This window comes from Populus alba, chromosome 6, assembly GCF_005239225.2.
Source record: "Populus alba chromosome 6, ASM523922v2, whole genome shotgun sequence".
NCBI classification, from domain to species: Eukaryota; Viridiplantae; Streptophyta; class Magnoliopsida; order Malpighiales; family Salicaceae; genus Populus; species Populus alba.
In genome coordinates this window covers 5,445,324-5,508,417 of record NC_133289.1, presented here as the reverse complement: position 1 = coordinate 5,508,417, position 63,094 = coordinate 5,445,324, and the positions used below count along the sequence as shown (strand labels likewise).

The window sequence follows — 63,094 nt, the reverse complement described above, 5'->3', positions numbered from 1 at the left end:
AACAGGCCTAACAATTGAATCCTTAAACCCCAAACACGCTGCTCAAATAGAGGAAGCTCAGTGAGAACTTTCGTCGAGCACTTTGTGTGCCTGACAACAGGCATCCCATTCACTATCGCAATTGCATGATGCAGAGTTTTTCCCAAAACAAGAGTTTTTAAAAATTTATTTCCCTAAAAGAATACTTTTAAACATATTTATTAAAATAAGTTACTTTTAGCCACACAAGCAACACGTCAATTTTTTTAAAAAAAACACAACGCATTCATTAATCTGACATGGAAATATAAAATACTAAAAAACTAATAAGAATCTTTTTTTTCTTTTGAAATTTTAATGGCTCACTAAACTTTCCACCATACTCTTTTTTCTTAAAAAAAAATTCTAACCCGTCTCTTTGCAAACCCTAATCTGTCCCCAAATTATGAACAAAAGCAACAATAATTTTTAATTAACAAAAGCCTTACTTTTTATTTATTTTACAAGTAAAATTCTTTCTAACAATAATTTTATCTAAATACATATTTTTTAAATCTATATATTTTTAAAATTTCAACTAAAAATATTTTTTGGTTTGAACCTAATATTTTTTAAGTCATAAGCTATGAAAATGTGAAACACACATTCAAGATAAAGTGCACACGTTTTGAAGAAGCACTGATGCGCGCAGGCTCTCAATTATTGGGCACCCAAGAAAGCGATCTTCCCCACCTCATTTCCTCTCATTTTCATGACGTAATTGCAATACAAACAATAAACCACCGCGTTTTTTTTCGCATAAAAAAATCTGCTGTTTTGCACCATAATGGAGCTGTTCCTTTACGGATAATTCTGCAATTCGTTTTTTTTTTTTTTTTTTAATGTGTGTGTTTGTGTGTATACTATTTTTATATAGTTTTTTTTATATAAATATTAATATAGTTAAAATAAATATGAACGATTTCCAAAACCCTATGCTGCATATAAAAAACTAAAAAACATGTCTTATAATTTATTTAGTGGTGAGTTATAACTTAAATGCATTCGCTTGGGTTTGGATCTTAAGAGTACTCTCATGTTTGTTTTTTACCGGCTTATTTTGGATTATAAATTTGAGTTTATTATACAATAATTTGTTAATTTATAAAAAAATATTTTTTTCAATCTGTTTATTAATATTTAACCATGACTAAAATGTTTGAATAATCAATTTCTTTATTTTCTTGAATAGTTTTTTAAAAGAAAAAAAAACATTTGGTTTTAAAGATCGTAGGTTTTTAATTACTCCTTATTATAATATATAATTAAGGTAAAATGACATTAATTAATTGTAGTAATTACTAAATTTATTTTTTCATTAGTTTTGGTTCTAAAAATAAGAATAAGAAGTATTATGACCACTTTTGTAGAACATTTCTAGTCTTCCTCTCTACTGTTTTTAGCTTGTTTTGCTTTTGGTTTATCTTAGGATTTTGTTGTTCTTTCACTCACTCTATTATAGAGCTTATATTATTTATTTGGTTGGTAAACTTAAAAGGAAATCTCTTTTTAAATGTTGTTGTTAGAATCTTAAAAAATTGATTGTATATATTTGTTTTCATTAAGTGACGGATAAATTTGGATTTATATTTAGTATGGACGCTAGAATTTGCATGTTTACCATGAGATAAACAAAGCTTATAAACTAAATTTTATGAATAATTTTTGTCGGGCAACAACCAAATCTAAACTCCCAGCATTCGCTTGCAATTCTTCCAGATTTTCATTTCTTGATCCAAATGACTTGCCGAATATTTTTATTTTGATGTTATGAATTGGAATTTAGTTTTCAACATTATACAAGGAGTTCTTTATCAATCTGCCAATTGGGTCCTTGCCGCATGAGCTCATGACTCTACTATGCGACAAGTAAGTTCCTGCTTAGAAAGCTTGATATGCTCACCTAGAACAGTGTTAGATGCTGTCTTGTATTCTTGTTTTGAATGTCAGATTCCTTAATGTTTTTTAAGAATGTTCTGTTTTATTCCTTAATGTTTTTTTTTTTTATTATTATGTGTTAAAAAAACTTATAGGTGAAGCCATAGAGCACTTTGTAGCTTCCCATGATTGTTTTAGAAAGGCAAATAAAATGGTGAAAAATGATGTCGACTTTTATGATCAATAAGTAATCCTTGAAGAAGCTTCACCAGAGCTTGCGAAAAACATTGTAAACTTTTAAAATTTATGGTAATTTAGTTTTATACTAATTTACTGGCCTGAAGATCAGGAAAAAAAAAATAATGTGAAAAAAATAATATTCAAGTTAAAAATATCTATTTAATATTATTATTAAAACTAGTCCAGCAAGCTAACCATAAAACTTCTCAACCCAACTTTTTATCTATTATAAATTTAAAATTAAAATGTGTAAAAATTACTCAACGATCCAATAACAACTTGAGAGCATGATTTGGTTATTAAAAAAAAAAGATACACAAAAATTGTATTTTTATTTTTTTTTTCTTCCACAATTTAAATTAAAAAAACTTCAAAGATGAAATAAATAAAAAAAAAGGAAAGTGAAAATCAGAGAGCCAGCTCCGACGCCGAGACTTCTTAGAAAAAGGAGGAACACTAATACCAGCTAGTACAAATTTAATGAAGTAGCAAATATCATTTTTTTAACGATCAATTTTCTTCCTTGTTTGCAACTAGACATCCCTTCACAAAACTAGGAATTGGAGCCCTAAAAAGAGAAAAGGAACTGCATCTACACATTTTACTCACTTGCCGAACCCTTCATTCCCGTGTTCGTAAACAACCCCCGGGGAGAAGAAACCTAAACTTATCCGCATTCTCTATCAAATAAGCTGGAAGATGAACCGCGGAAGCCGAATGAGGTATTGGTCCCATCTTCTTAATCAGCTCCCGAAACGTGTACTCCTCAGGTAGCATATCAAAGAGATCATCTCCCCTGCAAATGAGTTTCTGAATTCTAGAGTAGTTCAAAAAACCCTTCCTCCTAACTCTATCTGCATGGCTATAAGCAGTCATCTTAAACACAAATTCCTGAAGACGACGGAAGCAAAAACTACAATGCCACCCAGAATCAGAAAGAATAAGGTCAGTTTGGCGTGAATGCCGATATCCAGTCTGAGGACCAAAAATCTGGATTGTGGCCCGCCAACTACTGTAATCTACAGGGAACTCAAATGAGTACATGTAGTGCTTCAGCTCGAGGTGTATGGCATGTGGAATTTCTTCACACCACTGCAGTAGTTTCACGGTGTGTGGGCTTGGAATCTCATCAGCGTCAGACATAATTACCAAGTCACCGTTGGAAATTCCTGAATCACGGAGCAATCCAGTCATAGCTCTCCGCTGCTCAAACTCGAGTCCAAAAGGGCTTTCATATGTTCCACGGGTAGTAATTCGGCCTGAAAATACACCATGGACAATCTTCTCCTTCGCAAAGGCAAATCTAAACCGGTTTGAGTCAAAGAAGAGAGGCTTAGGGATGCCAGTGAAAGTGGTGTTTGACTCGAGGATTACAAATTTAGTGATGTAAGGATGAAGCTCTCTCCATCTAATCTCAAGAATGTCTAGCTCATTGCTAAAGATGATGGCATCAAATACACGACGAGGTTCAGAGCGTAGGGACCAACCATGTAGGAGGCAAAGATGTTCCATTGAAACATTCTCTGCATAATAGTGAGGTACATGCTTAAAGGGAGAAGGAGGACTGTCCCAAAGTGGACGGAAAAGGTAGGAGATATGCTGGGCATGTATGAGGATTCCAATCACACAAATCGGCACAAATATCAGCAGTATGAAGAGAACCTTAAAGGGTACTCTTCTGGAGGCTAAGCGGAGATGTCTAGGGGCCATGATTTGGTGTAGAAAGATCTAAAGGTGCAGTCACATGCATGGTCTCGGTTCTGTAAGTCCCAAAGTCATGCTTCTTCCACCATTAATCACCTACACAATATTTGGGTAGTCATGTATGAGACTAAGGGCAGTTAGAAAATTGTTTAATGACTTGTTCGCTAAACAAAGTTATTGAATAAAAATGCACAAAAAAGGATAAATAAAAGAAGCTCACAAGCAGCATCAGGAAAATTTCTCTTAAGGCTTTTTTAGTTCAAAAGCATCATATTTCCTAGCTTGAAAGGGCCAGAAAAACAAAAACAAAAAAATCCAGTATGCAACAAATTGACATTTCCAATCCTGATATTATACACCCAACCATGGCTTATTAAAGTCTAACATGAAGCGGATCAGCCTTGAAGTCTAACAGAATGCAGTTAATGATCAGGTTATTATAGACATGCAATGTTGGAGTCAAGCATCATGGATTGCCACCACAACTGCCAGTATTGAATTACTGAAACTTAATAGCAAAAAAATCTTAAATGAGTTGCACAGCAATAGTATCATCACTGCCTTCAAATTTCTTTGAACTAGACAATGCTGCAGACCTATTTTTAGTTTTCTGTACTCAGGGGAACAGTAATTGAAACAAAACGAGCTGCACAACAACAACCAAGCCTCAAGCCCAAACTAGTTGGGATCGGCTACATGGATATTATTGCACCACTCTGCACAAATTGCAACAAGCTGTAAAACAAAAGAAACTGGCATGAATAAAATTAACAAAGAAAGAAACATGAAGCAGAGGTTAAGTGCATTCTGAAATTTGGAAAATGGAAGTCAGGAAAGGTTTTTCTCCTTAAACTTGGTGCAGTTAAGCAAGCAAACAAACCAGTAGGAAAAACCCTTCTCCGAAAATTTTCAAGTAAACAGTCAGCAACAACAATAATCAGTTTAGAACCCAATTCTTAAATCTCTTGTAGCCAAGTTCTCCCTCTCTTGAACTCTAAATGAAATCATCACACTAAAGCTACAAAGAAAAGAAATGAAACAAATAAAGCAAAGCAAAATTGAAGCACTAACTTACAATTTAATATGCACAGTCCATTACCTTTTCTATTTCTTCTTTAACAATAAAATCACAATTGTCAAAATTAATCATGCAATGACCTATCAGTTTCACATCCGTTACTCTAAAGCTTCCAAGCAGTTCCAAAGCATACAATGTCAATATTTTTCTATTGATGCTAGTTTGAGTAGTTTTCCTAATACTATGAACTCTTTTCAAACCTTTGAGTCATAACTCTGTTGAATTTTGATGAATTTTGAACTTTAAGCGGATAGAGTTAGCTGCTTGGAATTCAAAGTTGCACGCGCGCGCGCGCATATATATAGAGAGGGAGGGAGGGAGGGGGGGAGAAGACACATGATAAGGTTATCCAGATAACTAGAATCTAGTATTTTTCAGCCCAAATATTCTCTTCCTTTAAATCCAATATGGTATCTCTTGTTCTTATCTCTCAACCTTTACTGTCAAGCTTACACTAAGAATTACATTGTGCGGAGGACACAATTTGCTTAAATCAATCGAACAATCAATACCCTGCCTCTCCGAGAACCCACATAAATAAACATCTCAAAAACATCATAGATATTGCACCAACAGGCTCCAAGGAGTAACAAGAAGTGACATAAAGAAGTAGAGTTGGCAAAGCAAACCTTATAACAGCTAGCCAATCAGCTTAGATTTCACACCAGAAATTATGACTATCTTTGTAATAAACAATCTGTTTATAACAATCCATTATGACAGACAATCAGTTTTCAACAAATCAAAGCTATTTTTCTTACAAACCCTTTGCAAACGTAAATAGCAACCACAATGTATCTAACAATTCAAGATAAGCATGCATCATCTTCATTCTCCTCTACAAACAAAAGAAAAAGGAAATCATTGTAACATTAAAGAAGCAATAATTTACCAAAAAAAAGAAGAAGCAAGCAACACACCACTTGGAAAGAACCACAAATTAAGAGGGTTAAACCCAATTTGACAACAATGATTTTCAGATTAAAATAATAATAACAACAACAATTTCATATTTTCTACAGTAAATTACTATATATTTAATAACATGCAAAATAAAATATTAAAGAATTGACCATTATCATACTTAAATCTGAGAGTATCCAAATCCCATTTCTTTAATGACATTCAAAATAAAAAAACAAGAAACCAAGTTGAAGCAAATAAGGAAAATAAATTACAATAAAAAATAATTACCTTAATTAAACCAAGTTCAGGAGGAGCTGGAGATTCATTAATTAAATGAATAGATTTGCTGAAAAATTCCCGTTGTAATGTGGAACCCTTTTTAGCTAAACAGAGATGCAGAGATAGAGAGAAGAAATAAAAATATTTTTATTTTATGGTGGAGAGAAAGAAGAAGACAGGGGAGTTGCCTACGGGTTGCATACATGAAATTGTTAAAGTAGATTATATGGTCACGTGGCATGTTATTAGTAAAGGAAGTGGTGAAGTTTTTGGGTGGCGGGATGTAGTGGAGAAATGAGAGGCAGTGACGTGACAAATTAAATTTAATAGGAATGAATAGTTTTTTTAATAGTTATTTTACAATGAATATAGTATAAATATTTATTAAACTTGATTTAAATTTCTATCCAAATTTAATTTGAAATATATACATTATATCTATACATATAAAGTATTTATATTTTTTAAAATTTAATATAATATATACATATTTTAATATGTATATATTCTACCGTGGACTAGATATTTTTTTATATAAAACAAATTATACATGTAGGCTTTTTTAATATTTTTTTTACATAAATTTTTTTTAGTGTAAATTGAGAAACTCATGCATACATGTAATTAAATAAATTATGAACTATGTGTATTAATAAATAAAAAAAATTTCATTGAAGATTAAATTTTGTAATTTATTTTTTAGTTTTTTTTGGCATTTTTCTTTCTAAATCTTTTTTTTTTTCTAATTTTATCTTCATTTGATGCATTGGAGATTAAATTTTATAATTTATTTTGGTTTGCTTTATAATACTTAGATCGGTTTCATAACTTGTGTCACGAGTTAACTGGGTTAACTCAGTTGACTCAATTTTTTTCTCCTTTAATTTACATTATTTTTCAATTTTATCCTTTAATATTGGGTTGATTAAGAATTAAGCTTCACAATTTATTTTTATTTGTTGTTTATAAGGTTATTATAGTCTTATGACTCGGGTCACATGTTTTGTAGGTTAATCATGATAGACTCATGTCATTTTATTATATCATGCTTTTAGATTGATTTTTTAATCAATTTCAACATTTGATAATGAGTTTTTTGAAAATTGGGTTTCATTATTTGTTTTGATTTGTTTTATATAGGATCATTATAATCTCATTACCTTGATTTTAGACTTGGTAGATTAACCCGAGTTGACTTAAATTATTGTTTTTTGTTTATTTTCTATAAAGTTATCTCGATCTCATGACTCGAGCAATGTGGTTGAACAAGTTAACTCATGTTAATTTTTTTATTATTTTTAAATTGATTTTTTGTAATTATTTTATTTTTCAATATTGAATTAATTAAAAAATTTATCATAATCTTATATTTTAATTCATAAAATTTATCAGGTTAACTTAATTTACCAAACCTAGATGTATTCGCTTAGCCTCCATGAACAGCACCCTTTAAGGTTCTCTTCATGCTGGTGATACTAGTGCCGATTAGTGTGATTGGAATCCTCATGCATGCCCAGCATATCTCCTACCTTTTCCGTCCCCTTTGGGATCACAATCCTCCTTCTCCCTTTAAGTATGCAGAGAATGTTTCAATGGAACATCTTTGCCTCCTACGTACATGGTTGGTCCCTACGCTCCGAACCTCCTCGTGTGTTTGATGCCATCATCTTTAGCAATGAGCTAGACATTCTCGAGATTAGATGGAGAGAGCTTCATCCTTACATCATTAATTTTGATGTGATATCTACATGCAATACCCTAATATGGATAAACTAAGTGATACTCAGTTTCAATAGAAACTTAGAATCAATTTTTTTGTTTTGGTTAAACCAAATTGATGCATCTTGATTCATCAAGTCCCATATTTATTTTGATAATTTAGTTTGGTTTGATATGAAAAAGAAATAGAGACCAATTGTTTAGAGGTTATCTCACATTCAAAAAAAAAATTCCATACATAATATGATTTAGTTAAATATAATTTAATAAAAAGTTCATTGCAAATTTAAACAAAATAGCAAATTTTAATCAAATCAATTAATTCAAACCCTTCAAATAGTCACTTACTTGAAATCTCATTAATCAGATTCCGTTGTATTTTCCACAAATTTTTTTGAAGAATTCACCATGATGTATATGATTCATGCATAATATTATAAAAAATGGATATAATTTTTTAACTGTTAGTAGGTATCAGTAATAGGTGGTTTAAAAAAATATCTAAAAATATTAAATTTAGATAATCTTACAAGAGAAAACCATTGCAATTCAACTATCAATCAAAATTAGAAAACTTTTCGAATTTGAAAGATCAAACACAATGACAAGTCAAAAAAGAAGGAAAAGGAAAAGCAATTACCCATGGAAGCACTAACACAAAAACATAAGGAATATGACTTTAGTTGTGTCAGGCTTTAGTAGTAAAATCTTTAGCTGTCCATGTTGTTTACCACAAAAGCATACCATTTTGTGTCAAGAAATTCTAGCTGGCAGTATCAAGGAATAAAGATGAAAGTAATAGATGCAAAAAGAACAGATAGTCCCACCAAGAACAAATTAAAGAAACTCAATACTATATGTTCCTTCTATTCTAATCAAAGCTAATCCAAAAGGTCATACAGTTAATTAGGTTCTTCTTTACTACTAATTACGTACGTACATATTACATATACAGTCAATTTGATTCAAGATTCAAATCGAACGGCCCCCGTATCTGGGTGTGTGTATATATATATATACACACACATACATATTAAAGCAAAGTTAGAAAAACAGCTAATCAATTGCTGCTCCTCATCAGTTTTAGTCGTTGGACTGACCCAAGAAAGTTCCTGCAAAATTAAAATGTCCCATAAGAAACAAACCCCGAAAGGAAGGTTTTGCTAATTTCTTGAATTTATGAGCATTACCTCCAAGGTACATCTTCAGCTAGTAGCCAGTCACCTTCTCTATCCTGGTAAGTCAGGCTGTAGTTGCTTGAATTTTCGTGGCCTGTCACAAATTACACAGCAAAATTAGGAACTTGTCACTTTCAAGGAAGGTCTAGTTAAAAAGGAAAAACATTAATGTGGTGATGAAGCTACTTACAGATCCCAAACATGTCAAGCAACGTATGTTTAAGTGTTGGAAAGCAACGGTAGAGGCTAACATCAATTTTCCTTGCTATTCCTACTCCCTCCATCTTGACCTTAATGTACATGGAGTTTGATGATCTAGCTTGGCAATCTTCACAACCATTGTCCACTGCCCGATTAACCTCTGGTACTCTACTGTTTTGACGACTAAGCTTCTTCCTCTTGAACTTTATTGGTGGCCACCCCACTATTCCATCACTTTCTCCATCACTTCTGCACAAGCAAGGGAAAGAAACATGCCAAATTTTCAATATTGCACCACCCACTCAAAAGAAAGAAGAAGAAGAAGAAGAAAGAAAGACTAACTATATATATAATTTGCACGAGAGAGAGAGAGGGAGAGGGTATATACTTGTTGGAGGAAAAAGAGTAGTTGCAGTGGTTATCAAGATCTTTAGGCGGATCATCTTCCTCGTTTGGCTGGTTATTCCAAACCAAGAGAGGCAGCGTTCGAGGCACGTCTTCATTTCTCGAGCTCTCTTCAGAGGCATCAATAAAACTCCGTTTCTTGTCATTATCATTTGCAGAAAACCACGAACATGAACCCAGATGAAGTTGGCCCGAGCCCAGCAACTCTTTAGGCTCCGAAACATAGCTGTTTAGGTCCAAACCCTTCATTGTTTTTTCACTTGGAAGACCGAGACCAAGTTGAAGTTCCATCAGCTTTGTCTCGATCGCTTGGCTGCCTAGAGTGCAAGTCTAGTATTTATATTTGTGTGTCAGTGTGTGCGTATCATCCAACAACAAAACCAGAATTTCTAATAAAAATAATAAAAAAAGCAAACCCACAAGCAAGAACAGGGAAACAAATCAAGGGGGAGAGAGAGACTCTTGAGGGTAGAAGAGACCTGGGTTTCTTGCCATCAAGGAGAGCTAAATAGTTTATAGCTAGAGAGGCAAAGTCAAGACAAGGGGTGAAAGAAGGGAAAGCATGGTAAGAGGGTAAGGGGACAGTGTTTAGGCAACAGTGGTATGATGTCCGTATCAATGCTCCACTTTTTGCCAACCTCCTTGCCCTCTCTGCTGTCTTCCCTTTGTTTTCGGCAAACTTGTAATGTTCTCAAGGCATCCACGCGCAAACTAAAGGTTGATATCTTAGCTAACAAACGTGTCAAAGTGAATTTTGACATCGAGAAGCAGTGCCTGCGCACAAAATTTTGTGAAAGATGAAATTGCTCGTCGTAGAATAATGGCATTGCAGCTATTTCCATTCCATGAGCTAGCTAAAAAGTGACATTGTACCTAACTCTGCTCCTCCCGCTTACACCTTAAGTCGCCCTAACCTTGGTGAGTGCATTATGAAAGAAGGTTAGAATGTTGTGATCCATAAGACAATTCGATCTGAGAAAGAAATAGTAAGAAAAAAATTAAATTCAAATTCAAATTCAACGGTGTAATGAATATCTATGAATATGGATATTGACATTATAGCAACCTCGAATTAGTTTGATTTATGTTGTTTCGTTTTCATGCCACAAAGTTGATTTAAGAGTTTCTAGAAACTAGTTCGCTTAGAGTTTATTTAAGAGGATGTATATTGAATGGGATGGAAAACTTTTGATCCAGGTATCCTTTTCAAATAAAATAAATAATGATAAACTAGTCGTGCATCTATAAGTTTTTGTTTTTATTTTTATTTTTTAAAATAATATTCAAGTAATGCAAATATATTTTAAAGAAGGAAAAAAATTATGCGATTTGAATAATTGACCAAATTAGATCAAATAAATTTGTTTTACTTTAATCATATGATAAGAAAATTAGGCCAAATTTAAAAAATAATAATGATAATCTGAGAAAAAATATATATTTTTTTTTAAAAACAAATTATGTTGCTCGATTTTCAACTCATTAAATACAAAATGATAAAATTAGACAAAAAAAAATAACGTCGGCTCGAGTTGATCCGAGTTAACATGATAAACTTGTAGCCCGAGGAATAAGAGGTGAGTTAACTCGGGGTAACCTGCTAAATCACCAGCCAAGATCAAGAGATTAAGATAACTTGGTAGAAAAGAAAACATAAAAAATTATAAAGCTAAAAAGAAAATAAGTTTTTTTAAAAAATATCAATCCATGTTAACTTGTCAAACATGTGACTCGGAGCATTAGATTGAAAGCACACCATCTAAAAAAACCATGATGCTCAAATTCTAACCAAGCAAATGTTGAAGGATTAAATTGGAAAAAAGTATATCAATTACACAAAAAGATCCAAAATTAAAAAAAAATGACAATTAAAAGAATGTAGATCAAAATTAAAACACAAAATAAATTTTAATTTTGATTGAAGGGTGAAATAGAAAAGAAAAGTTAATTTAACAAAAGGACCAAAAAATAATTAAAATAATGAGGATCAAAATTAAAATTAAAATTTGATTGAAATGTGAAATTAAAAAGAAAAATCAATTCAATAAAAGGTCTAAAAATAATAATTAAAAGAATAAGGATTAAATTGAAAAACATAATATATGAATTAGGATTGAATGATGAAATTGAAAATATATAAAACTTCTACAAAAGGTTTAAGAATAAAAAATATATTTTTTTAAAAAATTAAAGACTGAAGTTAAGATTCCAACAACAAAGAGGGTCAATTTATAATTTTAAAAGGGAAAATGAGAGAGAAAATAAAAAAAAAAAAGATCTACCGGTGACAAACTAGACAACTAATGCCTATATGCACCACACCACCAATAAAAGAACATGAAAAAACTTCTAATGATATTAATAAAAAGCATTTTTTTGAAGGGTATGAGGCACTGCACTAGTCACCAAAAGGACATTGATGCCCCTCACGCGTTAGAGAGGGCGCCAAACACGCCCCAACCTTTTTCTTATATATATATATATATATATATATATATATATATATATATATATATATATATATATATATGTAATCAAATACTAAATTGCCTCTAAGCCGACATGGTAATAACAAAAAAAAAAAATCATTGTAAAAAGATGAAAAAACTTCTTAATACCAACTTAAAAAAAAAAAAATAGATGAAAGAGAAGAATTATCGTTACACTATTCGAGTAAACAATAGAAATAATTTTTGTAAACATAAGTTTTCAAAAAGAGATTAGCTTTTGTTAGTTTGTTTAATATCAAAAGATAAAAATATTGAACTAGATTTGAGTTAATGAATGTTTAATATCACAATTTCTTCTGTGAAAAAGGATTAAAGTACTGGTTCTAAGCTGCTTCTTCTTCTTTTTTTGAATGTCTAAGCTTTAATTAAAGTTACTTTTAATTGTTTAGTTTTTTTTTTCATGTAGCTAAAAAAAACTATCAAATACCGTTCAATGAGTCTTTTTAGAAGAAAAATAGACAATTGTAGGAGCTTTTTTTCTTTAACCAAGTGGAACCTATTTTTCACACTCAGCTCACTACAATGACATCTTAAAGAAAAGAGAAAAAAATTTTGACTAAAATCTGTCTCTCTTTTTTTTTCCTTTTTTTGAGAGATTCGTTTCTCTTGCTTTTTAGGGTTGCTCTTCCCTCACTTGTTTGTTCGCTAGAAAAGTGAAAGCAACTGGATCCTAATTGTTGTCGAACACGCTTCTTGCTGGAGCGTGAAGAGTGTGCACTGTACACTAATTTCTCCATGCGGGGCCCATAAGATTCATTACAAGAACGAAGAGCAAAGACTTCGCCAAGTTTTTTAAATCCTGATTCGTGGGTTTAATCTAAGCTTCCTGCGGGTCCATGTTGCTCAATGTCATCATCGTTCTCTTTCTTAACGTTAATAATGCGTCTTATAGTTATCTTACTGGCCCGGCCCGGCATGTTCTGGAACCCGGAAGGCTGATTCTTTTTTTATACTTTTTTTCAGTACCCCGAATGTGGACGTTCTGATTTTTCCCTTTTTTTTTTTTTTTTTATCTTTTCCATTCCAACATTTTCTTTAACAAACTGAAAAATTAAATACATAAGTATTTTTTTTTATAGCATGACAGTGAACATATTCATGTGGAGCACTGTAACGTAAAAATAGTGGTTTAGTTACTGGAGGGATAAATATAAATTATTAATGACGAAAAAAAAGGTTGAGAAAGCATAAACATTGCCTGTGTACATGGAGATAATTTTATATGGGTGAATTTATTATTATTTAGTTATTGATTATTAACTTTTATTAAAATTTATTATATAAATACTAGAATAATATTTTATTTTTTTATAATGAGAATGAGATTGAAAGCTTATTGTTATATATATATATTTTAAGTTCATAATAAACAAATTGTGTTTTTTAACATAAAATAAAATATATTTTTTATTTAAATATTTTTATTTAAAAAGATAAGATCTTTCTGTACTTTTTTGTGGTCATTTGACAAATATTTATTTAATAATATTAGAATATGTTTTTTTTATATGTTTCAAGTTGATGTTTCATGAAAAAGAGCTTCAGGAAACGTAATCTATTATTACCAGCAACGGCCCCCAGCCAAATAATAACGCAACTCTTTCTCCGTCTACATGCTGGACACGTATCTTGCTGAATCTGACATCGGCGTCCACGAATGGATTACACGTGTCAATAGTTGTCATCCACAAAGGTTATACCAAGGGGACAGAGTCCACTTTTGTTGATAAGAGTTGCCAGTTTCATAAGCATTTATCTCCCACCTTTTCTTCTCGTAAAACACAAGTCACGGACAAGAAAAGAAAGAAAGATAGAAAGAAATCATTTTTAATCCAAGTAGACATTTGAGTGATGTGTGTTTTAAAGTGTTTTTTTTTAATAAAATATTAAGCTTATATTTTTAAATATGAAAAATATTATTTTAATACTCTAAATATCTTTGATTTATATATAATAATTATATATAAGTGGGTTGCTAAACCTGGAATCAGTGAACTTTTCGAGGGTCAAATAGTCTTAAAATATAGATTATGGAAGAAAAACATTCAGCAATTAAACGGGTCCATGGATTTTGTAATGACAGCATCCGTTGTTAACATCTAAGCCACTACTATAAACTAATGATGGGCGTGCGCTAGCTCCTAGACAAATTAACAATTGTTCTAAAGGGGGGCGACACTTCCAATAATTAAAATATTATATTATACAAAAAGAGCCCACGTCTCTTCTCAATTAAATATGGAAGGAAGAGAGATCATCCCCTCACGACCATGCCACAAACAGCCAAAATGTCCCCATGTCTTTCCCAATTAAGGGAAATAATTAATAATTAAAAAGATCACCAACAATAATCAAGCAGAATCATATATATGTTCCCTGAGTGTCTTTTTTTTTTTTGGGTGCTTAATAAAATAATACTACCATAGAAAAAAACAAAATAAAATTGTTTAAGGCTAAACAGAAACCAAACAGGTTCACGTGACTATCGCCATAGCAGGGCAAGCTAGGCCACAAATGGTCAGGGTCTGGACCGAAGAGCCCGCACGAGGCAGTACTTGGTGCCACCCACATTCAAACAAGCTGTTTCTGTAATGATTAATTTATGACACTCAACCTCCATTGGTTAGCCCACGTGGTAAACAGTCCTGACCTTAATTAACTACCATGATTGTACGTACTGCTGACGTAAGATCTCTGGCCACATGGGACAACACTGAAAACTCTAATAACTTGTAGCAACCGGTTTTTAATGGCAACTTTTGGCCCTACTGTAATCATTTGCATTTGCATGTAACAACTATCCGCCACCTGTTTTACTTGGTACTATCTATTAACCTACTTTGTAATAAGGTGATATTTTAAAGAGATATAACCTATGCTAAAAATAAAATAAAATAAAAAAAATTATGAATTTTTAACTTAAGAATTTATGGCGTGTTTATGTGTCATGAATTTTCTTTTTTTAGAGAAGAAACTGAAGTGTTATTTTATTATTATTGTATTTTGAGTTATATTTTATTTAAAATAATATATATTAGATTAATATAAAATACTAAGAACAGAAAAAAAAATTGTCTATATTTGAATTTATCAAATACTAGTGTTTGAAAAAACAAAAATTGAACCTAAAATAATTACCTTACGCCATATATATTTACCTTCTTCTAATTAACATTGGTAATGAGTGTCTAGAAATTAAACTGTGTACGTTGATCTTAACTAGTTTAGTTAAATCTTGAGTTACATATATAGCAGATAAAGTTACTTGCCATGGTATCAAATGACTCGTGATCTAATTTTGCTTGTAGCAGGATTGAGAGGAATCACGGAAGGAATAGTATATCCTATAGTGGAGTGCTTTTTATACCCAATAGACTTCCCAAATATCTAAAGAAAATGTTAGATATAGATATTTGCTTGCTTGTTTAGTGCGTTTTTGATACGTTTTAAAAATATATCTATATTACGAAAATATTAAATCAATATTTTTAATATATTAATATAAAAATCTAAAAAAATTATTATAATATATTTTTTAAAAAATAATTTTTTGAAAACATCATTCATTGCACTAACCTGTATAAGTAGAAAGCGACAAGTCGCACTTGAGGTCTTGGCCCAGCGGTTGAAGGGACTTGTTCCCTTCCTTTGCATCCTGGGTTCAAACCTCACCGTGCACGCCTGTCACCCCCGCGGTGCCTTACATGCTCACTGGGTTTACAGGATGTTCAGTGAGCCGTGGGATTAGTCGTGGTGCGTGTAAGCTGGCCCGGACACCCACGTAAAAAAAAAAAAACGACAAGTCACATCAACACATTTAAGGGTTGAATTTAGGCTCAAACAAGCCATTGGAGCCTCTATTTCTTCATTCAATTTTTGAAAAATTTGATTTTTTTGCAGGGGTATTTTAAATTATGGTAATAATTGGTTTTTATAGTATTTTTTTAAATATATATTTTTTAATTTTTTTAAAATTATTTTTAATATAGAATGATATGAAAATACTAAAAAATATTAATTTAATTTAAAGTATATAAAAATAAAGAGACACTAAAACTGCTATAAGGGATATTATTGAATGTGATTTTCTTTTATATATATATATATATATATTGCATTGCCTAGAGAGTCTAACTCAAATAGCTGGGTAGCTTTAAAAAATGTTCATCCACTGCATTGAGTGGCACAGACACCTTAAAAAAGGAGGACAAAGTGTATTTCCTCGAAAGAGAACTTGTTGGGCGGTGGTTGCGACTTTACAATCTCATTGTTGGATTGAGTTTTGCCACAAAACAAACAGTTTATAAGATTCAGATCAAGCTTTTGATTTTAATGGATTTTACTTCAAAACAAATTTTTGTCTATATTCAAACTTTATATTTTAGGTTCATTTAAGATTTTTACCCTTTCATCCAATTCCATGTCGCATGTCACGCTTTAAACATATGTAATTAAGTCGGAAAATAAGAACATTATATATGAAATTTTAAAGCATGATAAAGAAAAACACCAAAATCTGAATGTTAAAGAGATTAAATTGACATTATTGGATATATTATCACTTCTTCCCTCTATTTGAAAAAAATATAAAATAAATTAAACTAAATTATTCGATAAAGTATCTTTTCGACCTCTAATTGAAAATAGAGGCTGGATTCTTTGAAATTTAATATTAACGAAATCAAATTAAAATTATTGGGTTTTTATTTTTTAAATATTTAATTTCAAGTTTTTTCTTTGGCGTTTTAAAATTTCTTATACATGTCCTTTTCCCCTGATAATACAGATTTTAAACATTCATAAAAACATTCATATAAAAATAAAAACATTATATACAAATTAGCTAAAACATACTGAACTTATTCTGGTTATGAGATATTTAAGAGTTTGATATTAATTATTTTTTAAAGTATTTTTATTTTAAAATAAATTAAAATAATATTTTTTTATTTTTTAAAAATTATTTTTAAGATTAATATATTATAATAATTTTAAAAAATAAAAAATATATGAATGGCTGAGGTGGGACCCGGACCCTGACCCTGACCCTGCATTTTTCGAAAGCAGGCATACGGCCTACCAGCTATAGCCATCTCGAGCTATTCATTGAATTTGCACTTCACCACCCGATCGAGTACTCTGCAGGGTCATGTCTACCTGCCACTGACTTATTCGAAGCCATCTACCACTCGAAGGGCAGCAAGAAATGGAGTCATGTTCAAGCAAAATAGCGAAGTTGGTGAAGCATCGTGACGTGGATTGATTTCTTCAATGCCTGGCCTAAACTGAGAGGAGACAAAATCACTTTCATGTATGATAAATACTCCTTCCAAGTAGGCTCGTTTTGGCAATCAAATTGTGTGCCATTATGGCATGCTTGGACTTTCAAAGCACAAACGGGAATTAGGGTAACATCAAGATTTATGGTCTTGGCTCCTAGCCCTAAAATAGAAGAGGGGAATTGGTGTAGAATAACATCATGATTTAGATTGTTCTAGCTCCTATCCCTCAAATAGAAGAAGGGCAGATGATTAGGACTTCGCCTCTAAGGGCTACTTTTTTGCTTTTATATTTTTAAAAAACGAGGTATTTGTTTGGTTGACACTTAATGTGGATATTAGTCCATTTAAGATAAAATATAGGGGCATTAATGTCTGTACATTTAAGATTTCTTTGACTAAATAAACATAAACATAATTAAGATCTAAATTAAAAATCTATAATATTTGCATCCCAAGCACCCTCTTAATCTTACTACATAAATATACATGGAAAATATACAACTAACTCTCGGACACATCCATCAATGAAACAGATGTACATGCTCGAGTCAGCTCTTGGACTCGAACCATTAAGTGTACAGCTCATTAAGTGTGCTATTTTTCAATATTTTTTCTTAAATTGTTATTTTCAAAGAGAGAAGAGTTTATTGTTCTTCATCTGAACTTTCCCGTCTCTCCATCTTCATCTGAGTTTAGCGTTCCATTAGTCAAGATCGCTGCCCGTCGCCAAGTACAGTTTGTAGGCAAAACATGCCTCACGTCCTAAACAATTGATATTATTAGGAGCATCAGGCCTCTCCTACAAACGGGGGATGTAGCTCAAATGGTAGAGCGCTCGCTTTGCATGCGAGAGGTACAGGGTTCGATCCCCTGCATCTCCATCTGTTTTCATCTTCTAATTAATAAGGACTAAGGAGAAAATGGTGCCATTTTATTATTTAAAAATTCGTTTCTCATGGCAACCACATTGCATATAATTTTTCATGTCCAGTTGAAGATTATATGACAAATTGTAGGGCCGAAATCCAAATGGCCATGGAAAACCAAATCCATACCAACGAATTTTTGTTTTCCTCGACAAATTTTTTTGCTTTATAATAAATAACAAAGCAATATTATGCATGCAAATAAGTAATAGAAAATATTTGTACAGATTGATGTGGATATCTTTTTTTTTTTTTTAATGTTTAATCAATTATTTAACATTCGTGGGATTTATAATTCATTAGACACCACATGTATTTATATAAAGTTTTAATATGCACACACAACCAAAAAATTTACTTACCCCGACTCAATATTTTATAGTTGTAAAAACTATATTTTAATTGGTATAAAAGTCACTTACGTGTTTCATAATGAAAACATGTCTTCATCAAATGTCTTGTTGGAAATTTCAGAATCCATTAGTAATACTCAATCGGTGATTTAAATGCCGATTAAAACACCAACAAAATATTAATACAAGAAAAAAAATTGTTGATTGTTATTCTGTCGGTTAATTTATTGGTAAAAATTATTAACGGTTTGCTGATGGAATAATTATCAATAATATATCGTATAGAATCGATAGATTACCCAATATAAAAATCTTGTCGATAAATCTATTGGTCTATTCAAATAATTTACAAATCCATGTAATTCTTCCAAAAAAAGTAAATTTATATTACCAATGAATTCACTAATAGAACTTTTAAGTTTTCGGAGATTACATTGATATTTCAAAAATTTTTTTTTTTAATAAATGTTTATTTGGATCAAACAATTTGATATTAAAAGACATTGAACAACATTAAACAACTAAATTAAATTAAAAAAATACATTTTGCATTATTAATTTAACTATAAAGTTCAACTACAAATGTTTATATAATAAGATTTCGTAACTTCTCTACCTTTTGCAATGGTCTCTTGAAGATTTCGTAATTTTACTTTATATCTAATTCTATATAGATATATAAGAAGCTTCGTGTAAAAATTTCTCAAATTTATCCAAAAGCTGGATTTATAACTGATGAAGTAGAAATTTCAAATTAGATTTGGGCTTTCCATGCTGTTAATAAGATGAGATATTTGGACGACGGTGTTTAAAAAGATCTGCGCCTAATTTCTCCATGTTCCTGCAAAACAATTCCATTGTCGGATCAAAGGATCATCCCATATTTAAGGGCCACTAGCCAGCTAGAAAAGGCCTTCAAAAACTTCTTAACAAACGCCTTCAGATTCTTGACCGAAATGCCGCCTCAATTCATAGCCTCTCTTGCTAAATCCTTAAATTTTTCACGGTATTCTGTCTCCCTTTAGCATAGCTAAATCCAGACAATATTTCCGAATCCTGTCATCTCCAGCAGTTCCTCATCATTTGCTTCCGTACTCCCCTTTTGCAACCAGCATTGCATTCATGAACTGCATCAGAAAGGTTTTGAGGCGTGCATAGATGATAACAAGGATTATAAAATGTTCGGCTATGGATGGAAATCATGATCGGTATCTGTGACCTCAGGTGATCATTTTGTTGGATCAGGTGAACTATATACAATACATGCAAATGAAAATAATAGAGGAACGATTGATTAGTAAGTAATTTATTACAAAATCACAAAATGGAACTATGGCTCAACGATGACCTTGAACTCCAATAATTCAGTAGCTTTGACCATTCAACTTTCGAAAAAGAGGACAACACTAAGAAATTTTTAGCGTCTCAGTTGCAACCTTGCCTTTCTGGTGCCACTTATAGTCGATGAGGGCGTAATTTTTAACATTTCTGTATAGTCTTGGTCTTTGCTCATCCACCAAGCAATCCACAGGTCCAATCTCCTTTTCTGGGTCTGTTTCGTTGAATAAGGCAACAGAGATCCTCAAACCTCTCCGAGTTGGTCACCTCACCGTGCCCTGGGCTTTTGAATATTCCATTACTCATTATCTGCATGGTTTCCCATAAGATCAGCGACAGAAATCAGTAATTTATTGATTGAAACAACTGCAAACTCAATCATAACACATAAATTTAGAAGGAATTCGTATAAGGTCTGAAGAAATTTAGAAGGATTATTCGTATAAGGTCTAGAACACCTTGGATAGAAATTGAACCTGCTCTCATCAATGCTTGTTCACCAAACTGGTCTGAAAAGCTATTCTCTCCTATATTCAGTGACCTTGCCATGGCCTTGTAGACAAGATCTATCAGTGATTTTACTTTCATTGCATATTCATGTAAGATCTCTCTGCATATGGAAGTAAATCAGAAGTACGAATCAATAAAAACAGCTATCCTTGGTTATAGACGTAGATTGAAAAAATTAACTTTCATCTAACCAGAAACTATCCTATGAAAAATAAAGAACACCCTGAAATCACTTGGATTGTCTGGCCAAAGACTCATCCTTCTTTTATCTTCTGGAAACACCTGAAGAACTAGGCGATGGGACCAGTTGAGAACTTTGTGTCTCTGAAATTATCCTGTCAATCCCATACCCTTCATCTTCATTCACTGGTAGTGCATATTTTTGCTTCTCTTCAATCGGAAGTGGATAAAAATGATGTGCAATTTTCCTCACTCTTTCAAGGAACTGACATGCCGTGTCCTATTACCTTACATCAAGAATTTTAATGTCCATTTCTAAGCTTGGAGAGATACATGGAAGACAAAAAAAAAAAAAAAAACCCTGCAATCTCAACTTCCAAGCTCCAATCTGTTACTTGGAGATAATAATAACTGAAAATCGGGTGATTAAACAGGCTGATACGCTTAACAATGGTAGAGGAATTGAAGGTGATGTCACATAAACTTCAAAACCTGAAAGCATCCAGCCGAGTCAAGACTTGATCTTAGTTTTTCCAGTGCATCTTCTTCTTCTCTCTTGGGAGCAAGAAATGAAGATGATGTGAAGAGACGGACATCAAAAACTGGAATTGTGGTCGACACTGAGGACATATCTGTCCGTGCATAACTGCGTTCCTTTGAAAAGTGTCCCAAGGGTGTAACATGGTGGCAAAGGGGTTGAGATCTACATAGCAGATTTTAAGTTCGTGTCAGGACGTGCACTTCTTGTAAGAGCCTGGGACAGCTGAGGTTTTACTTGTTTATCTGGACCTATAAAATGCGCTTTCCAGAGGATAAGATTTCTTCAAATCCAAAAAAAAAAAAAAAAAAAAAGTTCCTTTGAAAAGTATTCTGGTGGTGGTTCATCACCATCAATAGACATTTCTTACTCCCTCTTGGAAAGTGATGTCATCTTTGCAGGAAGGAGAGACATGTTGGCAGCAGTGAACTTGTAGTATATCAATATCAAACGCTTGATACAATGACTTTAATGGTAGCTAATTTCAGATATCCTCCCTTGGCTGCAATCATAGGGAACCTTTTAAGGCTTGCCTCCACATGGAATAAGTAATATAATATTTTTGTATAGATTGATGTGGATATATTTTTTTATGTTTAATAAATTATTTAACATTCGTGGGATTTATAATTCATTAAATACCACATGTTCCACATGTAATTATATGAAGTTTCAATATGGTTTTCTTTTTAAAACAAGCTTTTGAATATTATTTTTTTGGTTCATCACTTAATTTGTTCCTATATGGATTATATCTGTTATATTAGGGAAAATTGCATTTAACATTATGTAATTTTACCCTTTGAAAAATTATATTTACATTATGGGTCAATAAAATTTTTTAAATATGATGAATTCATCGTAATACACTCATATATATTAAACATGAAATGAACACGAACGACATATCAATTTCTCTATGTTTCTCTCTCTCTCTCTCTTCGAGCATCACTCCTTTTCCTCTCTCCGAGAACAATTAATTAAAATCAAACCAAAAGCAATTGATTTCTATTATGCTAAGGTGCTAATTTCTCTGCTTGCAAATCGATGTTTTGATTTCTATTATGCTAAGGTGTTAATTTCTTTTCTTGCACATCGATGTTGGTTTCTTGCAAGTGTTTCATCTGTTCTTCGTTTTCTGTACTCTTAATTCATATCAATAGATTGGGATTTGTTTAGATTCATCTAGTTCTGGTGCTGATTTTCACATCTTTCTCGATTGAATTACATGAAGAAATCATCAGCGGCCATGGTTCCTTCCTTGGCCTTACCTATGCTACGAATGAGCACACCGCATCTATTCCAACATCTGTCAAGTTGTTTAACTGGAAATTTCCTTCTCAGTTAGGACATTTTTAGTACTTTGTATAGCCTAAACCAATATCCACTGTCTATCCACTTCTCCTCTTTGGTGGCTCATGCAGGGTCTCGTGTTTGAAATTAAAGACAAATGTCCTTAGTCAAGTGTCGCTTTTAAGAGGACGTTTGAAACATTTGTTCTAACAAACGACATGAAACAAATCTTATCTTATGTTTTAAAAAATCCAGATATATTTGTAGCTCATTCAATCGTGTATTTGATGGTTAGAATTCTCTGCACCGTTAATCAAAATGAGAGGCAATCATTTTTTTACTTCATGTGCTTTCCAAGTTTCTTAGTAAAAAGGAGAAGGACCCAGTTCATTAATAAGATTGCTCTTGCACTTCTTTTTTGCTTGCTGCTCCGAAGGGCCATATGATGTTTGATAAAAGACTCATTAGAGCATAGACAGTGGGTAGCTATGAAGTTTATTGGTTTTAATTCAAATGAGTTTTATGAAATTGGAGTTGATTTTGTATTACAGACAAGGTGTTTGATGAAATGCTTCTGTAGACCAGAATATTAAATGTTAGTGCACTTATAAAGTCCGGGATATAAACTATTATTTTTTAAATTATTACGGGTAAGGGCAATCTCAATATGAATCAAATTACATAATATAGGTAGTTTTTTTCTATTTATTGCAAGTCATTTTAAGTTTGATTATAATTTATTGAAAGAGGGGGCTCCTTTTTTCTCTCTTTTTTTTGCTACAGTCATGACCTCAGGGGGGCCTAACAACAACAACCATTTTGCTTGGAAGACAGGTCGCTTTAACTTTATAAAGATGACAAGGGAAGAAAGATTCATGTAATCTGCTAGAAGTAAAGTTGGAAACAGCAAGTTTTTAGCAAAGCAATGCAAAAGCGAAGGAATCATATATTATCATAATCGAAGGAGAGTGATGATCGATCGACTCGCCAGCTGAAAAGGTAGTACTGCACTACTCCTTGGTAATTTGTGCCGAATTTGTACTAAATAAATAAAAAATAACACAGTTCAAAATCGAGTAGTATATGATATTGCTACTCATGACTCTCTTTATTTTAAATTTTAAATTTAAAAAATAAATCAAATTCTAGTTTTATACTTGAATGAATATTATGTTTTTATTTAAACCCTAAAAGTATAAAGAAATATGTTTTTTTTTTCATGTAAAATTAAATAAATTTAATATAAAATAGGGTAAGATTATTTTGAAAGTATAAAAAATTACTGCAATTTAGTTAAAATTAAATCATGTGCATCTATATTTTTAATGAAAAAAATTATAATTAAGAAATAAAATGCTAAAACCTGTAAATTTAATAAAAACAGAAAATTATAATTTTAATATATTTAATTCTATATATATATATATATTTAAATATGTTTTGTTTTTTTTTATATATATTCTATGGTGTAAAATGTTTATTAATGGATTGGGTATTTTTGTAGAAAAGATTTTTTTTTAGCATCTTGGCCATTAAAAAAGTGAATGATTTTTATGGGTTTTGGCTTATTCTTATGAAAAATCATTGCTTCGTTATCTAGGGGATAATGGCCTTGACCGTAAGCTTTAAGGAATTTTGAATGTAAGGGTATAATGGCCATTCTATTGTGCATTATAAAACAAAAAGATGTTATTGCCCCTTAAATTTTAGAATAATAAATGGATTATTTTGAAATTACTAAATTATCCTAATAACATCCTTTCTTAGTTTTGTTTTCAAAGAAAAAAATAGGTTTTTCATCATAAAATTTGAATAAGTCACCCATTTCATCTCTTTTTTTTTTTTTTACTTTGATTTTTTATTTTTCAATCTCGTCATTCCCTTAATAAATTAGTATAAAAAAAACATTGTAAATAATCTATCTATAATGTCTTGTGAGGAGATTTACAGTAGATTTTCCACATATTTTAGCTTTACTTATAATAATAATAATATAATAGTAATAATAATAGTATGACTCATATGTTAAACTTACAAAAGAGTTAGAATGAGAACTAATACTAAAAAATCCTTAACTAAGAGGACTACTTGAAATTTTAAATGCCAAGCATGAATGTCAAAATATAAGAGAGGGAAGGAAAAAAAAAAGGTTATGTACACTAAATTTAATGGCTTTTTTAAAAACAATTATATGAAAAAGGAAATGGAATCTTGATTAAATTTTTTTTTTTCCTTAATGAAAATCAATTGAAGTTTTTATGAATATTTATATTAATTATATTTAGTTTTTTTTTTAAAAAATACATATTTTGTTAAAACAATATAAAAACATGAATAAAAAAAGGAAACTTAGATTTTAATTTTTCTCTCTTTTATATAATTTATGAATATCTATTATAGTTATCATATAATAAAATAAAAATAAATTTCAAAAAAATAATTCACGCCGTCACATACTCACATTAACCAGCTAACATTATAAAAATTGTAAGATTAGCATTAAATCTTGTTTTCACTGCTTGTCTTTTGTTTTAGGAACCATATTTGAATTTGTCTTTTTAAAAAAAACATTTTAGTATGAAAATATATTAAAGTAATGTTTTTTTTATTATTAATTTTTAATTATTTTTACGTGTTGAAATTAAAAATATTTTAATATAATTTTAAATAAAAAAAATATATTTTTTAAAAAAATATTAGATAGTAAAACAAAACACAGATAATATCCCTGTAAAAGCATATATCCACTGCATAGATTGTCGTCCTAAATTTGTCATATTCCATGGAAAGTGTTTGTTTTCTAGCTTTTTTAAGGGGACAGAAGGGGACGTGAGGTGGTTTTAGATGATGATAAATGACTAAAAAAAGCAAGTCTACAACAAGACAATAACTTTCCTTCCACATGAATTATTTAGTCATGGTTTTTTTGGTGTTTGAAAATCATTGTTTCGGTGATGTGATAGTTTGTGTTCTTTTAGTTAGTCAAATAATTTATATTTTTCAAGGGTTTTATTTATAATTGTGTTTTTTTAATTTTAGTTTTATAGAAGTTAAAATAGTATAATTTTTAATTTATTCATGCAGACCTGCTTTTTACTTATTTTATATATAAAAATTTATTTCACAATAATTTTAACCAAATATATATTTTTAAAAATTTATTTCTTAAAAACACAAATAAAAATATCTTTTAAAACTTATTTTTAAAATCATAATACTTCCTAGATCATGTTTGTCATAAAAAATAAAGACCAATGTTTTTTATTGTCTAATAATTAATCTAACCATAACTTTCTCATTTTAATTTCTTCATCACCCCCAGTGGTTGAATTCCCTTTTGAGTTGCATTGGATGGACTAAACGGCAATTTTATGTGATGGTTGTGGGCCCATAAATCAACTTTTAGTGCTGAGAATGACCGATAGACGACTTTACACATGGAAGAAAGAGCATGGATATCACATTAGAGAACAAAATCATGCGAGGACTCATTTTAAGAGAAAACAAATATTAAGATGAGGAGAATCATCAAATTGTTAGAGTGGGATTTTAATTATTTTGGTAAAGTAACATTGTTCGGGATAAAAATAACTCGTGAACACATATTCTATTGTCTACAATGATTAAGTCGGTTGCAGAAATAAAAAAAATAAAATAAAATTAAAGTAAAATTTAAAGCAATCATTTAACCAAATCTTATTCATGCAAAGTCGATACTATTCAAATAAATAAGTTTTTTTAGATGGTTATATCAATCAATGTGTTATAAATTATAAATATTTTGAAATTTAATTTAAAACTTCAATTCAAATTTATCTCGAAATATATATATATATATATATATATATATATTTGTATCATATATTTAGAGAGCTAACTGAGAAATTATAACGGTTAAATTAATGAATAGTTGGCGGATTAATTTGAAGCTGTCCTGTAACAAAATAGCATGCTTTTGAAGCTAAATGACAATTAAAAGAGCCTAATATATTGAAAGGTGAGTGTTGATTGGAAAGGGATGTCGTCACCTTCGCGAGTTCCAAGTGATGTGAACTCCAATTCACATTGGGAGAGATTTGATAATATGTTTTCTTTGGGTATGTGTCCTTTTGCAAATCATAAACTAGCCCTGTACGTGGCAGAAGCACAGGCTCTTGGTGAAACTTAGCCACTTGTCATCACATGCCTTCACACTTCTGTCGCCATGCTTGATGTTGTTAATTCATAGTGCCTGGCATTTCTTTCTCTTGTGCATAACTCTCTGGTGTTTCTCTGACCAACCCCGTCAAAATCTAGCTTGCTAGTTTAGAAATATCTACTTTTTTAATCCCGAGATTTCATGAATGGAAATGGGATTAGGGCACAGATTAGCTTATGTAACCATTATGATTAGAATGGTGATTTTTTTATTATTATATATTATTTGTTCAACATCATGTCACGTGAATGATGAGCTACACAAAGGGGATCATGACTCTCTCTCATTCTTTAAATCTCTTGGGTTTAACCGCAAGATCTCTAGCGAAATCTCAAGTCTTAACCATTACGAGGTTCTCTTGAAAACAGCAAGTTCAATTTTAAACCTAAGAGGGATCAGTGTTCCATGTTCAAGACGCACGGAAATAGCTAAATAATGACATGCGACTGTTTGGTATCTTGACGTTACTACACACAAAAAAACAAAAAAAGACATTAAGGAGGAGGAGGCATAGGTGTCGTATGCTTGCACTTCCCAGTTCCTGCTTCCGGTTAAATGGGTCCTTTCCACTCTTATTGCGAAAGTGGAACTGTGATTAGCTTTGATTTTTACAGCGTGGCAATGCGAAGGAAAAGCTAAAGTGAAGCAAAATGTACATGGCCCTGGTGTCATTTTGGGATTCTAATGTTAAGTCACTGTGTTTTTTGTCTATGCACGTGGGGAGCTTGCAACTTACTGGTAGATAGTGACATGACATCCACACTTGTTAAATCTAATTACTACATAAGCCTTTCTCCTTCACAATTCTCTGCCACCAATTATTTTTCAACGAGAGAGAGAGAGAGAGAGAGAGAGAGAGATGGAAAGCAAAGGAGCAGAGCCTGAATTCAAGAAAGGTTTGTGGAAACCAGAGGAGGACTTGATCCTGAAAACACATGTAGAGACTCATGGTGAAGGCAACTGGTCAACTTTGTCTAAGAGATCAGGTGCGTAGCTCTATCTATTGCATATTAGATTGTAAAGGTCTAGTTATTTTGATACCTTAGTCTACCTAAAGTCTAGATTGATATTTTTTAAAAATTGAAGTCGCATGCGGTATCGTAATTATTTACTGGCAGGTTTGATGAGAAGTGGGAAGAGTTGCAGATTACGATGGAAGAATTATCTAAGACCCAATATTAAACGAGGTGGGATGTCCCAGGAGGAAGAAGACATGATAATTAGAATGCATAAGCTTCTTGGCAACCGGTCAGTTCTTGGTGTTATCTATAAATAACTTCTTTAATGATTTCTATTTATGAAATCTATCCCCAAATCAATAGACCATTTAATCTTAAAAGACTTTTATATTGATGATGAAAACCTTCTAATCTAGAACAATGGAAAATTTAGAACTTACCGTTATCCATTTTGCACTTGAATTGCTGCATAGAATCCTTTTATAATCACTTTGTTGATCTTCTCCTCTACACCTTCTTTTTTTCTCAATCCCTTTGATGGAGAGGGATTTCCTTTACGGTTTTCTTTTCTTTTGTTCTCTTTCTTTATGTTATTCTTTTATGACACAAATGAACCCAAAAAAAAAATAACCACCCAAAACTCCTTACCCCTTCCTTTCTTATACCCATCGAATGGGTGTCTCTCAATAGGAAGGAGGGTTTGTGTCTTTTAATTAAATGACATTAAAGACATTGCTTTAATTCCATAACTTTATTTTATACACATATAAATATTTAAAACCATCAATATATGTATGTATACAACCTTATGAGAATGTATGTTATTTTATGGTTAGAGGAGAGGGTCTCAACGTACCCATTCTAATACTCGTTTATTGAGACCGATCCATCACAGTTTCGCTTTAACGTATTAGAATCCGTAGACTTTACAAAGAACTTGAACTTTAATGATCGGACCGTTAATACATCGGCCACTCTACGGGAAATATTCTTACATTATCCTCATTGCAAACCTTCATCAATGCAGATTAGAAGATGTTATCTAAAAATTTATCAATGTTACCTGTAGGTGGTCACTTATAGCCGGTCGACTTCCTGGTCGGACGGACAACGATGTGAAAAACTACTGGAATACCCATTTAAACAAGAGATGCCCTTCAAGAAAAAGAAAAACCATCGACTCCAAACCTGATCAGAACGACAACCACACCAAGAAGCAGTGCAGAAGCAAGAGAATCCGTTCACTAAGCAATTCTCAGCCCGCTTGCAACACGAGTCCAATAGGCAGCACTGAAGAATTGGAAGGGAAGAACCACGAGAAAGAAGAGAGAAGTGCTGTGATCAGTGATGCATGGATACAACAAGATGCGCAGGGCATGAACTCTTGCATAGAGTCTCCAATGCTGCTACACAACAATGCTAACTTTTTCTTTGAAGATGAGCCTTTCCTAACCTACTGGGATTCCTTTGATATGTTTGAATCATTAGGCTGTGGTGGTGACTACTGGTAAGGAGACATATTTACAGGTGGTCACCCAATCGGTCATGCCACAGTTTACGATATCAGACTCTAAGCACGACCCCGCACCCCGCACCTGAGATGATCGCTGCTAATTAAAAAGTAATGGATGTGATCTCTCCGTGGGACAGGAAAAGCTGTGCGATTTCATGCACTGTTGAGGATTATTCAATGGATTCTAATATATATATATATATATATATATATATATTACCTAAAATTATGTTTCAAACAGATGTAAGGCAATTTGCCGGTGACTCTTCCTGAAGAATCTTCTACCCGAATTTCTTTTATGTTCATGCCCCTAGATTCTGAACTCCCACTAGTTTCACCATTTTCAATGAACCTAGCATTACCCGTCTCAACAATTCTCGTACTATGACTAGGACAGTAAAAGACAAATCCCTTAGACTTTTCCGGATAGCCAATAAAATATCCACTGACCGTCCTTGAGTCTAATTTCTTTTCATGTGAGTTATACGGCTTTACTTCTGCTGGACATCCCCAAACACGTAAATGTCTTAAACTGGGTTTCCTTCCTTTAAATAGTTCAAATGGTGTCATTGGAACCGCTTTACTAGGAACCCGGTTTAATATATACGTCGTAGTCTTTAATGCGTATATCCACAATGACATGGGAAGTTTGCAATTACTTAACATACTCCTAACCATTTCCATTAATGTACGGTTACGCCTTTCAGCTACACCATTCTGCTGAGGTGTTCCCGGCATTGTGTATTGCGCACAAATGCCTTTACTTTCTAGAAGTTTTGCAAATGGACCTGGACATTGTCCACTTTCTGTGAATCTACCGTAAAACTCACCACCTCTATCCGATCTCACTACTTTCACTTTCTTTTCTAATTGTCTTTCCACTTCATCAATGAATAATTTCAGTACATTCACCGACTCAGCTTTATCATGCAATAAATAAGTGTATCCATAACGTGAGTAATCGTCAATAAAAGTGATAAAGTATTTTTCACCACTCCATGACGGAGCATCGAATGGGCCACAAATATCCGTGTGTATCAATTCTAAAAGTTGACTACTCCTTGTGGCGGGTTTCTTTGTGATGTGTTTGGTTTGCTTTCCTTTAATGCATTCTATACACACATCTAAGTCACTAAAATCTAATGGAGGTAATAATTCTTTCTTTATTAACCTCGTCATCCTTTCTTTAGATATGTGACCTAATCTTTTATGCCACAAGAGTGCTGATTTTTCGTTTGATGCACTACGTTTAATTCCTTGATTCTCAACATTAAACAAAGATTCAGAAAAACTTTTATCGAGATTAAACCTGTACAGTGAATCAACCAAAGTACCATTACCATAAAAGTAGTCTTTTCGGTACAAAGAAAATACACCATGTCCAATCTTAAAGTCAAATCCTAAATCGTCCAACCTACTTACTGAAACAAGATTTCTAGCACATTCAGGTACAAAGAGACAATTTTCAAGAACTATAAAACAACTAGTGTCAAAGATCAATCTGTACGTCCCAATGCCTACTATCCGTGCCTTCATCCTGTTTCCCATGAACAAATAACTTTCAGTTCCTTTTAAAGGCTGGATCGTACTGAATCCCTGTTCAATATGAGATACATGAGTAGATGCACCAGAATCAAGCCACCAAGTATTTCTAGGCACTTCTACAAGATTTAATTCGGAACAAACAAATAAATGTTGTGTACCTTTCTTGTCAAACCATGCCTTCCTTCTAGGACAGTCTTTCTTTATGTGTCCCTCCTTCTTGCAGAAGAAACACTTGACCACTTTACGGATTTTACTTTCAGGTCCTTTGAAGATACTCTTATCCTTCTTTTTGTCCTTCATACTTGGTTTCTTAAAGCTGCTACCGACTTTGTTTAGTTCAGCGATGAGTGCAACTTGATTTTTCAGCTTTTTTAACCTCGCCTCCTCCTGTATGAGCATGGCCTTCAATTCCTAAAAGTTCCATTTATCCTTTATGGTGTTGTAATTCACCTGGAACTGGCCATACTCTGGAGGCAGAGAGTTAATGATAAACTGAACCAAGAAAGATTCATGCACCTCCATCCCCATGAACGTCAACCGTGATGCCAGATTAGACATGTGCGTGACATGTTCATGGATTGTCTGAGACCAATCGAACCTCTTCGTAGTCAGCTCGCTCATTAGACTGCCTACAATCGATTTGTCAGCCACATCCGATTGGGATTGTTCCTTTATTTTCAGAATGAATTCCCTTGCTTTCTCTATTTTAGGCATAGATGGCTTTATACTTTCCGCCATCGACATCCTCAGTAAGTTCAGGCACAACCGGTTAGAGCGCTCCCACGTCTCATAACAAGACTTTTCCAATTCTGAGCTCTCATCCGTAATGGCTGCTGGCTCCTCATCCGTGAGGATGGCTTGGTCTAGGGATATTACACCCAAAGAAAACCTTATCTGTTCAGACCATTCCTCATAGTTGAGTCCATTAAACTTTACCACAGAATTTGCAGAAGCAAACAAACTTGATGAAGCTGCAAAATTTTCAACGTGCTTACCGTTAGTGCTTTGAAACTTTAATAGATTCATCAACCAATAAAATCTAAACACTTTACTTGTATGTATTTAAGCAACCTATGGGCAATACATAAATACATACACTTTACATGATGCTTGTTTAGATTTTCTTTAATAATTAATCAAGTCATACATACAACCGATAACAATGCTACCTGTGGGTATACACATTATCGACCGTAGCATAAATGATTAATACTTTAGGCGTTACTCATTACACCCAATGATCCACCTGTGGGTGATCTCCTAGGATATATTAAGTAATTAATTGATCAATCGAAACCTTTCATGTCATTTAAGCATCATTTAATCATGATCAATTATGAATCTTTACTTTACCGTCACATTAAATATAACCAGATCACTGTGGTGATTAACAAGTTATACGTAATATGAACTCCTTTTAATAAGCTTTTAAATTTATTTATTATTTTTTTTCGGTTACTGTTCATCGTCATCTATGACGAAAACCACCATTAAAACCAGAAATTTTAAAAAATCATAACTTTTGATCTACTTAATGGATTTTAACATATAATATACCGTTGGAAAGATAATCTCAGCCTCTACACATTGATATAATTGTTTTCATACATTTCAATTTATCAATGTTTTCATCATCAATCCTTTAATGGGAGATTAATGGGTTCTATTAGGCTCTGATACCACATATAAATAACTTCTTTAATGATTTCTATTTATGAAATCTATCCCCAAATCAATAGACCATTTAATCTCACAAGACTTTTATATTAATGATGAAAACCTTCTAATCTAGAACAATGGAAAATTTAGAACTTACCGTTATCCATTTTGCACTTGAATTGCTGCATAGAATCCTTTTATAATCACTTTGTTGATCTTCTCCTCTACACCTTCTTCTTTTCTCAATCCCTTTGATGGAGAGGGATTTCCTTTACGGTTTTCTTTTTTTTGTTCTCTTTTCTTTATGTTATTCTTTTATGACACAAATGAACCCAAAAAAAAAAAATAACCACCCAAAACTCCTTACCCCTTCCTTTCTTATACCCATCGAATGGGTGTCTCTCAATAGGAAGGAGGGTTTGTGTCTTTTAATTAAATGACATTAAAGACATTGCTTTAATTCCATAACTTTATTTTATACACATATAAATATTTAAAACCATCAATATATGTATGTATACAACCTTATGAGAATGTATGTTATTTTATGGTTAGAGGAGAGGGTCTCAACGTACCCATTCTAATACTCGTTTATTGAGACCGATCCATCACAGTTTCGCTTTAACGTATTAGAATCCGTAGACTTTACAAAGAACTTGAACTTTAATGATCGGACCGTTAATACATCGGCCACTCTACGGGAAATATTCTTACATTATCCTCATTGCAAACCTTCATCAATGCAGATTAGAAGATGTTATCTAAAAATTTATCAATGTTACCTATAGGTGGTCACTTATAGCCGGTCGACTTCCTGGTCGGACGGACAACGATGTGAAAAACTACTGGAATACCCATTTAAACAAGAGATGCCCTTCAAGAAAAAGAAAAACCATCGACTCCAAACCTGATCAGAACGACAACCACACCAAGAAGCAGTGCAGAAGCAAGAGAATCCGTTCACTAAGCAATTCTCAGCCCGCTTGCAACACGAGTCCAATAGGCAGCACTGAAGAATTGGAAGGGAAGAACCACGAGAAAGAAGAGAGAAGTGCCGTGATCAGTGATGCATGGATACAACAAGATGCGCAGGGCATGAACTCTTGCATAGAGTCTCCAATGCTGCTACACAACAATGCTAACTTTTTCTTTGAAGATGAGCCTTTCCTAACCTACTGGGATTCCTTTGATATGTTTGAATCATTAGGCTGTGGTGGTGACTACTGGTAAGGAGACATATTTACAGGTGGTCACCCAGTCGGTCATGCCACAGTTTACGATATCAGACTCCAAGCATGACCCCGCACCCCGCACCCCGCACCTGAGATGATCGCTGCTAATTAAAAAGTAATGGATGTGATCTCTCCGTGGGACAGGAAAAGCTGTGCGATTTCATGCACTGTTGAGGATTATTCAATGGATTCTAATATATATATATATATAATATATATATAATTACCTATAATTACCTATAATTATGTTTCAAACAGATGTAAGGCAATTTACCGGTGACTGTTCCTGTGATTCCCACAAGTCGCATAAATATCTAAAGTCCCATAAGAAAGAAAAGAAAAGAAAAATCCAAACCATGTTTCACATGAAAAAAAGAAGAAGAAAGAATTCACTAAAGTTAAGATCAAGTCGCATGACACTCAAAATCAGAAATCCATCACCAAACCTCAGAGTTACATGCAAGTCTCACAAAAATGAAGACATCCTCAGAACAGAGCAATGAAGTTGCAGGCAGGTTACAAGGTTAGAGTGAGATATAAACTCAAAAAATTTCCAACACCTCAAAAAAGAAAAAAGAAAATTTGTGCAAAAGATTTTTTGGGAAAGATGCGGGATGAAAAATAAGCAGCAGAAAATCAGTTTATCAAAATCCTAGCTCCAGTAACATGAGAAAAATAAGGAAAACAAATTTTCCTTTTTTAGCACAGTAAAAAAAGAAATTAGTAGCATAGGTGGAGAAAATATTTTGGGATATAACAAAGTTTAACAAGTCACGGGTTTCTTTTGCAACTTGTGAGTCACAAATAATATTTTTGCTCTTATTTAACAATTGACATCAATGACATATGATTTACAAATATCATTTGTAATTTTATATGAAATTAAAACCCTAAGCCCCTTTCTTCCTCTTATTTCCCCCTTTCTCTCTACCAACAATCTAGCGCTCCTCCTCTTTCCTTGTTATGAGTGACCTCCCTCTCTGTTTCCACTATGAAACACATCCAAAACATCATGAGATCACCCCTATCTCTTATTAGCACGAGATCACCACCCCCCTCCTGCCACAGGTCAAGCTATTTTAGGCCAAAATCACCACCACCGCCACATTCTACCCTTAGAGGTATATTCAACACGTTTTCTCTATCATTTTGATGTAATTTATGTTAATGTGTATTAGTTTGATTTTTTAAAAAAATGTTAGGGTTCAAGATTAGGGATTTTTTATAATTAGGTTAATTAGATAGAATTTGAGTTGATAATTATATTATTTTGTAAAATAAACAATGATTTTAGATTGTTGTTGATTGTGAATTAAGGTTAAAGTTAGGGTTTATCTAGGTTAAATTAAGGATTATACTGAATTTGGTGTAAAATAAGATAATTAGCTATGAAATACATGAGTTGGTTTGATAATTTCATTATGATAGTGAAGTTTGATGAATTTAGGTGTTCATTGATTAATTTGATGAATTTAGGTTTTGTTGATAAATTATGTACCTTAATTAACCTCATGATATTAATAAATTAGACTTGTGTTTTTATTGTGTTGTTTAACAAAATATCTAGTAATTTTGGAATATTATGCTTTCATGGTGGTATCATCATCACTACTAACAATGATATCACTTATAATGGAGGTAGTCATGAGTTTCTAACTGGTACATTAGATGTCTTTTAACGAGCAATCTAAAATATTATATGATTGACTTGACTGGAATATGCTTGAAATAGAAGATGAATATAATTTCTTCACTATATCAAATTGACATGGTTGGATATAAATTTCAAAACCTTTTAGCAGATGTGACATAGGACCAATTGGTTAAGTATGTTTGGGACTACATATTACATATGTTTAGAGGTTTTATTTTCACGAGAACTGCCGGCAATGCAGTTTCATTATTCTATTTGACACCGCTTTAAGACTTCTAGGCAATTCCTAATTATAACTCGGAGGGTCATGCTTGCATACCTCTATCCATAACTATGTAAATCATATCTAAAGAAAAAAAAGGATAAATTGTTGAGTATCTACTATTTCTCCAGTTATAATTATTTTAAATCCTTTGATTGTTAAAATTAATTGCATTTTAAATACTAGCTTAGAACTGTTAATGTCAATTAATAAAGCTCTGGTTGTGAGACCATATTCATATCGGATATCCAAAAAGTTGGGATAATAATATGTTGGAAACTATCACTCAAAGACCATTATCCATTGGTTCTAAGTAATAATAAAATAAATTGATTTTAATCAACACATTATTTATAAAAATTGAATGTAAAAAACATGCTAACTTTATAGCTTATCATGTCAAATGATGTGGGGCTAGATATTTCATAATAAATCTCACTCATGTTTATGAGTTATCAGGATGAGTTAGAAGCATAACAATCACATTAGGTATAAATTACAAATTTATTGTATTTTTGGTTATTTGGACATCATTTTTTTGTTTCGACTTGTTATCTAATATAAGTCTTTTATATATTATGATAGGTTATATGGATGCATTCTACAGAGAACTTGATACTTTTAATTGTGCCTATATGCCATGAGGGATCTGATCTTTGGTTGGCACAGGTCTTGTTGCACTACTTCAACATTATTGAGATGCATTGAACAAATTGGATAATGTGATAGTTTGGTCTATCCCATCACATACCAAATTATGTTGATATTGGTGACAAGCCGCATACTATTAATTATTAGGATAAGGACATAGGGAATTGATTAATAATTTATGCATCTTATTTACATCTTTGAGATACTAGGAGATATCGTGTTTTTAGGAGCAATATCCAATGATTGATATACATACCTAAATGATATAATATTTAACCATTAAACATCTTTTTATTACACCTACTTGGTTGGGTTTCTTGAGATGTCCATATAATCTGAAGCATTACACGCCCCAATGTCCAAGACAAAATTGATGCAATATTATTTTTTACATACAACATTTATTAAATATTATTTATGTTATTATAGACTATGACTACTAATTACTTTTTAATGTATGTATTTAGATTGATTTCTTAGTACGAGAGGCTCAAAATGAAGTAATGACTATTTGTGAAGGTGTCGATAAAATAAGATGTATTGTGGCCAACATTACACTAGATTTATGTTGTGGTGGACTTCAAGAGGTTAAAGATGTTAAGCATCTTGAAGCAATATTAGCGGAAGATGAGATTGTTTATCGTGAGAATATTAGAAATGTTGGTCCATCCACGAGCATCTCAGACCTGTCTACTAGCCAGGGTGATATTGGTGTTGACACCTACATAGATTTTGTCCTTGAGTTGGACTAGTTAGAGTAGTGGTGGTCCTTCCACAAGCATCCTAAGTCTGTTAATGAGATGGGGTGATATTGGTTCTCCTTACCCTTACACAGATGCTACATACTTGTCCTCGAGTTAGATGAGTTGGGATAATGTTGTACACCTATCCACGAGTGCTCCAAACCTGTCCACGAGTTAGGATGATTATTAGATATAGTTACATTATATGTTATAAGAATTATGAATATATACATAGTGAGTTTAATTTTAATAAAATGTTATGTTAATCATATGTATAATTTTATTAATTAGAATTAAAGACATTATGTTTTGCTTATATGAATTGTGTTTTGAAATTAGAAAAATGATTATTTAAATTATATGAATTGTGGTATTGTAGTTTTTTTTAAGCGGATAGTTAATTGCTAAAAACCCCGCCTGTGAAAATATCTCTTCATAAAGTCACAACATTATTTATGACGTAAATCGCTAAATAAATTTTTTTGTATCGTGCTATTCTACCCAAAAGATATTTTTTTACTATGCTACGGTCGGAAAGGAATACTTTATAAACAATCTGTATTTATTTCACATGGAGCCTGGTAGATGTTATTGAGATTGAAGAGGTTGCAGGTTGAATAATACAGTCTAAAATAAAGTGGTTTTTTTATAATTTTTTTTTTTTTAATAAAAAAAGCGCTATCTTTTGTTTGAAAAAGAAAAGAAAACCATCACAATCAGCTGATTGGTACGCGGATGTTCACACATCCCTCCGAAAATGTCTCTTTCTACCACGAGAAGCTAGAAATTAGTAGATCACAGGAGAGACTGAACAGGAAGATGGAAACCCACAAACATCTCCCTCTCTGAGGGAAATGTGATTGATAAATAATAAAGGAACAAGAGGCGACTGTCAGTCCAGCTAAGTTATATCCTCTCACGCAACAATACACATGATAATGTCATTTAAAAGAGGGCAGCAAATGGAGTTGATTGCTTGATTATTAACATTTTATTTCGAAAAAACAGCAATTATACACAGCTATTTCATGAAGAAAACAAAATATATAGCCGATTATATCGTACCAATGAGAAGAACTGTATTACAGTACTTCATCATCTTGAGCATATAATAAAGCATTCTCATTCTCAGTAGGCAATGAAGGTGGAGTTCCTGGTGGGATGCGAGCAGCACCATTCTCACCAGCACATATGCACAGAGCCTCTGCATCTCTAAGAATTGCGTCAAGGTCAATATGGCCACTCAGCTCATTGATAAATTTCAAGAGCGTGTCAAAGTCCATGCGCTCCCCCATTATTTTGTTGCGGTATCGCTTCAAGATTGCAACACATACATACAGTTGCAGATGCTCAGACAAATAATGGGTCCACAACACTTCCCACAATCGCATTGTTTTCTTGTATTCAAATTCCCTGAAAATTTGGTAAATCATAGTGAGAAAATAAAGCAATAACACCATATTTCCTTTTATTTCTAGCAATATAGGAGCATAGTGATAGCATTCGGATACTCAGGATACAAAAACATCACTGAATGTAGTAAATTGCACCATCGTGATTTGTTTTCTTTTTTTTGGACTTGCACCATAGTGATGTTTGAGAATGATTTTCTCCATACATATCTCATCCCAAATCTGGTTTTCTATTAGTCACAAAAAAGGAATGCATCTGCCTTGTCCAGCATAGTATTCTGTATCCATCTTCTCAATCAAGGAGAGGTCCCAGATGCTGTACTTTATTGTAAATATTCCCTTCTGGAATTTTTTCAAAGCCAATACACTCAAGAAGTATTGCAAACTAGTAAATTATGTACCTTTCATCACTAAACCCAGCAAGCATCCGAGTTTTTTGAGACAATGATTATAGAATGCATGCAAGTATCTTCTTCTAGGTGAAACAACATTAGACTTGCTACTATAATTGTTTTAAATTGAAGCTAAACTGAACTCGCTGAAAATCATCAGTGTTGAGCATCTTATATATTAACTTTTATATGAGAGAAAAAAAATTATATCCACTATACTATGTTTGTAATTGCAAAGGAAAAAAAAGGCAGTGAAAGGGTATGTCAGCAGCTTCATTAAAAAGACATCCATCCATCCTAAGCGCAGAAAAAAGAGGAACAAATAATCCACTAATCTGACCTTTTAAATTGTATTAGAACCCAGCGGAAACAGAAGAAGTAATTTAAGCAGTCATTCTGCTTGAAATAGTTATGTAATGGGCAATCAAGCAACTCCACCAGCTGCAGTTAGAATAGTAAAAGTTAGTTCAGTTTGTAACTGCAGCCTAACAAAACAATTTACTGAAAAGCCAGCCAACACCTAACCTTCATCCAAAGCTATAACATCCCAAAAAATTGATTGTCTACCATTCACAATTTGATATTGTAAATTATACAGTGACACAAGACAGAAGATCATCAGAATTAATTATGCCAAAAGGCCTTTGAATTTCACTAAAGAAGCAAACAGACTCTAAATTTAAGATGGGATATTGTTCAATAGATGAATTGTCAAAATATATTTAAATTTCTGAGAAAAAAGAAAAGAAAAGAAAATAGATAGGCTTGTAGGGGGGATGGAGAGAGAGACCTTGGATAATGCAAAAAGCTGAGAGTGCATGCCATTTTGATCACGATTAAAATTGGGTCCAAGACGTTCCATCAGTGCCACAAAACACCAAAACGATTCTGATTCATCCTCCATCACAAACAAAATTGGGGATAGTAAATCGCTCATTCCCTGAGAAAAAAAGGGCAGAGACATGAATATTCAGCATCCCCACTATACCATTTCCCAAATAGGATGGAAAAGGGGCCTTGAATGTATTCACTTGACATTTTATTTCCCAATAGGAAAAGGCAATTTTTAACCCACTCTTAGCTGTTTTCTGAACCTGGATTAGAGCATATGAGACAACACTAAGATAAACTGCAACTAAGAATTACTAAACTTATCCTCATTGAAACCATGTTGTTTATTTACAGTCCACATACCAGGATGAGAGCAAGTAACAAGGAATAACATAAAGTGCATGAAAAAGAATAGAAATGGAAGTACAATAAAAACAAGAGTAGAAACAAAAGTATAGGTGGAAAGGACTAACAAGATCAAGCAGCTGCTAAGCACTAAAGGTTGCTAATTACAAACAAAGCAACACCTCCCTAAATGCAATTACTGACATGCATTATAGTACTTCCAAAGTTACATTAATGCAAAATATAGAAATAGGCACCAAACAGGAGAAAAAAAAAAAAAAGACTCCATGATTGTCAGAAAGGATAACAAAAAGCATCTCCTTCAACAAAAAAACTGCAGAAATGAAGTTACTACCTGACAGTAACCAAGATCAAAGTTATAGAAGGAGTACGTCAACAGAATATCACGTAAGATATTCACATTTGGATTATCATCCCCATCATAGAAAGACAGTGCTCTATCAGTCCTCACCTTGAACACACAACAAAACAGCTATTAGAATTAACTTAAATATATTTTAATTTGATGTCATAAAATAAATAATTTAAAACTTGAAAACAGTAACAGTAGCTTCATGCATACCACATCTTTGTCTATAAGGCCCTTCCTTTCCCTAAATTTTGTAAATCTCTTTGCTTGTTCAGTAGAGATACTCTGCAGGAGCGAAAAAAGGCATGTATTAAGCCTCAAAGGAAACTTCTTCAAAGAAGATTAGAAGAATAGCAATGACAACTGTTAAAGATGATTGAAAGCACCTGCTGTCCTGACAGGGAGACCAAAACATAGTTATCGTACTTACGGTTTAACCTAACCTTAAAAATGTAATGTCATCTTTTCCTAAATAAAATATTGTATTTTATGTGGGGAAAAAAATCAACAATCAGATTAGAAAGTAGTTTTGCACTTTGGCCTAACAAGCAAAACTAATTTCGAGTGAACGTACAAGCAATTAGGCTGAAAAACAGACAAACAATGAAATTTCATCTCCCTGGGTGTAAAAATCAAAGATTTAGCCTAACACAGAGCCGGATAAAAAATTAAAATCCATGCATCTAACTCTGAATAGTTTGAGACTGAGTCTCAAGGTCTCTTTGGCCCCATGTGCTTGAAAGCAAAGCACTGTTTTTAGCTGATTATGAGAGACGGAAGGATGAGCTAGAAGCTTTCCCCCCCCTAAAGCATGGTTGAACCAAACAAATACTCAGTTCATTTGAGTGTATGGTGCACTTAATCCGCCAAGGGATCACATATGATTGACAAAAGAAGCCTCAAAAGCTGCTCTTCTTGTTGTGCATTTTGTTCAGTTGGTTATTATAGTGAGAAAGTCAGACAATATGAAGGCAAATCACCTTTTCCTTTCCACAACAATGCATTAACAATCATTGAACCTAATAGCAATCATATAAGCCAAACCAAGTGAAATGCAGGCAACAAAATAGCATGTTTCATGAAACAGTTGAAAGTAGAAATAAATGCCCGTGCAAAGAGGAAAAAAACACAAATTCAATCATCAACATGAAAGGGTGTCTAAAACCCAATCTTCAACAAGGAAGGGGGGGGAAACCTCCATGAAACATATCAGGCAGAAACATAAGCACACAGTGATGTGTGGAAAACTGAGAATTTCAACAAACCTGCCATTGTTGTCTTACTGTCTCATACTCTGACTTTTTGGAAGACTTGAGGTATTCCCTCTCCGCATATGTTGAATCATAAGCATGATATCCCAGCAAAAATGGCCAGACCTATATTCATCATTGTTAATCCTAGGAAGAATAACATATTAAACCAAAGAATGTCTCATAAAACAGTTGTTTAATGATAGTAAACAACAAACCTCTCTGCGTGTTGTGTGCTCAACTCCACCATAGAATATTCTCTTTTTTAAGGCTTTTGAATCCATGACTCGCCCTTCAGAATCCAAGAAAGTAGCCCACTGAAAATACAACAAAAAATTGAAAACAACAAGAACAGTTGTGGCATGTACATTCAAGTCTTGAGTAAAAAATCAGAATTAAGGGCCAAAGGACTGCAAAATCCGTCTTCAATGCTTCAGCATATGAAATGAACAAATTTAAATTGATTTATGACAACAATAAATGGTTCCTCAGGGTGGATCTGTAACCCTTGAACTCACAAGGGTTTGGGCGTTTGGCATATGAACTTAAAACAATAACATTGAGTAATAGCAATAAATGTCAAATCAGAGTTAAAAAAACCACAGCCATCCAAGGACTATCATTGTAACATGGCTCATACTACAAGGTTTACAGATGATACTTCAAATTAAATTGACTATGATGGGAAAACACATCCAGTTTAAGGACCATTGCATACCCTAGTGTTAAATCAAAGAAAAACATCAGCAGCAATTAAATCATGAGCCAACTCTTTATCAATCAAACTTTTACCCAGAAGATAATCATGATTATAGTTTCGATTTAAGAAAAAGCAAATTCTAAAAACACATAATGAGTCATGATGTGTATAACATATTATGCACACTAGGGGTGAGCATTTTCAGTTCGGGCCGGTTTTCACCTTAAAAAATAACCAAACCAATTTTTTAAAAAAAATAAATTCAAAACTGAAACCGGTTCAAACCAACCAGTTTCGGTTCAGTTAATTGAAGGGAAAAACTAGAAAAAAACAGTTTCTACTAAGTTGATGTTCTCACAACATCCATGATAGTAGTCGCAACATGTTGTAGCAAACCAGCAACCTCATAAATAAATCTGGAAAATGAATATATAATAGATCTACAGAAATCAAAAGCAAAGTTACTAGTTGCATTGAGCAATCAGATAAGTCTCAATATTGGTATGACAGCATTAACTTAGTAGAAGTTGCTGTATCACAGGACCAGTTAAGGATAGTGCAGTACTAATCTAGAAGCATGTTGAGATGAATCTCCCAGAACTCATGCATCTAATAATGAGTGGCTGCATATGTCAGTCTGATTTAAAGAAACAAGGAGGAAGTGGGGGGGGGCTGGGTTTGCTAGGTTAGAAGAAGAAACTAAAAGGTAGATGGGTATGGAAAGCTATTTATAGTACCACCGGTTTTTTTATTTCTATTTGAACTAGTTTGGTTCAGTTTATTCAGTTTCAGCTTTTTAAAACCGAAACCGGACTGAACCGAATTGTTTTTTTATTGGTTTAATCGGTTTTTTTTCATGGTTCGGTTTTTTCTGATTATCTAGGTTTAATCGGTTTTTTTGCTCACCCCTAACGCACACACCATCTACTTTTAAAATTGATACAGAGGAAAGTTGAACATGGGCACAGAATCAAAATAGAACCCATTCATGTAAAATGCCAAAAATAAAGGAGCATTTGGGTCAATGCAAGGAAGTGTCTGAGACCAAAATAAAAAGCTACAGCAGAAAAAACATTAAGAGTGCTGGAAATGAAATTATTTCAAATGAATTTGTGGGCAGTAACTTGACAGACATTCATATTGACAGATTTATCATTAAAAATGATAGAGAATTTATCTACAGGAAAAAAAGCCTGACCTCTTCTGACCCCAATGGTGGCTGTCGTGGTTTTCCCCATACGAGTGTCATTTTATCGAACTGCCATACAGAAGTGGGGAAAAGAATTAATCTCACATCCAAAAAAAAGAACAAATTTTATATATTGATCAACACAGGAAAAAAATCCACAAAACACAGTTTAAATCATCCCAAGAAAGTCATTATCATCTTCAATTTCTTAATAGAAACACTAAATCAAGTAGTTAGCAATTACATGTGCTTTTCTTCTGTGGCATTTAATATCCTAAAGGAAGCACTGAAATCACATGGCAGGAAAAGTTACACACCATTAAGTACATGGAGATCTACAATCTAGCTTTCTTAAAGCAAGTGAAGAAAATGAAAAGTACAAGCATGCATAAGGGCACACTCAGTTCTTGTTTTGATCCTTGAGTAGGATCAAGATATGAAATCTGAGATGCTACTGTGTCAAACCCCTCAAATGTAAGACTCGCTTATGTTTAGGGCTTCTACTTTAACAACCAACAGACGCGAAGTTGATGTATTTTAATGTAACAATTCTCAGATTTCATTCAACTAGCAGCAATCACCTGGATATGACTAAATTTTCTGATCTACAATCAAAAGACAGCAGAATTGCTCCAGTCATGAGCTTTTTTTATTAACTAGAAATTCATGTCTTTCTTAAGAGTATTTGGGTGGGTGGCTAGGATTAGAAGTTCTGTTTAAGGGTTCAATCTAAGGCTGGGGTTAGAGATCTTAGTCTAGTATAAATAAGCCGTAAGACAAAATCACTGCCATCATATGAATTTCAGAAACTAGAGGTTTTTCTTAACCACTATGATAAAATACCTAGTTCTAAATTCTCTCTCACTAATGTCGGCTTATGTCTGCTGATCTGTTGCTGTGTTTCCCTCTTAACTACGTCAGGGAAGATGTTCTATCATAAAATACCTAGTTCTAAATTCTCTCTCACTAATGTCGGCTTATGTTTGCTGATCTGTTGCTGTGTTTCCCTCTTAACTATGTCAGGAAAAGATCTATCATAATAATTCCCAAAATCAAGTCATCTACTGACACAATGCACCCAAATAAAAAATAAAATCGGAACTTAAGACTTTGCAAAGCAATGGAAGCAGCATCAATATCGTAATGCTTGGAAAACCAATTTTCCCACTCTTCAAACCCCGCCTTGTGTATATTCCAATATTTTTCATGACCAGCAGCTTACATCTCTACTATGGATCCATAACCCCCAACTACCACATTCTTATTCCAACTTCATGTAAGAACAATCAAGAAGGATGGCATGTCACAGGAATAATACAGTGCCCGTGCATTAAAGAACGTATTGTTTTGAGTCGATGTAATTCGTATTGAGCTCAGTTGATGTAATTTGTATTGAGCTTAGTCCATGTGCTTTTTTTGTAGATGAGTCATAAAGGTGAAATGGAAAAAAGAAGAGACTTTTCCAGATATTATGGGTAGAATACCATCTCCCATTGATATATTTTGTGAACTGGTAATCACTAAAGGAGAGCAGAGAAATGAACTAGACACTAAATTAAACCATAAAGGCTCCTTTTATACCTCCTTAGAATTGATTAGCTCAAAAGTTCCCACATTTGTGTCAGCCTCCTCACCATGATCATGTTTCCTACATATGATTGTCTGTTTAAAAAGAATGGAGGTCTGCATCAGACGACTCTGGAATAGAAGTTCAAATTTTCCCAACCAAAATAACTCAAGAAGCCTGAATTGAACCAGGAGGATAAGGTTCTCGATCTTTAACTATGATACTTCCACTGACAAAACACTACTAGCCGGTAAGTGATATGGTGAGAATTTGGCACAATCAAACTTATCCCAGTAAAAAGTTCACAAAAGGTGTCTGGCTCCCAAGAAAATCTTATGTTTACCACATTCAAGATAGCTTCTTTGATAGCTTTTATAACTAATTAAATACGTGAAAAATACCACGCATTTCCAACAAGTCCCCATGGATAAAACAAACACTAGCCTACTGAAAATGATTAAGCTTGCCCAAAATGAATAGCTTGACTGGTAAATGGCGGATTCAAATCATTATCCATGCTATTACTAAAAACTTAATGGTAAGCCTGCAGGTCTAAACTAGTCTTTGTGAACTTCCAATGCATCGGGCACTACACCAGTCAGTCACACCCTTCTTTTTTAAAATACAATATATTATTGGGAGAAAGAATAGGTTGCACCATTCCATTTGCTAGTTAACACAATCAGCATGGCTTATAAAAAATTTCCTCAACACAAGAAGAGGATGAAAGAAACAGAAAAAACCAAAACAAGAACAGAAAATCGATACATTAAATTCAAAAGTTGCAAGTAAATTCTGTAAGGTTAGATTCACACAAAAGTGAAAGGAACAAAATGTTCAGCAACATACACTGTCAAACAACCTATATGCAAAAGCCCAACAATGGCATAACTAAACTGCAAGTTAGATATAGACTACCAAATACCTATGCCAATCCCAGTTTCAAATGCATTTGCAAACCTAATAATGATGTGCACACTAAGGGTTATGTTCAAATGAGAAGTAAATCCATTATGAAGTGTACATCCAATGTGTTAAAAATATATTAGCTTTTAGAAGCAGGACACAGCAAAACCAAAAATTTAATTAAACTCCAGAGGGTCCCAAAATACTAATAGATTTGAAATAGAAAATGGTTACCTCCAGAGGATCTGAGGGAACAGGACCTTCCTTGGGAGCCATCTCTGCATCCATGGATGGCTTATGGGGGACATCTGCGAGAGAGTAGCTAGAACTTTTCCTTTCTACAGCACCATAGCCATTGCTATTACTTTCTCGAAATAGTTGTGAACTTGTGTCCCGAGCAAATTTGGTCACAAGGGAGAATTTTTCCAATACATGGATAGTAAGATCTCGAGCAGGATCATGACTCTTATGCTTCTGCCTCCCAGGATTTTGAGAAGGCCTAGGAATTTCATCACGGATAGAGTCACCAATCCTCTCTTGGAGTTCAAAAGATGAAGATTCACCACCATCTGAAACGGATGCAGATGGTCCACTTGCAATATAAACAGGCAACTCTAAAGAGGACAAGGTTTTCTGCAAAACCCGGTTAAAACCCATTAAAAGAAAGAAAGAAGACAAAGACAAAGTGAAATGCAAGAACATGGCAACCAAACATGTCAGGATCTAGATCAATTCAGGGGATAGGCCTGGAAACATATCAGAAATGACCGAGATTGGACAACCTAGAAGAAAGCAATGTCTAATGCAAACCAACATCTAAAAGCAATATTTGCAATTGAAAGTGACTGATTACCAGTTATCTAAAAAGAGAGAGAATAGAGAACCGTTCATGCACACCTGCAGGGGATTTTGAAAATCATTCACCAGAAATACATTTGCATCTTCCAATGATCTGTAAATGTGATGTACAGCAACAGGATTATAGAAATAGCATCTCTAATGATAAATAAGATCCAGATATATGTAAGAGTAAACAAGTTTAAGGACGTCATCATATACAAATTAATCTTATAACTGAAAAATATCCTGAAATGCACAAACAAGAGACGTGAAGACGATTAAAATCGTGGGGCCTTTCTGGGAGAAGGCACTTCTGCTCTAATCTTCTTATTTTTTTCACTTAATTCTTTTGAAGGATGTCTCAGTCTCTAAGGCATAACTAGGTTCCCTTCCACCATAAAAAAAAACATGTACTTAATCTAAAAGAATACATTAAACATGACTTAACAGCACAGTTCATATAAAGTGTCATACTCGATGCCACGCTCATGCCAAACAACATTCTTCTGTTATTCAAGTTGAAAGGAAAAAAAAAAAGAGCAAAGGGGCAACACAGAAGCATATAGAAAGTATGTAGAGAACTGAACAAGTACAAAAGAAAACGTGCAACAATGAGAGGAAAAATTGCAAGAAACCTAGCTCCCAAAAGTAATGAGTACTTTTAAGACCCCAGAAGAAAGAGAAAAAACCAGCAAACCAAAGAAATCCCTAAGATAGGTGACCAAAACAATTCTTTTACATCAACCTTTGTACTAAAAGTTTTAAGCCCTCAAAAGTATAATCATTTCTCTCATGTCAGAAACTCTATGCAAGACATGAAAGGACAAACTTCATGCTGCTACCCCTTCCTTATGCTTTTTAAACTTACCTTTCCAAACAACAATGTTTGCAGAACGAAGCAACAATTCACCGAGAAACTGATTATTTTCTTTTCTTTCTATCTTTTTTTTTTTTCCTGTCATAAACAGGCTTAAAAGAAAGAGAACCGATAACCCCACCATCCAACCCATTTCTACAAGGAGAAAAAATTCCACAAGGCCAAAATTCCATTTGGCCATAGCCCAAGTAAGGCCAGGCTTAGTCCTTGTATCTTACCAAGCAAGGTCTTCCTTTAATCCTTGTCAAATTTCGAGAATAACCTTGCAGCCTTTCTTACCACAAAGCACAAAGAGATTAGGAAACAAGGCACCAAGGATAAAAAATGAAATCAGTGGTCAATTCTAAATGTAAAATGTTCCCCATGTGAAGCATAAATAAATGTAACTTCAATATATTAGAGATGCTCTTATAATATCTAAATATGCATCTTTATAATGTAGATATTTATAGATAGGCAGGAAGAGGCAGAGGAAGAGAATCTCAAAATAAAAGGAGTTGCAGACTAAATCAGTAGCCAACCTCACAATAAAAACATGTTGCTTTATTGTAGCAAGGAACTCTTTGACTCCACCATTGTAGAAGTAAAGTTGAGGAAATGCGAGTCCTGCAAAACACCTCCATTTTAAAAATGAGGAGTAATAAAACCAGGTATCGATGGATTCAATTTTAAACCCCAAAACTCATAATCATCAACATAGAACACAAATACACCAACCAAACAACAGTGACTAGAAGTAGAAATAATCACCTCGAAATAAAATTAAACAAGATGAATAAAAATAATAGTTCATAAATAGATACAAATATTATCATGCCTTGATAAGGTAAAAATGTAAATAAAATAAAGCTATCCTCCTCAATACAAATGTCACAAAAAAAAAAGAGGCCACACAATAAAGATTGCCATTACAAAGTACCAAATTCTTCATAATCTCATTTCACTCATCTTCATTAATGCCTCCCAGTAATTTCATAACAAGATCAATCCGTAAAAGGTGAGAAATCCATGAAAAAATATGATGCTTGGGATCTGACATATATCGTACATCAATGCTACAAAAATTCTATCAACTGAAACATTAGCCATTTCTTAGACTAAAAGTATTCAAGCATTTAATGATCTTTATTCACTTGTTAAAAGCAACTTCGGGCATTTATAAACTCTAAATCCACTATGACTTAATAATACAGCCTCCATGAAAGGAAAAAAATATAAATACCTGATGACAAAACAACAATTATGTACTGCCACCCAAGGGTAGGAGTACGTCGACGAATAGACCGCACATCCGTAAAAGGCACAGCCCTTATGGTGTAAAGATTTCTATCTACAAAAACAAAACCACACGAACAATTTCACCGACCATATCACATTTACTCCAGTATATTATAACACTCTTAATTCAACAAATTAACAGTTCAGAAATACAACCTCTCTCCGACAGCCTCGCATTCGTACTCTGCCCTTTGTACGGAATCCACGTCTACCATAACCACAAAAATATCCACGTTTTAGCATAAATTCGCTAGACAATTACATTAAAACACAGAAGAGAAAAGGATGATTAATAAACTGATTTTAAATAAAAGGAAGAGAACCTAATTTATATACCATAAAAAGAGAAGAGCCTTGCTTGATGAGCTTCAACCGACCACTAATTCTCTCAGACGCATACTGAGTGGGATGAATCGTCACGTTATCTTTCAAATACACAATTTCTGCTCCTTCCGGTAAGCTCGACGAAGTGCTCCTTCCGCTATCGCTCCTCGTTATCATCATACTCGCCGATCCCTAAATCAAAATAACATATGAAAACCTAAATATTGAATGAAAGAATTTTTGCGAATTGAATTGAATTTAGTGGAAATGTGAGTGATTTATTGGTACCGTACCTGTTGAAGAGAGGCAGCGTAATCAGCGTCGTCTGATAAATCGTGAAGCTCTGGTTCTTGCATGGTTGCTATTGGTTAGGGCTTTGAGAGAGAGGGGTAAGGGGGATTTTTTATTTTTATTTTTTTGCTTAGGGAGGAAGGAATAGAAGATTTGGAGGGAGAGAGTGGTACTTTCGCGAGAGAGAGTGTTCGATTGAATTGAATTGAGAGAATGAAATGTGGGCCCGTAAACAAACTGGGCTGAAGATGAAAAATGATAAAAAATAATAATTGAGGAATAAAAAAATTACTCGGTTTCACACTTTCATTAATTTTTATTTGAGAAAAAATATCCACGGAGTTGAAAGAGAGATTGTTTGGTATTTTCAATGTAATGTTCATAATTAATTAATGTTTTAGTTCTGGTAATTTTTCTTTTTAGCCAAGATGGTTAATGTTAAGTGCCTGGTATGTCAAGATGATCAGTGACTAATATTTATAAAAAGTTTTTTTAATGGATTTGAGGATTCTCTAATACTTAAGTAAATATGTTTTTTTTTGTAGAGAAAAGGCCATGATATTCTAATGGGAGACTGAAAATAAAATATGCAATAAGAAATGGAGATTGTGAGCTTGCTTCTTCTAAGGATTTATAGGGTTTTTATATCTTATGAGTCTTGTTCTTTTATAAAATGGAGGGGCTGCAATGTCATCTTGCCTTGATGGGATTAACGAGAGAAAACTTCCCTGACACCTACATTAAAAATAAATAAATATCTTTTACTCCTCATTAATGAAGGATAAATAGATGGTCTTTTTGAAGATTTTTATACACCTACAAGTATAAAGAGAAGAATACCATTGACCTTAACATTTTATGTTAAAGGTTATAACAAAAAGACAAATAGAGTTTTATGGCCTAATAAAATGCCTAAAAAGATCATCAGTTTTACAATCATCTAGGCTTGACGAGATGCCGAGCCTAGGGATGTCGAGGCTGACAGTTTGTCAATCCTACATGTACATGGGTTCAACACGTAGCTGAGCCAAAAAATATTAGGTTTTGCAACTCGTTTGACCCACATGTACATGGGCTCAACGCATAGCTGAACACAAGGATGTTAGGTCTGGCAACTTGCTTGACCCACGTGTACTAAGGCTTAGCACGTAGCTGATCTCGCGAATATTGGGTATGGTAGCTCGTTGGACTCACGTGTATCTCGGCTTAGCGCGTAGCTAAGTTTAAGGGTGTTAAATTTGGCAACTCGTCAAAACTATATGCAATTAAGCTTATCGCATCATTGAATCCAGAGATGTTGGGGCTGACAGACCCACACGTACATTAGCTTAACACGTGGTTAATTTTAGAGATGTTGGGTCATCACCCTACCTTTGATCCTTTTTTTAAACATGGATTTTAGGGGGGGAAATAGCATGTATAAAACATGGTGATCCATTCATGGCCCTTTAAGTCTTTAGGTATTTAATACACAATGATTTTGAAATGTTATCAATTTTAATGAAAATCTTTTTACATGAGAGACTTTTTACCTTTCACATGAGATTTGTTTTTGTAGAACTATTAAGATTCTTTATGGCCACATGTCTCGTCTTTATTTGAAGGAAATGACTAGATGGCCTATCTTTTTAAAAAAAAGGGTTTCCCTTGAGAAATAAAATGGGGTTGTGCATTCAATGTAGTAATTGAATAGACTTTTGAGGATATAAAATGATATGAAAAGTTATTCATCCAATGGCGAGGGAGAAAATTTGTTTTTTTTATATAACCCTAGTCGTTCTTATCTCTATCTTTTTTTTTTACTTTTGCTTTCTGTAATTTATGAAAAGCTTTGCTGAAAAAACCCAAGCCACATTTGTTTTAATCTAGGAAGAAACTATTATTCTAGGTATTTCCTATTAAAGACTTCTTCTTTTTTCTTACTCTAAACAAAAATGGTCCCAAAAAAAGTCAAATTTGTCCCTAGAAATAGGGATATTGTTGCTTTCGAAGAGGAATTTAGGTTTCAATTTGAGACCAGGGGAAAAAGTAGAGGATAAGAATCCATCAAACTAGGCCCTAGAGCTAGAAAGGGTAGAACCCCAACATCCATATCTAGCAAGGAGAGAGTTGTTCTCCCCATAGGAATTCTTCCCTTGATGCTATTAGAGAACCTTAGGGGAGAGAAAGGCTACTTTCAGGCCCGTATGGATAATACCCACAACACTATTAAGGTAAAGGAGATAAAGTTTATTAATGGCCAGCATGCATAAGAGTACATAACTTACATACCTGCCGAGATTAAGCATATCAGTCAACCGAGTTTGGGTTCTGCCTAATGTCATTTTAAAATTACATCCTCTTTTTGCATGTATACGTTAAAGTATACCTTCTCTCTTTAAGGATTTATGAGGGCATATTTTAGATATTTCTAGTTGAGTCCAGGTTAACTGCACCCTAACATGTGGATAATCTTATTCGTCTTCGATATCTTGGACTCATTGGAATCGAGCCTATAGTTAATATCATTAAGATATATTACCATCTAGTTGCTAGCACCAATGGTAACAATGACATGCATTGGTTTTTTTACCTTCACCAATAGACTCATATAAGCTATAAAAGGAAACATGTAAGGAAAACTTGCTAATGTCAAAAAATAAATGGGAAGGTGATTGATAATAAGGTATAATAGGTCAATCATCCCCATAGATAGGATACAACAAATATAAAATTGTTCCAATTATTTTAAGGGTGTCTCCCCTTGTAGTTAACAGTAAACCTCATTTGAGTTTGAATGAGGAGAAAACATGAGATGTATTGGCATTAATCTCAATTGAGTACAAAGTCAATAGAATGACCAGAGAGCACTATCAGGCTTTGTTACAAAGTATGCAACTTCATTTCCTTTTATTTGTGTTACACCTAAGTTCGTTGCTGACTCTGTTTTTATACAAAACTAACAATTGAAAAAGAAGAAGAAACTTCAATAACATTTGCAAATAAGAGCTCATAGAAAGGGTTTTTGTCTCTTAACTTGAGTGAAGGTGAGACTAGAGAAGAGATAGAGAGCGACCCTATCATAACAGATGAACTCCCTATCCCTAAAGACACAATTACAGAAACCAGAATTCCTATAGAAATAGAAGCTAGGGGTAGTTATACTCCTCTACTCAAGGGTCAAACAAATTTAAACCCCCATCTCGAAGTGATAGTGGGTGTTGTTGCATACTTTAAAAGAAAGATGGTCTTTACCCCTATGAAGATTGATGTTTCAGCTCCGACTATAGAGGCTCATGTGGTAGCATTCCTCCTGCCCTAACTTCTAACTTTATTTAGAGAGGTTATAATAGTTGAGTCCTCTACTTAGGTTGTTCTTGAAGAGGCTGATTTAAAGATGTTTTTGTCGACCTCACTTTTAATCAAGATCCCTTCAGTTTCCCCCATGTTAACTAGTGAGGAGAGATAACTCATGGAGGTTGTTGTTAATGAAAGGTCAGGCCTGAGGAGACTAACTTTGAGGTAGTGATACTATTGGAGAGGATCCTCTTCATTCCATTAGGCATCTTAATGATGTCTAAAGAGTGTTATAACCTTCATTTGTCCTTAACGGGACCGATAACGTTTAATGTAAGGAACTTTCTTGTTTTTCCTTTTATTTTGGTTTTATGATTGTTGTTCCTAACACTTGTTTTTGGAAGACGTTTATGATATACGCCAATTCTAAAAGGCATTGTATGGTTCAGAGGAGCCACATAAAAGAGGTTATTACCAAACATAAGTTAAACCAAACTACCTTTTAACAACTAAAGGGAGAGAAAACTATTGTGAAGGTCAAACTAAAGAGCCTCAATGTGGCCTATTCATCACAAAAGGAATAGATATAAGGCATTGTTCTTCAGTTTGGCTCCACTAATAAACTGTTTCAGGCCATTTATAACCAAATGGATATCTTAAAATAGAAGATCCTTAAGGTGAAGACCACCTAAGATGGTCTGAAGGCCAAGCTTCTTATTGCCAGGGAAAAAGCCTAAAGTTCTTCGGTGTAATTGAAGGCTTTGAGGAACTCTTTTAAGGAGTTCCAAGAATTTTTTTGAGGTTATGTATTTTTGTCCGAGATAATTGAGGACAAGATCTTTCTTGTCATAGCCAACCTATATTTCTTCAACCAATTAATGGAAATGTAGGTGGACTTCAGTGCTACTTGCCATTCAGTCCCGATGCTTGATTTTACAGATGTGTTTTTTTATTGGAGTTGTTGCTCCCTAACATAGGAAATATCTAGTTGAGGATCCTAAGCTAGATATTTAAGCCTCTACTTCTCATATCCATTCCTGTAGCCAACCCTAGTCTAGTAAGGTTTATCTATGTAATATTTTTCATTATAAAATTGGTTTTTACTTTTCATTTCTATATTGACTTGTGCAATTTATGTGGGTCTAACATCTATGGTAAAAAAAGGTCCAAAGCTTTCATAAAAAGTTTTGCAATTTTAAAGGGGTCCTACACCTATTCTTAAAAAATATTAAAGGAACTCCCTATGCAATTTGTATTGGTACTACATCCATAGTAAAAATTATATGCAAGGTCTAAAAACCCTTAGAAAATTGTTAAAAAACTTGTATTGATCTAATATTAATACTTAAAAAAATATTTATCAAATCTTAGCAGAAATCAAGCTTTGAATTTTGCCTAACCTCAATAGAATTTATCCCTTGCTTGGTACTGAGAAGAAATATAGGTTGCAAACATATTTTTATATTCCTTTAGGCTATGTTGTATATGAGTTTGGAGTTGCTATAAGTTAAGTATCCTTGCATTGCTTTTAATTGTTAAATGTGGAAATGGAGTCTCTTTTATGAATTATTTTCCAACTTTCTATAAGTATTTGTTGAAATATAGTTGTTGAAATATAGTTGTTAAAATATAGTAGTTAAAATATAGTAGTTATCGAGATATGTTTATTAAATATAATCAATTTTTTATTTGAATTTTAATCAATTTAAATAATAGTAATAAAATATACATAACTCTCTATTTAAAAAAAAAATGAATGTGATAATAATTTTTAAAAAACTAGTTAAAATACTCTTTTTTTATGTAACTATTTTAGCTAAAATTTAGCTAGAAAACAAGTAAGAAGATGAGCGTGATATTTGACAAATTTATCTTAATACATAGTAAAATTTATATAAAAAAAGAAAACAATTGTCTGATAATATTTGACGACAAGACGGAAAACAATTTATGAGTGTGAGTCTATATATATATATATATATATATATATATATATATCAATTTTAGTTTTCCATGCGACAAAGACGTCATCCTCATCCTCATTTGCACAGACTTTAAAGGAAAACTTGTCTTTATTAAATCGTCTTAACGGATGATTTTTGCCAAATCTTGTGAAGAGTATATTAGTTTTTTTGTCTTATGCTTCTCAATGCAAAAAAAGGTATACGGGCATTATTAATGATTTTTTTATTATCAAGAGAAAATTTAAATAAAAACTATAAATTTTATATACGTGTTCAATAAAATAAATAAAAATTTATTATATGTCAATAAAAAAACAAATTTATTTATTTTAATAGACAATCGAGTTGTAAAGTTGAGATAAAAATATTATTTATTAAAAAAAAAAGATGGAATATTTTTTTTAGTTTGAAATTAAGTTTTTATGATTGTAGTTGATTTGAATCAATAAAATTAAATTTTATTTTATCAAATTAAGAATTAACTCAATATTAAAACTTATTCTTAACATTGCAAGAGCACCAGTATAAAATCAACCGAAACAAAACATTAAATTCAATCCCAAATCAACTTAGGAGATGTTTGATGGTATAATAACGATTGCTTTTTAAAGTGTTTTTGCTCGGAAATACAACAAAATATCTTTTTATTTTTAAAAAATTAATTTTGACATTAGTATATCAAAACAATTTAAAAATAAAAATATCATAAAACGCAGGTTATACCGTAATTTAAATAAAAAAAATTATTTACTTGAAAATACATTAAAATAATTTTTTTTTATTTTTAATATCAACACATTTAAATAATTTAAAAATATAAAAAAAAATCAAATACTACCCTATCTTCATTTAAAACACAATAACAAAAAGACCTTTGAACCTTAATGGTTAAGCTTCCGACGGCATCTAGATTGGCCCCATGTCAGGTCCATCTAAACAGGTGAGCAACTAGCCTAGTTGCGTGCTGTGTGTCTATTGGGCCATGGGTAGACCATTTCCAAGTTCCGGTACCTTTTAATCCTCTACAGTTTAGACCACCATTGGAACTTTCGAGACTTTAAAGTTGTGACTTACGGTTGGATATTTGAATGGTAGTTGTCATGATTTGAAACCTTTGAGTTGTTGGTTTATGGTGATTTGAAGTTTTTTATGTTTAATTTTATTATTTTATATCTTAATTTTGACCATTTTGCTTGATGTCTTAATTTTAATCATATAAAGATTAAAAAATTTATAATTTGAATGAAGGCGTTTAGTTTTTCTTGTTAAAAAAACAAATTATACATGTAATATGATATGTAATAAAATCTATTATGAATCCGAGGGAGGGATGTAGGCATTTGACATATCTAATTTGGTAATATCTATTTATTTATGCTAGGAATGTATAATAAATTGATAATTTGGGATAATTATATTATAATTTACTTATTTTTTCTTGATTTTTTTCAAAAATTATACTTCACATTCATAGTTTATAATTTCATAACATTTTATATCTACACCTTGACACGCACAAAAAAAAATCAACAAAAAAATCAAGTTATTTATATGATTTTTATTATATTTTATTTAATAACTAAATAGTTTTTATATTAAAATTACAAAATTACCATCACTTTTTTTTTTTTTTTTAAAAAAAAAAAGAGCATAGTCACCAACCTCGCCATCCTTTCCTCCCTTTTCTCTTAAATCTAGATTGCGGGGAGGCAAAAGATTATAGCTCTTCTTCTTTATTCCATATCTAGGTGTTAAATCAATTAAAAAAGAAATTCCAGCCCATTCTAGATTTGAGTATCGACCCATCTAAAACAGTAAAAGCGGAAGCTCACAACCCGCTTTAGGATTTTCAAGTAATATGTTATTTGTTCTGTTTGTGTTGTGGTATATACGAGAATATATTTATTTTTTTTATTTAAATTTAAAAATTATATTAACTCGGAATATAAATTATAATCTCTAAAATAAAAGATATAAAATGAAAAATAACTAAATTCTAGATACTCAGTATAATCATCCTTGTTCTACACTGTAAGCATATGTTTCTCAAAACTAACAAAATCGCCTTGACAAGTGAATTTTTTATGCATAAAACAAGTTAAATACGCAACTAAAACATAACAATCCTGGTTAGGCAATCTTCTATTATTATAGGAAGCATTGAATTTCATTCGAATTTTTTAAAGGTGCCGTAGGGCTCAAATAATATAATTTTTATGTGCTGTTTAGCGATAATAATAGAGATTAAACTTATAATAAATGGAGTAAGAAATAACCAATTATGGGAAAATCTTATAATGCAAAGAGAGTAGGTATGCGCAGTTATTTTTTGAATTAACTTTGAAAAAAAGATAGATAAATAATGAAAGAGAAAATTAAATTTGAAACTTACTAAAAATAACAATAAGAATATTCCCAGTTAAGTTAAAAAATATATTTTTTATTTGTGTCTTTTTCTTGTATCTATTTTCTTCTCTTCTTCTTCTTCAACTTCTTTAGTTCTCGAAACATAAAATTTATGAGCTAACTTGTAAAATTCAAGGTAATATTAAAACGATTTGAGAATTAAATTTTATAATTTATTTTTTTCATAGGATTAAAGTGATTTGTGAGTTTGTTAAGATAATTCAAGTTACTCTAGTTTACAAATTTGGTAAAATATTTTTTTTTTAAAAATATAATTAATAAACAGTTTCAGAAAAACACTATTTTATTAATCTTTATAAAGTTTATGGAATTATTTACAGGTTTGGCTGGTTGACATAATTTTGCGTATCTAGCAAGTTTTTTTTTTTTTAATTTATAGATATTAGATTAATTAAAAATTTTAATTTTATAATTAGTTTCGTTTTTTTTTATAAGATTATCACAATTTAAAAAAAAATTATTTGTGCTATTAATATTTTGTTTTTACATTTTAAAAAAAATTGATCTGCTTAGTTAACTGGGGGGTGTTTTGCTTGTGTTTCTAGATGCCATGTTCATGCTTTATTCCTCTATGCAATGAAATGCTGGAAGATCATATCTTTCACAACCAGTACTGAACCAAAGAACATGTCTAAAAACCCAGCAAAACGCATACCATTTAAGACATTACTTCACACCCTTCCTCTGGCATTGTCACATTTGCTTTACATGCTACGTATTTAGTAGCATTTTATTGTTTTCTCATTTCCTTGTTCAAAATTTTGAGTTAATTCTAACTATTCCGGCCTTTTATCTCTTCTGTTAAAAGCTGGTCACAATGGAATCTGTTCGTGCCATAAATGTCCCCATGTAAACCACCCTTAGGAGGACTGCCGTGGCTTTCACAATGATTGTGGAGTATCTTTTGACGGGACAGAAACATTCCTTGCGTGTTTTTGGCAGGTATTCAACTCTTTGATGCTGATTTAATAGATGATAAGCTGCTATAATGGATACTTACGAAAGCATGTTACAGAATAATATCAGTCAAGGAAACGAGCTTTTCCTGAAGATTAGCCTTTGGAACCAGCTATATCCGGATATTTTCATCAAGTTTATTCTCATGATGATAGTGTTAGGATTTTTGCCATTAATATACAGCAATCAACAACATGTGCAACCTAATTTAGAAAATAAAGTTGTCATTGTCAAAAAAACTACAACGATAGTTGCACCAATCAATAATAAAATGGTGCAACCTATATGCAGCCACCTTCATTGAAGATGAGTTGGAGCTAGTAGCATCATCCTTATTTATAAATAGACACCAAGAGAGAGAGTTGTGAGAGTATGTGAAGAGAATAAGAGAGAAGAGCTGCAAGAGTAGCAATGAGAGCTGCAAGTCAAGTTTAAGTGAAGTGATCCTTCTTCTCCATGTGTTTGTATTGTATTTTTTCTCTATCTCTAATAATATTGACATCTCCTGTGGATGTAGGCAATTTGCCGAACCACGTTAAATATTGTGTCAGTGTGCTTAGCTTCCAATGGACAACTATCAGTACATCATCAGTCGGATTTCCTAATAAATGGAATGGGAGTTATGTATATTTAGATTCCTTATCAAGTCCTCAACTAAAAGAAAGATCGAATATCAAGATGGTATTCGGTGCAAGTTCTTGAATTCATAACAGAGTGTTCGAATGGTTAGATGATTAGTACTTTTGTTCTTGAAGATAAAGAAAATATATATGTAGATCCTGAGGTGATAGATCAACAGTAAGAGTATCGAAACGAAATTAGGAGTCTAGAAGAATGAGTGCTGCTAACAAGAAACATTTGACAGTCAATTTATATGCACTTCTGGGAAGTTAAAGATGCCATGTTGAAGATAACTTGAAACTGATTAGAAGGAGTGATTTGATTTATGGCTATGCTGTTGTCTGTCGCAAACATTTTTACAGCAATAAATCTAGCTTCTATTGCTCGAATTGGTAACAAACCTGAAATTAGTGCATAATTCTACTTACTTCGCAGGAATAATACGTGGGCCAATCTTACTTTTTTGGACATCAATTAGAGGAGACCTAGAAAGGATAAGGAACTTCCACTTTCTCCTCATCAGAAAGTAGTGTAAATTTAAAAGTTTTAAAGTGCAGGCTTGATAAATATGTTGGTAAAATATTTAGTTGCGCATGCATGTCCTGTGGGTAATTATGCGTGTTTATTTTTTTTCTTTCTGTGCGTGAATCAACATGATCGTGTATGTTAATTTCATCTTTTGATCATGTTATGCAGCTAGCTAATTCTCCTCTCTTTGCTAGTCCTCACTTAATTTCTTGCATGCCTTCTCTGTGTCTTTATGTTTGTTCTCATTGTCTATTGGTGTTAGCAGGAGGAGCAAGACAAAGAGCACCGTAGCTGTGCCCATTCTAGTGGCCAACTTGGCTAAGATTTGCAGCATCCTTACCTCGAGAACTCAAGAAAAACCCCAAGTATCATTAACCATGCCAAAAAAGACATGGCATTCCTCAACCTTACGGGCCAATCAAGACTGCAGATGTTCTGAAGTTACTGCACTTGCCTGAACTCCTTGCTTCTACCATATCTATAGAAGTTGTTAAACTCACATTATAGCTTCTTCAGAGTTCTCTGCCCAAAATCATGTGGTATCATCGTAACTAAACTTCAATGTCCGCTTGTCATTCACCAAAAATCAGCGAAAAGGAAAATGTGATTATTAAAGAAATAATTTCTTCCGCTGCATCATAGACGTCTTAACAATCAGTTGCTAAAATGTTGGCATCTACCAAATTCAAGGCAATGGACATGATCCATCAGTTATTCATATTTAACAGTCATATCTAAAACTGCTGCACTGAAATGTTCTGCAGGTGGTGATGCTTCTTTCCTGTATCATGGCTTTCCTAATTAATTATTTTGTGATTTTGAATACAGCACTAAATTCAGCATTGACACAGACTATCTGTGGTAATTTGAAGGTATGTAAAATAATCACCTCTTGTTAACCTTGCAGTGCTCTAAGACTCGGTGTCCATGAAACCACAGTCAACGCTGACATGATTTTGTTGACACAACACTTTCCTTTGTTTGTTTTGTTAAATTTTTATGTAGATAAGACACTGTCCAAACTTGTAAAGGAACAATGGCTGCTCCGCCATTCAATATTTTCATTTTACTTGAGCTATTTCTTCAATTGCCGTGCCTTTCTGTCCTTTGCCCCCAATTTCGCCAGACAAATGCCTTGGTGGTTTTCTAGTACAGACAGCATAAAAGAGAATTGATCCCTGGATACCACCCCTCCCTTTCACATGCACATCAACACCAACGAGCAACATCACCCATGTAACTTTGTTGTTTTTGGGTTGGCACTGCAATTATTTCACTACACGAATGAGCAACATCAACTGTCTGAGAGATAAACCATCAGTGATTTTGCTCCAAATGTGTGGGCTATAAGAACTTTTTGGGGTCCAAATCCTGGTCGCTGTCACACTCAATGTGCTACAAACTCTGACGGACATATGCAACATGTTTTATTGCATCCTAGTAAATCTCACTCAGTTGATTAAAAACAATTCCAGTGTTTCAGTCAAGTAATAAGTAGCCAAGACTGTGCTTCTATGGTGGGATTGTTCAGTTGCAGGAATGTTTCCTTCCCTCAAGAAAAGGAAGGGTGAGCACTGAGCAAAGCTTATGATTCATGATTTGTTATTCAATCTTTTGAAAAGTAAAATGCTAGCTTCTTCTGTCAACTTGTCGAATATTTTGGGAGGTTCTAGGAGGGGAGACTGCTTCTGCTTGCATGTGTGGACATAAAAGATCGATACACGGAGAGTTGTAGTGGAAAGAGAGAAATGTAGCAACTCGAGTTCATGGAGGGATGTGTGTTTCTTGTCTCCACAAGCTGACAAGTGAGTTTGGCCTCATTGCCATACATGATTGAAACATGCCCATCATCAATCTTGCAAAAGCTTAAACTTTACTTCAATATTCTTTGCACTTTCATGAATCATGATCCGTATTTAATGCTAAGAATCACTAGCCAACCCAATGAATTAATCCCATATGCAGGTGCTCTTGTAACTCTTCATCATCTCGCTTTCAAATTTAAATCCAAGTGGATAGCTATTGAAAGAAAGCTCTTTTGATGTTCATGTAGTTTATCCGCGCACATACTCGTAATTAAGAATTAAAGAACTTACAAAACATATACTCTAGCCATATACCATAAAGGAAAAAGACATGTATTCCATATAAAAATCCTGTTTGTTTGGTTTAGCGGGTGATGTATTTTTTAAAAAGAAATTCAATTTTTTTAATTAATTTTTTTTAGTGTTTTTGAATTGTTTTAATGTGTTAAAAATAAAAAATATTATTATTTTAATGTATTTTTATATCAAAAAATACTTTAAAAAATAATTTTAACACAAAACCAATCATTACCAAAAAAACAAAAAACAAAAGTTGACATAAAGCGGAAAAAGTTTAGAAAGGAGGAAGCTTGTTAAAATCCTCCAAATATTCTCTTAATAAAGATTATCAAGTTCAATTAAGAAAGCATGCTTAACAAAAAGGGCAACATGGCCCATAAAAGAGTTTTTGTTTGTTTCAGTGGTGATGTATTTTTATAAAAAAAAAAAAAAAATTTAAATTAATTTATTTTTATAATTTTAGATTGTTTTGATGTGATAATATCATTAAAAAATAAAATATTATTATTATTTTAATATATTTTTATATAAAAAAAATTTTAAAAAATAAATGTTAAAGCAAAACCAATCATCACCAATAAAAAAAAAGAAGTTGAAATAAAGCGGAAAAGTTTAGAAAGGAGGAAGCTTATTAAAGCCCTCCAAATATTCTCTCAGAATAAAGATTATCAAGTTCAATTAAGAAAGCATGCTTAACAAAAAGGACAACATGGCCCATTAAAGCTTGTAGAAAAATCTCAAGTACTTACAGAACATGGGTGTCTCCCTGTCCAATCCCTTTAATCAAGAGTTTCAAGAACCATCAATTTGACCTTGGAATTCATGTTTTCACTATTTATCTCATTTGTTGCTCGAATTGTGCATCAAGAGAGCTATTCCATTGCAAAAAAGTCAGTCCTTGTTAGAGTGTCTTGAAAGGCACTCCAAAAACACCGACCGCTATTGGACGTCAACCGTTGAAAAATCAATGTCCGGTTATGATTCCGGCCGACAGGTTTCGGAACGTTTTCAGTGGGCGCCAAACCAAACAGGCCTTAATTGTCTACCTCTTCGTGTGTTACCTGTGTGTATTTTGACATGACCTAGCTAGCTTTAGCTTTCAAGTTGACATCATTTTCATCACACACGTAAAAAGCGAGCGGTGGTTATGGCAGCGCAGGTATGAGAAAAGAGGACATTAATTAAAAGAAAAGCCAAAGTTGTGGTAACTAGCTTTTGACCTCACGAGTCATTAGTCTAGGTAAAGAGAAACAAGAATAGAAGAGAAATGACCTGGGATCTGGTGAGGAAGCAAGAATATGAGAGGAGAGGGTGTGGGGAGGGTTCAAGGCGTGGGGGAATCTGTGTTTGGGTGGTGGCACGCGAACTTATCGCCCCAAATCATGAGGCTTTAAGGCTCTTTTATTAAAAGAGTCTTTTACACTTCCCAAAATCCCAGGAGAAGGGCCAAGAGTGACCCCTTGAATTAAAGACAGGAGACTTAAAAGAAAGAAGAGCAAAACCCAAGAAGAGTGTCCCCTCGTGCAGGCCCAAGGCAGGGCTCCTTTAGCGCCGATGTCTCCGGCGTGTGGTGGTGGCTATTTGCTACCATAATAAATGTGTTTTGATTTGAAATTAAGAAAAAGAAGATTAAAATCAACCTTTTACGTACCCTTCCAAAGGAAACTTCTTTCTAGTAGACAATCTCTTCGC

At 33.0% G+C, this 63,094-nt stretch overlaps 4 protein-coding genes and 1 non-coding gene across 7 annotated transcripts; 2 read left to right on the top strand and 3 right to left on the bottom strand.

Moving 5' to 3' along the window:
* Positions 1-2,571: 2,571 nt before the first annotated feature.
* LOC118032578 (uncharacterized) lies at positions 2,572-6,312 on the bottom strand. Of its 3 annotated transcripts, none has more exons than XM_035037305.2 (3): positions 6,113-6,312; positions 5,548-5,615; positions 2,572-3,936 (listed from the first exon to the last, which is right to left on the bottom strand). In XM_035037305.2, the coding sequence occupies exon 3, from the start codon at positions 3,844-3,846 to the stop codon at positions 2,758-2,760; it is 1,089 nt and encodes a 362-aa protein (XP_034893196.1). In that variant the 5' UTR covers positions 3,847-3,936; positions 5,548-5,615; positions 6,113-6,312; the 3' UTR covers positions 2,572-2,757. The 3 variants fall into 3 exon arrangements, with proteins under 3 accessions (XP_034893196.1, XP_034893198.1, XP_034893195.1); XM_035037307.2 differs by lacking the exon at positions 5,548-5,615 and adding an exon at positions 4,437-4,575; XM_035037304.2 differs by lacking the exon at positions 5,548-5,615 and having other exon boundaries at positions 6,113-6,311.
* A 2,311-nt stretch (positions 6,313-8,623) lies between these two features.
* Positions 8,624-10,406, bottom strand: LOC118032579 (auxin-responsive protein IAA29). Its single transcript, XM_035037308.2, has 4 exons — positions 9,590-10,406; positions 9,191-9,450; positions 9,013-9,094; positions 8,624-8,934 (listed from the first exon to the last, which is right to left on the bottom strand). The coding sequence occupies exons 1-4, from the start codon at positions 9,895-9,897 to the stop codon at positions 8,883-8,885; spliced, it is 702 nt and encodes a 233-aa protein (XP_034893199.1). The 5' UTR covers positions 9,898-10,406; the 3' UTR covers positions 8,624-8,882.
* Positions 10,407-18,206: 7,800 nt separating this feature from the next.
* On the top strand, positions 18,207-18,279 carry TRNAA-UGC (transfer RNA alanine (anticodon UGC)). Its single transcript has one exon. It is a non-coding gene; the product is annotated as a tRNA-Ala (tRNA).
* An 8,181-nt stretch (positions 18,280-26,460) lies between these two features.
* On the top strand, positions 26,461-29,511 carry LOC118032580 (transcription factor WER). Its single transcript, XM_035037309.2, has 3 exons — positions 26,461-27,720; positions 27,853-27,982; positions 28,763-29,511. The coding sequence occupies exons 1-3, from the start codon at positions 27,594-27,596 to the stop codon at positions 29,202-29,204; spliced, it is 699 nt and encodes a 232-aa protein (XP_034893200.1). The 5' UTR covers positions 26,461-27,593; the 3' UTR covers positions 29,205-29,511.
* Positions 29,512-37,774: 8,263 nt separating this feature from the next.
* On the bottom strand, positions 37,775-49,698 carry LOC118032582 (uncharacterized). Its single transcript, XM_035037311.2, has 15 exons — positions 49,527-49,698; positions 49,246-49,425; positions 49,066-49,117; positions 48,854-48,961; positions 48,153-48,237; positions 46,812-46,866; positions 46,149-46,547; positions 43,451-43,510; positions 41,771-41,869; positions 41,568-41,678; positions 40,516-40,587; positions 40,288-40,404; positions 39,547-39,696; positions 39,097-39,197; positions 37,775-38,365 (listed from the first exon to the last, which is right to left on the bottom strand). The coding sequence occupies exons 1-15, from the start codon at positions 49,587-49,589 to the stop codon at positions 38,035-38,037; spliced, it is 1,983 nt and encodes a 660-aa protein (XP_034893202.1). The 5' UTR covers positions 49,590-49,698; the 3' UTR covers positions 37,775-38,034.
* Between the last annotated feature and the right edge of the window lie 13,396 nt (positions 49,699-63,094).

What these genes read in the sequence shown, in the direction of transcription:
- LOC118032578 (XM_035037305.2), bottom strand. Translation starts at nt 3,846, where the DNA reads ATGGCCCCTAGACATCTCCGCTTAGCCTCCAGAAGAGTACCCTTTAAG.
- LOC118032579 (XM_035037308.2), bottom strand. Translation starts at nt 9,897, where the DNA reads ATGGAACTTCAACTTGGTCTCGGTCTTCCAAGTGAAAAAACAATGAAG. An exon ending in TACTCTTTTTCCTCCAACAA is followed by an intron (nt 9,451 to 9,589) that starts GTATATACCCTC and finishes TTGCTTGTGCAG; the next exon opens with AAGTGATGGAGAAAGTGATG. An exon ending in GCTTGACATGTTTGGGATCT is followed by an intron (nt 9,095 to 9,190) that starts GTAAGTAGCTTC and finishes AATTTGTGACAG; the next exon opens with GCCACGAAAATTCAAGCAAC.
- LOC118032580 (XM_035037309.2), top strand. Translation starts at nt 27,594, where the DNA reads ATGGAAAGCAAAGGAGCAGAGCCTGAATTCAAGAAAGGTTTGTGGAAA. An exon ending in AACTTTGTCTAAGAGATCAG is followed by an intron (nt 27,721 to 27,852) that starts GTGCGTAGCTCT and finishes ATTTACTGGCAG; the next exon opens with GTTTGATGAGAAGTGGGAAG. An exon ending in CATAAGCTTCTTGGCAACCG is followed by an intron (nt 27,983 to 28,762) that starts GTCAGTTCTTGG and finishes TGTTACCTGTAG; the next exon opens with GTGGTCACTTATAGCCGGTC.
- LOC118032582 (XM_035037311.2), bottom strand. Translation starts at nt 49,589, where the DNA reads ATGCAAGAACCAGAGCTTCACGATTTATCAGACGACGCTGATTACGCT. An exon ending in CAACATGTTTTTATTGTGAG is followed by an intron (nt 46,867 to 48,152) that starts GTTGGCTACTGA and finishes TCACATTTACAG; the next exon opens with ATCATTGGAAGATGCAAATG. An exon ending in GTTCTAATACAATTTAAAAG is followed by an intron (nt 38,366 to 39,096) that starts GTCAGATTAGTG and finishes CCAAATTTTCAG; the next exon opens with GGAATTTGAATACAAGAAAA.